Below are 72,089 nucleotides of genomic sequence, written 5' to 3'. Positions count from 1 at the left end.
ACACACCAAACCTTTTTTCTCGCCCCCGCGCAATCGAAAATATTTTCAAAAAGATCATTGTTTAGTTTGTTCTACCATGATACAAACAAGCCCTTAATCCTCTCCCACGAGCACACAAGCCAACATTTAACCGCTAGAGAGTGATCTAAATAGTTGTTCAATAAAATCAATCAATCAACACTCATTTGCTACGAAGAACTATGTAACTTTGAATTCCTCATTGTACCTGGGGATACGTAGTAGCGAGATTCATCATCTCGTCAAGCACTATAACAAAAACTCCAAAAATATCTTTTGTCTTGCACAGAACTACATTGCTTTGAATTCCTCATTGCACCTGAGGATACTTAGAAGCAAGGCCCACAATCTTCTCAAGCACCCTAATAAAAACCTTTTGTGACCCCTTTTATTTCCTTTTTACACTCTTAATCACTCGAAGAAAACAAATGATATACGCTAACATTCAATCGTAAATCTAACTAAAATATTCTCGTTGAGTACAACAAACATTAGGGGTGCTAATACTTTTCCCTTGCGTAATCGACTCTCGAACCTGAATATGGTTGCGGCGACCATCTTCTTTTTCTCTTAAGGGTTTTATCAATATTTTTTCTTTCCTTCTTTGGAATAAATAAAGTTCGATTGTAACCCTGTTATTCATTTCCATGAGCGTGTTTTCCAACTCTCAAGTTGAAGGTATTTTCCAACTCTTAAGTTGACGTTATTTCCAACTCTCAAGTTGATGGTATTTTTCTAACTCTTAAATTGACAATGTTTTCCAACTCTCAAGTTGATGGTATTTTTCTAACTCTTAAGTTGACTATGTTTTCCAACTCTCAAGTTGATGGTATCTTTCCAACTCTCAAGTTAGTGGTGTTTTCCAACTCTCAAGTTGACGATATTTTCCAACTCTCAAGTTAATGGTATTTTTCTAATTTTCAAGTTGATAGTACTTTCCAACTCTAAAGTTGATGGTATTTTCCAACTTTCAAGTTGATGGTATCTTTCCAACTCTCAAGTTGACAATGTTTTCGGCTTCTCAAGTTGACGATGTTGTCCAACTCTTAAGTTGACGGTGTTTTCCAACTCTCAAGTTGATGGTTTTTTTCCAACTCTCAAGTTGACGGTGCTTTCCAACTCTCAAGTTGACGGTGCTTTCCAACTCTCAAAATTGACGATGTTTTCCAACTCTTAAGTTGTTGGTATCTTTCCAAATCTCAAGTTGACGGTGTTTTCTAACTCTCAAGTTAACAGTGTTTTCCAACTCTCAAGTTGACAGTGTTTTCTAACTCTCAAGTTGATGGTATTATTCTAACTCTCAAGTTGACGATGCTTTCCAACTCTCAAGTTGATGTTTTTTCCAACTCTTAAGTTGACTGTATCTTTCCAACTCTTAAGTTGACGGTGTTTTCCAACTCTCAAGTTGACGATGTTCTCCAACTCTCAAGTTGACGGTGTTTTCCAACTCTCAAGTTGATAGTATTTTTCACTCTTAAATTAACGGTGCTTTCCAACTCCCAAGTTGATGGTGCTTTCCAACTCTCAAGTTGATGGTGTTTTCCAACTCTCAAAGTTGACGGTATTTTCCAACTCTCAAGTTGACAGTGTTTTCTAACTCTCAAGTTTATGGTGTTTTCCAACTCTCAAGTTGACGGTGTTTTCCAACTCTCAAGTTTATGGTATCTTTCCAACTCTCGAGTTGACAATGTTTTCCAACTCTCAAGTTCACGGTGTTTTCCAACTCTCAAGTTGACGGTGTTTTCCAAATCACAAGTTGACTGCTTTTCCAACTCTCATATTGACGATGTTTTCCAACTTTCAAGTTGCCGGTGTTTTCCAACTCTCAAGTTTGTGGTTCTTTCCAACTCTCAAGTTAGCGGTGTTTTCCAACTCTCAAGTTGAAAGTGCTTTTCCAACTCTCAAGTTAATGGTGTTTCCAACTCTCAAGTTGGCGGTGTTTTCCAACTCCAAAGTTGACGTTGTTTTCCAACTCTCAAGTTGACAATGCTTTTCCAACTCTCAAGTTGACTGTGTTTTCCAACTCTCAAGTTGATAGTGTTTTCCAACTCTCAAGTTGAAGGTACTTTTCTAACTCTTAAGTTAACGGTGTTTTCAAACTCTCAAGTTGATAGTATTTTTCCAACTCTTAAGTTAACAGTGTTTTCCAACTCTTAAATTGACGGTGTTGTCCAACTCCCAAGTTGACGATGTTTTTAAACTCTCAAGTTAACGGTGTTATCCAACTCTGAAGTTGATGGTGTTTTCCAACTCCCAGGTTGATAGAGCTTTCCAACCCCTGCATTGATGGTATCTTTCATCCTTTCGTTGATGGTGATCCTAACAGTTTGATCAGTATCAAATTGCAACTTGATATTGATCTGATATCCTACTCCAATTAATTTTGTTTTTGACCTCACTACATTTTCCATCTTTTTAAAGACAAAATTTTGGTCCTTTAGTATTTAACTATTTCCCACCGTGATCATATGAAGAGTGACCTTCTTAATATTCTATGGTCAAAGATACTTAAATAGAGGCAGTTGATGTACCCTAATTTTATCCCATGTTTTTTATCTACTTTAAGTCAAGTATTATCTCATTTGAAAATTTCAAAAAAAAATATTCTAAGTACATTACATACAACATATGTCATGCATCATTCAAAATTCATTCATTGCACGTTAATTCTATCAAAGTCAACCAAAAGTCAATCTTTGATCATTTGCATAATTCTATGGTTGTATCATTCCAAATAAATTTTTATCGTTCATCATATGTATTTTACATTATTCAAAGTCAAAAAGTCAAGAAAAATAATGTTAAAGGTGACTAAAATATTCAAGTCTTTTTGTATCATCTTTATTGTTTGCATTAAAAAAAGTAAATTCCACGAAAATAAAACTCAAGTCAAAGTCCCATTACATCATCATTTTAATTCATTTCATTTTAATTTGATCATCCACCATGTATTTCAAAAGTCAAAGAAAAGTCAAGATTTTGGGCATAACAGACAAAATATGATCACATTTGTTTTGCCTCATCACACTTTTCATTCACACCTCATTTGATGACATCAAATTACACTTCATATCAAAATTTGAGATTAAAATTGAGATATTTTCATGCCAAATTCATATTTAAATGCATTAAAATTCATCCAAATTTACTCACACTTTTTACATTTTTTCATAATTTCCAAACCATCATTTAACCTAATTCTAAAGCATATAAATCAACATCATTTCATTCAAAATCTACACAATCAATGACTACTAAACAACCTCAAAATTCTGCATCAAATTCATCACTAAAGTTTGAATTTCTTCATTTTGAAGAAATTTTGAGTTTGAGCAAAAACTCCCCCAACTTGATCCAATTGCCATCCATTTCCTTTAAATCACTGCACAACATCATCACCACCATAAACCCTACCAAAAACCACACAAAAAACTCATATTCATTCAAGTTCTTTTTTAACTCGATTTCGGAAAATTTATCGAAATTGTGAAATAATGTTAAGATGAAGAGAAAGTTGCAAGAAGTCTGAATTTATAAAGAAAAGTGGAAAACTCACCTCGCATGAGCTTCCTCGAAGCGTTGTCGGAATCCGGGTTTCTCGCCAAAAAACTCATTGATGCTCTTCCCGTTCTTAAAGTTTTCGTGTGGGTGAGCTTTGATTCTTGCTTTTTACTTGATTTCTTGACATAGATTTATTTATGCACTTAGTATGTTTCATATCCTTTGATCATTTGTGCAAAATAGCTTGAATTATGAATTTTCAGAAAAATGGTGTTCATGTGCATCCCACTGTAAACAACTAAATTTCGAAGAAAAAAAACAGTTGTTGGTTGTTGATTTTTAGCATTCCATTGTGTTTATGAGATCGAGTAGACGAATTTTCATTATTCATTTGTATGATTTCGTGAAAATTTGAGAAAGTTACATGTGGATCAAATAGACTAGTAGTGTATTTTTTTCAAAATTGCATTTTCAAGGTTACCGAATGTTTTGTTCCTTTAGGGTGAAGAAGTAGATCTCAGGTGGGGCCCACACGGTCCACCACCCCTCCTATTTTTTTATTCTTTTTTTTCTTTTCTTTTTTTATGTTTTTTTGGTATTGGGCCTTGGGCCCCTATTCTTTTGTTTCTTTCCATCATTCTCAATTCTCTATTGCCCCCCCTTTTTGACTTTATTTATTTTTATTATTTCATCTATTTTTTAATTGGTATAATTAATTAAATAAATATATGATAATTAAAATAAATATTTTCAATAATTAAACCCTTGATCAAACGTCAAGCGGTAATTTTTGAAAACTTGTTTCTTTCGATTAATTTTCGAATTAACTTGAATCAAACCTCAATTTTTATCGGGGGTAGTTCCTTAATCAATTAAAAAATGCCTATTATCTTATTTTAACAATAAATTGGATGAAAAGGGACTAATTAGGTCTAGATCTCTTTTTCCTCAGAGTGCTTGAACACTACTATAGAACTCATTGTTCGAATACTCGTCTTTCGTATGAAAACATAATAATTAATCGAACTTTAGTTGGTTCTCATATAGAAGAAAAAATATTGATTGGGTGTAGTCTTTCTCTTTCCCATATCATTTGGACACATGTTGTAAAGCTCGATGTGCGAATAATCATCTTTCGTTAACAAACCTTGACTTAATTCACCATTTATTTGTTTACCTGTGCTTCCGTCAACATCTATTAGGTACTAGTAAAGAAGCTAGTACACCAGTTCGCCACCAGCCGCCACTGGAATATATCCATTACCAGCTAGGGTTCATTAGAAGCACTAAGAGACTATCTCGTCTGCTTTAACGAAGCTACAATCAGGGTCATCCCACCATACCAAGAAATATTTGTAGGGGCATTCCAAAATGGACTTAAGGCGGAACAGTTAAATGAATCCCTCACCAAGAAGCCAGTGTTATCACCGACGGAGGTGGTCACCAGAGTTGAGTGCTACATAAAGGGTGAGGAAAACAACACTAAAAAGAAGGCAAGCAACGTTAATAAGCGTGTTTATAGCATCGAGAACTCGCACTACCAAAGGAATAATAACTATACCTCTCCCATGAAGGACAAGACAACCTTTAACAAGGTAGGTAGGGAGATAGAGAGCTTCACACCTCTGAACATGCGCCGTGAGTAAATCTGGCGTGAGGTACTTCATCTACACATTATACCTATGACTCATGATCCTAAAAAGGACGTGATGAATTCCGAACCAGGAAGATAGTTCAATTTGCACAGGGTAAAGGGACATCGCGTCGAGGACTAGTATCAGATCAAGAAGGAAATCAAAAGACTAATGCATGAGGGACACCTCAAGACATATGTGAAAGGCGACTCCTCTCATTCGTCAGATAAATCTGGCTCACACAGGTGTGATGATGTTAGAAGCCCAAAGCCTAAAAAAACTAAAGAGACGTCTTAGAGCGAAGACGACATATATACACGTCACATGCTCAACACTATAACAAGATAGTTTGTCGGAGGAAGGGGAACCAGTTTCGCCAGAAAAAGATACACCCGTCAGATCCTGAGTGTAGAAAACCTCCTTGAGGCCAAGATTGAAGGAGAGCTCTGAACGCCAGAGGCCACGGTCGCCTTCTCGGATAAAGATTCATTTGACATTCACCCTCATAATGATGATCCCATGGTCATTAACATCAAATGCAAATACTTGGAGGTTAAAAGAGTTATCATTGACCAAATAGAGTTATGTTGACATGTTATAGTAGGAAGTGTTCAAAAGGATTTGTCTCGACTCCGAATAACTAAAGTCATTCAAAAGATATCTTGTTAGATTCTCAGGAGAACATGTACATGTTAAGGGATATATCACATTAAGGATCACCTTTGGAGAAGAGGATTAATCTAAGGAGATAAAAGTTAGGTATCTGGTTATTGATGCCCCATCTTCATATAATATGATTATAGGGCAACCATCCTTTAACCGGATGAACACCGCCTTGTCTACTTTATATCTATGCATGAAGTACTCGTTCCCTAATGGGCGAGTATGGGTCATCCAAGGAGATCAAGAGATCACCACTAAGTATTATGCAGAAAGCCTCATGTTGAAAAGGATTCGCAATCAAGGTGGGAAGACAAAGAGGATAAGTTTAGGAATAAAGCCACCAAATAAATTCCACAAAGGCGAGGAGACCTCTTCCCTAACCTCTGAGGATATTGAAGGCTAAAAGTCTTGGAGATATACCTTATGGAGATGTCAGTATAACTACCATTTGTTTTTCTCTTTAATATAATTTGATTGTTTTATTTATAGGCGAGTATTATATCCATATCGATTCTAAAGAACAAATGACCTCGTGGGATGCATTCTTTTCCCTTTACGCTTTTACTTAAGGCAAGGGTTTTTAATGAGGCACCTCACTTTTTATTATGTTAAAGTCCGTATGTTTAGCTATACATTTATTTGTAGGAAACTTATGAGTTTGAGAGATGATTTCTCATAAAGGCGATCAAAATTTGCCCATGAGACAATCAAACGATGGATTCTTAAGTGGAATCCTTGCCGCCCATTGAGGTGATCAATCACTGGATCCCTAAGGGGCCTTTGCCGGCCATTAAGGCAAACAATTGCTGAATCCTTAAGTAGGATCCTTTCTGTCCAATGGGGTAATCAAATGATGGATGCTTAAGTAGGATTCTTGCCGCCCAATGAGGAAATCAAACGCTGGATCCTTTAGTGGGATCCTCGCTGCCCATTGAGGTGATCAATCATTAGATTCTTAACTGAGTTCCTTGTAGCCCATTGAGGCGAATAAATGCAAGATCCTTAAGTGGGATCCTTGATGCCCATTGAGGTGAACAAATGTTGGATCCTTAAGTGAGATCCTTGTATCCCATTGTGGTGAATAAACATTGGATCCTTCAGTGGGAATTTTTCCGCCCATTGAGGCAAACCAATGTTGGATCCCTAAGTGGGATGCTTATCACCCATTGAGGCGACCAATTTTTGGATCCCTAAGGGGGACCCTTGCCTCCCATTGAGCCAAACATATGCTGGATTATTAAGTGATATCCTTGTCGCCCATTGAGGCGATCAATTTCTAGATCCTTAAGGGGGTCCTTGGCGCCCATTGAGGCACTCATATTCGCTGGATCTGGGGTATCCTTGCAACCCACAAAGGAAGTCATGACAACAAACACCCTTAAACAATCGTAAAAAGTTAAAAATAAGTAGACGGTGATAAAGGAAGTTAATATGAAAGGCACACCCAAGGGACACCGTTGTTCAAAATAATTACAAAATCCCTTGAAAGGGCATATAAGTACAATAAAAAACCCTAAATGGCATAAAAATACAAGGGCCACTAGGGGCCAAGATATAAACTAAACAATCGTTCTTCCTCCGGGGTCACCACCTCCTCAACAACATTCTCTGGCTGAGGGACTTCAGACTCACCATCCTCGGTCTTCCCATATTGGCCATGAGTATCCTCAATAAGAGTGAGGCTTTTAGAAGTGGCTATTCTCTCCTTATCTACTATCCCACCACCTCAGACAACTTTGAGAAAGTCCATTTGACTCAAGTCCGTGTTGGGGTAGAGAAAGCGGATTTGCTCATTGGCACACTCAAAGTATATACCAGAACTAGACACCAGCTCTTCAGCGAGATTTGGCACCGCCATCTCCAAATCCTCTTGATGAAGAAGGGCGACATTAGAAACGAATGGAAAGACTCTTTCTCAATAGAGATTTCCTTGACATTGGCTTCCATATCTTTCTTTTACTTCTCTCACTTCTCCTTATCCTCCTTAAGGATATGCAACATGTAACACCCTTCTACCCAATCGACATATTTAAATAAGTTATCAGAGTACCACATGTAGAAGAGTTTACATTTCTTACAACATACACTTATCGCATCACAACACATAACACATTATTTATTATATTTAAAACTTCGCAGCGGACAACAACATAATTATTATTTTTCATCATATAATAATTCATAAAAATGTTTCAACATTGTCTCGACAAAACATCTCAACATTTTAATCCTCATGAACAACGTAAATAAAATATAATTATCTATCGAACCCCATAACCCCGGTGTCACATGACCAGAGCATTTGACTCGACTCCGTAGAACAACTCTACATTTATTCTTCAAACCTCAACGAAAGCTACTCCTCTTTATCTGCACATTGCTCATCATAGATGAACATAAACACATGCAGAAGGGGTGAGAATTACATTATTAAATAATAATATAACGACATAAATATAAACATAATTATATATTTCACACATGCCAACACAGCTCTTCATCATCATCATAATCAACAAACTCATGAACATCAACGAAACAACATATCAAATGCAATGCACACACCCATGCATGACTCAACACGACTCGGTATACCCATCTTGTGACCACTACAGGATCACCACTCCCAGATTCATCACCATAGAATCCGAGTTCCCCGTAAGGAACCAAGCCTCTCAACAAGCCCGGAGTCAACAACATCATTGGAACTCAGTCCGTTCATCACTAGGCATCGGCCTTTCATGAATGCATGTACACCAAACATGCATCATAATCAACATCGCAAAACATCGCAACAACAACATCATATGATCATGTTATCTTCATCATTAATAGCATGACATACAACTCAACAAAACAACAACAACATTACATCTTAACACATGGATTCATCACAATCAACCACAATAGGCCAAATCACCATTTCAACATAAAAATTAGTCATTTTTCAATACTGGAACAGTGTTAACCGGTTAACGCCACAGGTTAACCGGTTAACGCAGGCAAAACTCACTTCTGGGCAAAACGCAACAGTGTTAACCGGTTAACGCTATAGGTTAACCGGTTAACGCAGGCAAAACGCAACATTTTCACAATATACAACAGTGTTAACCGGTTAACACCCTGGGTTAACCGGTTAACGCAGACAAAACAGCAGTTCCTGCGCTAACACAAGGCAGAATGCAGAGTTCTCCGCATTTTCCGCCGTCGGAGGACTTCCGGACCTCCGATTCAACTTCCGTAAAAGGCTACGCGTTCGGGAAAACGCGACTCACACAACTACGGATTCAATTTCAGCTTAATTCGACTTATTCATCATAGTACTAAACGACGGTAAACCCCAACTTCCCCAATCTTCCTAATTCCCCAAAATCCATCAACAATCCTACATAAATCATGAAAATGCTCGCATATTATCATTTAATAAGGTTCAGACCCCTTACCTGAGATAATTCGGCAACTCAACGCTTCCGCTTTTCCGCTCTTCAGCCTTTGCTCTACAGCTTCTCCCTTCTCTGCAGCTTCTCAACTTCCACGTAAAACTCTTCTGTTCCCCAATGAGAAACTTTTTCTCTTATCCCAACTTATATATTTTCCAATTATTATTATTCCAAATAATAATAATAATAACAATAATAATAATAATAATAACCCAATTTATTTAATTAAATTAATAAAATAATATTATCAACTTAATTAAATAATTCTTTTACTTTATTTGGGGTGTTACAACTCTCCCCCACTTTAGAAGTTTTCGTCCTCGAAAACCTACCTCAAGCAAATAGAGCCGGATACGACTCCTTCATCTGATCTTCACGCTTCCAAGTCAAGCTCTCACCAGCTGGACCTCCCCAAACAACTTTCACCAGAGCAATCTTCTTACCTCTCAGGGTCTTCTCTTCTCGGCCATCTATCCGAATTGGCAACACTTCAACGGTCAAATTATCCCTCACCCGGATATCATCCAACTGAACAACATGCGAAGGATCCGCAATATATTTTCTCAACTGAGATACATGAAACACATCATGCAGATTAGAAAGCGACGGCGGTAAAGCTATCCGATACGCCACTTCCCCAACTCTCTTCAAAATCTGATACGGACCCACAAACCTCGGAGTAAGCTTTTTAGACTTTAAAGCTCTTCCCACACCTGTCGTCGGAGTAACTCTCAAGAACACATGATCTCCCTCTTGGAACTCAAGCGCCTTTCTCCTATTATCATGATAACTCTTCTGACGACTCTGAGAAATCTTCATTTTCTCCTGAATCATCTTAACCCTTTCAGTCGTCTGCTGCACAATCTCAGGTCCGAGTACAACACTCTCACCTGATTCATACCAACACAATGGAGTTCTACACCTCCTACCATACAATGCTTCATATGGAGCCATACCGATACTAGCATGAAAACTATTATTATAAGTAAACTCCACCAACGGCAAATAACTATCCCAAGGACCACTCTGCTCCAACACACAAGCTCTCAACAAATCCTCCAAGGATTGGATAGTTCTTTCAGTCTGACCATCAGTCTGAGGATGATAAGCTGAACTCAACTTCAACTTGGTCCCCAACGCTTTCTGCAAACTTTCCCAAAATCTAGAAGTAAATCTGGGATCTCTATCAGACACAATACTGGATGGAATACCATGCAGCCTCACTATCTCCTCAATATACAACTCTGCCAACTTCTCTAAAGAGTGATTAATCTTCATCGGCAAGAAATGCGCCGACTTAGTCAACCGATCCACAATCACCCAAATAGAATCATTACCTTTCACCGTCCTCGGCAATCCCGTCACAAAATCCATGGAAATGCTATCCCACTTCCATTCAGGAATCTTCAAAGGTTGCATCATACCTGCCGGTTTCTGATGTTCAATCTTTGACTTCTGACAAGTCAAACAGGCATACACAAACTTAGCAACATCTCTTTTCATACCAGCCCACAAAAACAACTTCTTCAAATCCTGATACATTTTAGTTGCACCTGGATGGATACTCAATCCACTCCTATGGCCCTCTTCAAGAATACTCTTTCTCAATTCAGACACCTCAGGAACACAAACTCTACCTTTAAATCGCAGGATGCCATTCTCATCAATCTCAAAATTACCACCATTACCCTGGTTAACCATAGCAATATGATCAACTAGAGCGACATCAACTTGCTGACCATTCCGAATATCTTCCAGAATTCCACTAGTCAACTTCAGCATACCCAACTTTACACTATCAGCGGAAACTTCACAACCCAAACTCATATCACGGAACTGTTCAATTAACTCAAGTTCCCGAACCATCATCATAGACATATGTAGAGACTTTCTACTCAGCGCATCTGCAACTACATTAGCCTTACCGGGATGATAACTCAATTCAAAGTCAAAATCCTTCAGTAATTCTAACCACCTTCTCTGCCTCATATTTAACTCTTTCTGATCAAACAGATACTTCAGACTCTTGTGATCACTGAACACTTCGAATCTGGAACCATACAGATAATGCCTCCACATTTTCAACACAAATACAACAGCTGCAAGTTCTAGATCATGCGTAGGATAATTCCTCTCATGAACTCTCAACTGTCTAGAAGCATAAGCTACAACTTTACCATTCTGCATCAAAACACCACCAAGACCCATCAAAGAAGCATCACAATAAACAACGAAGGACTCACCAGGATTAGGCAAGATCAACACTGGAGCACTGGTCAACCGCCTCTTCAACTCAATAAAACTCGCTTCACAAGCTGCATCCCACACATACACTTGACCCTTCTTAGTCAACTGCGTCAACGGCAATGCCAACTTAGAGAAGCCTTCAATAAATCTGCGATAATAACCAGCTAACCCCAGAAAACTGCGTATCTCAGTAGCAGACTTCGGAGTCTCCCACTGTAATACAGCATCAACTTTAGCAGGATCAACAGAAATTCCACCACTCGAAATCACATGGCCAAGGAAACTCACTTCCTTCAACCAGAACTCACATTTAGATAATTTTACATACAATTTCTTTTCTCTTAACACCTGCAAAACAACTCTCAGATGTCCTGCATGCTCTTCTTCCGTCTTAGAATATATCAATATATCATCTATGAACACCACAACAAAATCATCAAGGTACGGATGAAATATACGATTCATATATTCCATAAACACACCTGGAGCATTAGACACACCGAACGACATCACAGTGTATTCATAATGACCATACCTCGTACGGAAAGCAGTCTTCGCAATATCATCTGACTTCACTCGGATCTGATGATAACCCGACCGCAAATCAATCTTACTGAAAACATGAGCTCCACTCAACTGGTCCATCAAATCATCAATCCTCGGCAATGGGTACCGATTCTTGATGGTCACCTTATTCAACTGCCGATAATCGACACACAACCTCATCGTACCTTCTTTCTTGTTCACTAACAATACTGGTGCACCCCAAGGAGAAACACTTGGACGCACAAACTTCTTCTCAAGCAATTCTTCAAGCTGCTTCTTCAATTCAACTAATTCAGCTGCCGACATTCTATAAGGAGACATCGACACTGGACTCGTACCTGGTACTAAGTCAATGGCAAATTCGACTTCACGTTCTGGAGGTAAATCGCTTACATCCCCCGGAAACACATCCTGAAATTCACAAACAACGGGCAAATCTACACTCACCACTTTCTTATCCGCTTGCAGAGACGCAAATAAAGCGAATATCTGAGCTTCATCTTTCACAAAATCCCCCACCTGCCTAGCAGATAGAAATCTTGCCTCATCATTCTCACCAACTTCAGAAAACCGCACCGTCTTCCTGTAGCAGTTGATAAACACGCCATAGAATTCTAGCCAATTCATTCCCAGAATAATATCAATTTGGTGCAAGGGTAAGCACACCAAATCAACCACGAACTCTCTTTCAAAGATCGTCAAATGACAACCTCGACAGACAACAGAAGTCTTCACAGAACCATTAGCAGGAGTATCTATCACCATACTTCCGCCTAGGGACGACATAGTCACACCAATCCTAGTTGCACACTCATATGAAATAAACGAATGAGTAGCACCAGTGTCAACAATAGCAAGCAATTCAACATTATTAATCAAGCAAGTACCTTTAATCAGATTATCTTCTTTAGGAGCTTCAACCCCACTCAGAGCAAACACCCTACCAGTAGTATGAGCTGCAGTAGCCGCCTTCTTCGGTTTCGAGCACTGCGAACTGATATGGCCTTTCTCGCCACAATTAAAACATGTCGGACCAGCATCCTTACATTCCGTAACTCTATGACCAGTCTGACCGCATCGGAAACATCTCAGCACTTTCTTGGTACAGCTATCAGCACGGTGGCCTGGCTCGCCACACTTGAAACATTTACCAGCTATGGAAGATCCTCCCCCACTTGGCTTCTTCTCATCTACCATTTTCTGCTTACCTTTACCATTCGGAGATGCATAAGGACTACCACGATCCTTATTCTTCTTCTCACTAAGACTTTTGTAATGAGCAGTCCTAGCCTTGCTATCTTCCTCAAATATCCTGCACTTATTAACCAATGTAGGAAACCTACGAATCTCCTGGTAACCAATGCCTTGTTTGATCTCGGGACGCAACCCGTTCTCAAACTTGACACACTTGGATCCCTCAGCATCAGCATTATTATAGTGAGGACAATACTGCACCAGCTCCTCAAACTTCGAAGCGTAGTCAGCAACAGACAGGTTACCCTGCTTCAGTTCTAGAAATTCCATCTCCTTCTTATATCGCACATCAGCAGGAAAATATTTCTCCAGAAAGGCCGTCTTGAACCTTTCCCAAGTCATCTCAGCACCTGGTACTTCAATTCTCTGGCGAGTGTTATCCCACCAGTTTTCAGCCTCTTCAGATAACATATGCGTACCAAACTGCACCTTCTGTGCTTCAGTACACGTCATCACCCGGAAAATCTTCTCAATCTCCTTCAGCCAAATCTGAGCACCATCTGGATCATAGCGCCCTTTGAATGTAGGAGGGTTATTCTTCAGAAACCTTCCCAAATTCTTAAACTCGTCGACCGGCGGATTCTGCTGCGCCTGCATAGCCTGCGCCATAGCAGCTAAAGCCTCAGCAATCGCACGGTCATTTTCTCCAGCCATACTCTGCACAACACACCCACAACCGTTAAATATCGACAGTGTCATTTACACTAATCGACCAACAGGGAAAACATCACATTATGACTCGACTGGACTGACAATGCTCTGATACCACTAATGTAACACCCTTCTACCCAATCGACATATTTAAATAAGTTATCAGAGTACCACATGTAGAAGAGTTTACATTTCTTACAACATACACTTATCGCATCACAACACATAACACATTATTTATTATATTTAAAACTTCGCAGCGGACAACAACATAATTATTATTTTTCATCATATAATAATTCATAAAAATGTTTCAACATTGTCTCGACAAAACATCTCAACATTTTAATCCTCATGAACAACGTAAATAAAATATAATTATCTATCGAACCCCATAACCCCGGTGTCACATGACCAGAGCATTTGACTCGACTCCGTAGAATAGCTCTACATTTATTCTTCAAACCTCAACGAAAGCTACTCCTCTTTATCTGCACATTGCTCATCATAGATGAACATAAACACATGCAGAAGGGGTGAGAATTACATTATTAAATAATAATATAACGACATAAATATAAACATAATTATATATTTCACACATGCCAACACAGCTCTTCATCATCATCATAATCAACAAACTCATGAACATCAACGAAACAACATATCAAATGCAATGCACACACCCATGCATGACTCAACACGACTCGGTATACCCATCTTGTGACCACTACAGGATCACCACTCCCAGATTCATCACCATAGAATCCGAGTTCCCCGTAAGGAACCAAGCCTCTCAACAAGCCCGGAGTCAACAACATCATTGGAACTCAGTCCGTTCATCACTAGGCATCGGCCTTTCATGAATGCATGTACACCAAACATGCATCATAATCAACATCGCAAAACATCGCAACAACAACATCATATGATCATGTTATCTTCATCATTAATAGCATGACATACAACTCAACAAAACAACAACAACATTACATCTTAACACATGGATTCATCACAATCAACCACAATAGGCCAAATCACCATTTCAACATAAAAATTAGTCATTTTTCAATACTGGAACAGTGTTAACCGGTTAACGCCACAGGTTAACCGGTTAACGCAGGCAAAACTCACTTCTGGGCAAAACGCAACAGTGTTAACCGGTTAACGCTATAGGTTAACCGGTTAACGCAGGCAAAACGCAACATTTTCACAATATACAACAGTGTTAACCGGTTAACACCCTGGGTTAACCGGTTAACGCAGACAAAACAGCAGTTCCTGCGCTAACACAAGGCAGAATGCAGAGTTCTCCGCATTTTCCGCCGTCGGAGGACTTCCGGACCTCCGATTCAACTTCCGTAAAAGGCTACGCGTTCGGGAAAACGCGACTCACACAACTACGGATTCAATTTCAGCTTAATTCGACTTATTCATCATAGTACTAAACGACGGTAAACCCCAACTTCCCCAATCTTCCTAATTCCCCAAAATCCATCAACAATCCTACATAAATCATGAAAATGCTCGCATATTATCATTTAATAAGGTTCAGACCCCTTACCTGAGATAATTCGGCAACTCAACGCTTCCGCTTTTCCGCTCTTCAGCCTTTGCTCTACAGCTTCTCCCTTCTCTGCAGCTTCTCAACTTCCACGTAAAACTCTTCTGTTCCCCAATGAGAAACTTTTTCTCTTATCCCAACTTATATATTTTCCAATTATTATTATTCCAAATAATAATAATAATAACAATAATAATAATAATAATAACCCAATTTATTTAATTAAATTAATAAAATAATATTATCAACTTAATTAAATAATTCTTTTACTTTATTTGGGGTGTTACACAACAACCTCTGGCTCTCATTATAAGCATCCACCTCTATATGGAGCTTCGCTTCTAACTTTTTCTCAGTGTTGTAACACCTTTCTCGGTCGACATCCTATAGCTTAAGCACCCTCAACAAAAGATCATCCCTCATGTTCTTAATAGATGAGGTTGGTTTGGAACGAAGAGCCTCGTAATAGACAAGGTATTCCTCAGAGAAAGGGAGGTGAGATATCTTAAAGTGGGGAGTGTTGAAACCCACATCACTCCATAAAGTTGCAGGAGGAAGGGGAGCCTCGACCACGTGAGGCGCCTGGGCGCTCATTTTCCCAATGACGAAAAAACCCTCCTCTAGCCTCTAAAATTGGGCGATATAGGAGTCAAATCCTCAACTTGCCTATTATTCCCCTTGACGATGAAACCCTAAGGATGACTCTAGGGATTATTGGTACTCGAGCTAGAAGACTTGAGTTTCTCCCACCTCTTTCGCCTCTCTTCAGTAGAGATCCTCGACATTTGATCTGCATAAGGAGGTGTACAAAGTCATAAATACTATTTGAAAAACCTATAAAGAAATAACAGTGGGTGACTTACCTAACTAGGCGGCAAGATGTTTTTCATCCCCCATCCAAAGTCTAATCACCCCCGATATTCCAAAACATCAAACTACTGCAAAAAAGGATAATCATCCTCTCCTCAATGGTGAGGAATCCCCATTTATACCCCATGATCACTACAATATCGCTTATCCAGGACAATGGAAAAAGGAGGGCGCCATCGGTTCATAGCACCCTGAGAGAATTATCTCGCCCCTCACATGAGCAAACATATCCTTCCAATATTTATAATGATTGGAGTGGGACAAGAAAAGGCCTCTCCCAAACTGACTACTCAAGGTCACCCAACTACCTTTCATCAAATTTGTGTCGTAGAAGGAGAAAAAAACTCCCATGATTGGAGTGATGACTAGATCCTCACCGACCATCTTGAAAACCTTGATGCGGGCCAAACTATTGGGAAATAATTGGGAGGGTGCCGCATTAAGGACTCTTAAGATCTCCATGGAAAAGAGGGAAGATGGAAAAAGACTCCCATATACTTGCCAAAGAGAGTTAGAAGTAGAAGAACAGAGAATGAGGATCATAGGAGGCATGCATGATAACCCTATCCGTCGGCGAACAAGCCTAAAGTATAACTTCATCTTCATATATAAAGAATAAACCACACACCCCGATCTAAAAAGGAGGATTTGTTCAAGAGTGTAACTAGATTCAAAATCTCTGGTACCCTTGGATGTGACATAATGGGTATACACTTTCTCTTTTTGTTCTTGAGAAAGCAGAAGAACAAAAATAATCACCACCACCGCTATGGTCATCAAAATGGGGAAACTAACCTAAAACCCTACACTTAATATAAAATCCACCTCAAATATACATTCGCATAACCTACTCACTACAAAAAGCAAGAAAAGAAAAGTTCATACCAGGGATTAGGTCGCAAACACATATATATGAATTTAGATAGACTTGTAAGAGTAGGATCGAAATAAAACAAACAACATGAAAGAGAAAATATTTAATAAAGGAAGGCGTACATGATCCTTTTAACTCACTATGGTTTTTGAAAAACCTAAGCATGTTTCTGACACGTGCCCCTAGTGTTTAGGGTCTCGCAAAGTCCATTATTTCTCATATTAAATGATAGTAAGCGTGACAAGCTAAGTGAATGATTGACATTTCCCACTGACATCTTTTAGCTAGCTCGGAGACACCTGGTAGATGACTTATCCCTCAAATTAAGGGCTAATGCAAGTAAATCTACTGCGAAGGGGATCTCCTCCAAATGCAGTCGCCTTTGGTTGAGGGACTTGCCTCTAAATATAATCTCCTTTATTTGAGGGGCTCACCCCAAGCTGAGGAACTAGTCTACAAATATAGCCATCTTATGCTGATGGACTCACCCCAAACTAAGAGATTCATCTATAAATATAATCACCTTCAACTGAGGAACTCACCCCAAGCTGATGGACTCACTTATAATATAATTACATTCGACCGAGGGACTCGCCTCAAACTGAGCGACTCACACACTTTCAGATAAAGTGCTATAGCCCAGGGAACCACTCTTAAGGTGAGGAAAAAGTCATATCGACCAGACGACATCTTGAGGAATTGCCCAGAGGTATCGATGACATTTAAAGATGCTAAACAAAGGAGAGGGAAACTTCTACTACTCCTGGAAGATAAGTGGTTAGTAACTCCTCCCAATTAAGGGGGAGTGGTTGCCACCATTCAAGTCTGCCCAAACCCTAGACCCCAAAGACCTCTCTATATACATCTCCTATGTAGGAGGAAATGACATATCTAAGACCATACAAATCACTACACCCATTCAAGAAACTTATACCTAAGCATATTATCCATTAATAGATCCATTCACCTCATGTGGGCAGGATCCCTAAACCACCCTACAAGGATTCTCGCCTCTGAGTCTCCCTGCCCCTGCAGGGGGAACATACATACACGTATGTTTTGACCAAATAAATTTTATAATAAAATCTCCATATGATAGACAATTACCATTCTCTATGCAATCTAACATGTGTTAAATTACCCCATTGTCCCAATTCCTTTCGAGGTTTTTTTCAAGGAGCGAAATAAACACAACATCAGTTCTCTACAATGTTACTTAAAGAAGAGACATGTAATCATTCATTTACCTTTTCTTGTATTTCCTTGCACCGTCCACCTTACTGTCGCATCCTGCGAAAAATCAACCGGCGAGCCTAAAAATAAAAACACACAGAGCCGCCACTAAACGTTATTTATCCCAAGATAGGGAAAGGAAACGCTCAGAGAAACCTGGAAAGACATGGTCTCGCGACCAGAGAGAAAAGGTTCGGGAGTCGGTTACGCGAGGGGAAGGTATTAGCACCCCTCACGTCCGTCGTACTCGACGGGATCCACGTCCTAGAATAAAGAAAAGGTTGCTAAACATCACACACACACACGGGGAACGCAGGTGGGGTTAAGAGAAACGGGCTCGATAAGGCGTCGCACCTTATGCCTACATATCTTGTCTGGAACAAGAATCAGAGCCACTGTAGTTCGGCTTACGCACGCCAAACAACACAAAACAACACAAACATGCAAGGGTGGCAAACATGGAGCCCGACAACCACTGGATGGAATTACGTCGGCATCCGAACCAAAACACACTCAAAAGGGCAAACATGGAGCCCGACAGCCAATCCTGGGCTTACGTCGGCATCCGAACCCAAAACACACAATCAAATAACAAGTAAACACACGCAAAAAAGAAAAAGGTTGCCCGGAGAGGTCTCGCACGACCACCTGCCTACATACCTCGTCTGGCACGAGGATCAGGGCGATGTAGTTCCCCTGAAAGGGACTGAATTGCTAACCAGAAACCGGGGAAAGACACACAACTAGGGAGCTGAGACTCGAGCCTAATGTTGTCATGCATCGTTAACCCTAAGTTCGGTTTTCTATCCTACTTGCATAAGCAAACTAACCTAACCAGGAAAGAAGCTAGCACACAAGCATACAATCATATATCATCAAATGAGAACAGGTATCTCAAACAAGCATGTCAATCAGATATCCACATAACACGCACTATAGCCAAACAAGGGGCTCAATCAATCAGGTTTGACTGCCTAAGCAATCGTCTGTACAGGCTGTGTTTGCTCTTAACCTTGCCATTACGAGGCTAAGGTGAAGCAGATGATGGGATGAAGTGAGGATCAGACCTCACAGCTCATATCCCTAACCAGGGAGAGCTGACAAATGAGCATGGGTCCAGAATAGGGGAACCCTTCTATACTCGAAGACACTGACACAATGTGCACTGCACGGATCTTGGGCTTGTGATCTCAATGCTACAACCATGTAATGGGAGCAAGGAGAAGACTCACAGAATAGTGGGGGACAGACTGCTTATCCCTAACTTCCACCAATCGCCTTCTTTGAAGGACTTTTCCTGCTTGGGCTTAAAAATAAACATACACAATCATTGCCTCTTAAGGAGGACTTCCGACATTTATTTGCCCGACCCGGTAACAGCCGGGTCTCCAGACTACATGAAGTCAAGAGGACTTACCTCAATGCAAGTTGTTTAAGCAACGCAAAGCAAAGCAATAGTTCACAAGGAACTGAGCAACTAAAGTACCTTATGAATGTGTAGAAGTTGCAATCGCGTGTTTCAAGATCCACAAGATGAAAACAGAAGTTGATTGAAGCTTAGGAAGATGATTGAAAGAGGTTTTGCAGCTTCAAAACAGCTCCAGCTTGAAGAATCATGAAATTGCCATTGATGACCTTGAATGCCACAGTCCAAATTCAGCAAGCTTTGGCCACGAGGTTGTTGAAACAGTTATGCACAATCACTTGTAGAGTGTAGATCCAAGAAGAATGATAAAAAATGATGAAGAATTGGATGAGAATTGATGAAAAAATGTATGATGAAGTTTGGAGAATTTGAGAGGTTTTGGGAGGGAAATTCTGTTATGATTCTTGGAGAATGAAAAATGTCTTCTCAAATTCTGTTACAATTAGTGATTTGTACCAATGCTAATCCACTCTACTAATCTCAATTAGCAAATTTGAAGTGAAATTAGTGAAAAAATGAGTTATGTGAACAAAATCTGGAAAATAACTAACTCAACAACCAAAAAACAGCCTCACACAGTGAAAAACGCTCAAAAAACTGCATTTTCGCGCGAGCGGTCGACTCATAGCCTGCTATGCGTCGACTCGAAGCCTGCTATGCGTCGACCCGAAGCCTATGCGCTGACCCTATGCGTCGACTCAAACATGCTATGCGCTGACCCGTGGTCTATGCGCTGACCCTATGCGTCGACCATAGGTCAGCTCATAGCAAAATTTTTTTTTTTTTTTTTTTTTTTTTTTTTTTTTTTTTTTTTTTTTAAAGAAGAGGAGGGCAAATTTTGAGATGTTACAGCTGCCCCTATTCAATCCACTGTGAACCTGTTGATATGAACAGCCTCGGCTTTCAGATGATCAGGATGAAGAGTGATTGAATACCAAGAACAGACGAACAATTTGCACTCTAATGGGATAAAAATCAACAACGCCCGTCAGCATCGGCGAAGAAACAACCTCTGAACAACGTCGACCTGGATACCAAAATAAATGGTAGCACAGGGATAACCATGGTCTGAGCACCACACATCCACTCAGGATTATTATTCTTTCTTCTTTTTCTTGTGCTTTTCTTGAACCCCAAAATTTTCTTATCTTCTTTTTTCATTTTCTTGAACCCCGAAAACTTCTTTTCTGCGCAAACGACCCTCAGATCTCTGCATTTGAACCCCAGAAAATGCCTCAGCACTCCTTCTTGCCAGCATAATGAACCCCGATCTCCAGTTTGAACCCCAGTCGCCTGACGATAACTCTCGATCGCCAGAATGAACCCCGTTCTCCAGAAAATGTATCCACATTTCCTTTTCTCCATTTGAACCCCGTCTCCAGAAAATGTATCCACATTTCCTTTTCTCCATTTGAACCCCGTCTCCAGAAAATGTATCCACATTTCCTTTTCTCCATTTGAACCCCAGAAAATGCCTCAGCACCTCCTTTTCTCCAATCTCTCGTGATAATTCCGCTGGCAACGACGGAACTAACACCAAACCACTCTGAGGGCGACATGTCAGAGGGTAACCCTTCACAACGGAAGGTAGCATGTGTATCTCTTCCTCAGAAGACACCTATAACGACCTCCACTGGCATCCGCCAAAGCCTTAGGTGACACATGAACAGAAGACGATCCTAAGGACCTCATCCCGGATGTAATCTTCAACTCCATCTTCATTTGAACCCCGCTCTCCAGAAAATGTATCCACATTTCCTTTTCTCCACTTGAACCCCTAAATCGCGCTGATCGCGTAACGTCCTTTGATTTTATTTCCATCTCTGTCCGACGGAAACATTTCCTCCAATATCGTACTACTGGGGAACATTGCTGCTCTGACGTTCTAATGCTAAACTCCTCAGAGTAGCATCTCCCACCGGCACTGACTGATGACCGGGAGAAAACTCGACGTTTACCGAACATCGACACAATGATGTTGACAGACACCAAAGAAAACTCGACCAGACACTTACTGATGACTGGGAGAAAACTCGACGTTGACTGAACATCGAATCAATGATGTTGGCTGACACCAAAGAAAACTCGACCAGACACTTACTGATGACTGAGAGAAAACTCGACGTTGACTGAACATCGAATCAATGATGTTGGCTGACACCAAACAATGATGTGGACAGACATCAAACAACGATGTTGACAGGACATCGAATAATGACGTGGACAGGACATCGAATAAGGATGTGGACAGACATCAAATAATGATGTGGACAGGACATCGAATAATGAGGTGGACAGGACATCGAATAATGATGTTGACAGGACATCAAATAATGATGTTTACAGGCATCAAACAGTGATGTTTACAGGCATCAAACAATGATGTTTACAGGCATCAAACAATGATGTTTACAGGCACCAAAGAAAGCTCGACCAGACACTTACTGATGACTGGGACATACTGTTGCTTCAAAATCCCGCTGCTGAACTCCTCGGAGTATCGTCTTCACTGTCCGGCAAAACCAATCCTCAAGCGGTAACCACAGCTCGAATCGCGTTGATCGCGTAACGTCTTCTAACTTTATTTCCATCTCTGTCCGACGGAAACATTCTTCGCCAGTGTCGTACCACTGGGACAACACCTTTGATCCAATCATGAGGCTATACTACTCGGAGTAACACCTTCATCTTCGGGCAAAACACCTCTCAAACGGTAACCGCCGCTTGAGACTAGCTGATGTTTGCAATGATGCATGATTGATTTTTTCTGCGTAATGCTCCATAATTATGGAAATGCTACGCGATTTATTATTTTTTCTATGCAATATGCTATGCTTACTCTACATGATGAATGCATGAAAAGAAATATCCCCTTCAAGGGACTCTTCCGGGGAATACGAGACTCTCTGCTGAGGAACTCGGCATTGCTCCAACTCCACCCTGCTGGGGAATACCACTGCTGCTAGGAAAAGGTAACCCTTGCTGGGGAAACACCTCCTTTGCACCCAATCCACTCGAGAAACCGCTGGGGATAAGCACCACCAACACTCTGTGGGGATACAATAGCTCTTGACTCGCTGGGGATATCCATCCTGACTCTGCTTCGGGAAAAAACCCTCACAGATACCCGTTGACTTCACTGGGGAAATACTCACAGAGACTCTGCTAGGGGAATAGCAACCTCCAGGCTCAACTGGGGAAACATCAATATATCACCTGCTGGGGATAACCATCCTGATCCTGCTAGGGAACCGCATACCACTCCGCTGGGGACAACCCATGCAATCCATAGGTAGAATCAACTTAGCTGGGGATGTAAATATCCGTCTGCTACGGGACTTTGTTCAATCCACAGGTAGGATGAACACTGCTGGAGATATATTTCAGTGAAAAGAACCCGCTCCACTCGGGGAACTGCTGGAGATATATTTCTTTAAACCCGCTCCACTCGGGGAACTGCTGGAGATATATTTCTTTAAACCCGCTCCACTCGGGGAACTGCTGGAGATATATTTCTTTAAACCCGCTCCACTCGGGGATAACAACCTTCTGGCCTGGCTGCTAAGGAAACACTGTTATGAACCTGCCTGGATGACCATCCTGACTCGGCTGGGGATGTCCACAGACATTAGATCTGCTGGGGAGCTAGTCCTCTAATTCTGCTTGGGGACCTAGCTGGGAAATGAGAAAAGTAGGTACAAAACACCCATCGACTCATCGAACCATGGTATCCACCTCCCAATCTCGTATCAGCTTTCCGCTTTTGAGAATTCCCAGACTCATCTGGACCTTTTCTGCTCCATCATCTTGTATTCCTAGTCGCTCCGCGCTCGACGAGAGACGTACTCTTGGGATTTATACAGAAATTCCAATCTTCCGACTTTGAAGAGTCTTCTTGATTAATTCCAAAGGTCGTCGGACGTCTCGTCGTCTCTCCGTCCTTCTTCGTCCCTGATCGAACTCTGCGGGGAATTACATACTTTCAAGTCTTTCGACTTTGAAGAGTCTTCTTGATTAACATCAAGGATCATCATACGCCGCAACGTCACTTCGTCATTCTTTTACTGATTCGTCCCCGAGCGCACTCTCTGGGGATTTATTTTGACCAAGCTTCCACATCACAACCTACAAGTGAGTGAAGAATATCTAACAGTACCTGTAAAACAGATCGTCAGATAAAACCGTGCCCCAGGCGTGTCAAGATTTCAACACTTGGGTCACTCAACCTTCCGAATAAGATTTCAAGCTTTCAATCTTATAAACATGCATTGGAAGGAAACCTGTATGTTTTAAAAATGCAAGATTCTTTATCAAAATATCGGGATGTTTTTGCAATCAAAACGGTAATGAAAAACAAAAACAAAATTATTTGACTGAATATGCATTTTATTGATTGGAAAAGTGCGGCTCAAATGAGCAATACAAAAGGAAGCAATTCCTGAAAAGAGGTAATTGCACTCAAAAGGAAAAATCTATCCTAATGGCAATGTGAAACCCGTGATCTCATCGAGTTCCAACTCAGTTACACCCCATATGTCCTCAGACTCTCCATGCTTTCTGCCTTCTGAACAAGACGCTTCTGATTGATCCCTACCGGGTATTATCCATGATGCTTTAACCAAAGCGCAAACGATCATGCTAGACGCAGTTGTTCGTTTCAATCCCTCTTTTGCCTGGACCGCCCTTTCGGGTTTTCAGCCCACCGGGATACCCTTTTTTGCCCAAGTCGCCTTTTCAGGTTTTCGACTTGCCGGGTATACAATTTTCATTTTATATCCCTAATTTTTGCCCGAACCTTTCTTTCTGTTTCTGGTTCGCCGGGATGCCCATTTTTGCCTGGACTATTTTGTTCTTTTCGTCCAGCGGGTCTATTTACACGAAGTATTTTTTAACTGCGTCCGCATTCACAGGGGATGGAAAATCCTCGCCATCCATGGTCGTTAACAACAAGGCTCCACCAGAGAAAACCTTCTTGACCACGAACGGACCTTCATAATTCGGTGTCCATTTGCCCCTTCAATCGTTTTAAGGAGGAAGGATCCTTTTCAGCACCATATCACCTACGTGATATACCCGAGATCATGCCTTTCTGTCCAAAGCACATTTCATCCTCTGCTGGTATAATTGCCCCTGATAGATGGCTGCTAGCCTCTTTTCTTCAATCAAGCTTTCTAAGTGAGAAAGGCGTGTGCCCCAGCAGACGTACGTACCGCAGTACAATACCCAGGATACCAGCTTCGTACTCGGTCACCATCGTTGGTACATTCCATCGTGCCCCGGGAAGCACTAACTCATCCACCTTATCCTCCCCATCAGACATCATAATCCGTTCGGATTCAGGGTCAGGCCCCTCCTCCGGGATCGGCTACTCTCAATCTTTCGATCAGAGCACCTCGAGATGTCCTCATCAGGGAGCCCAAACTTCATCGGCTGACCATCCTCAATGGGTTGCGAGGTGATGTAATCAGACAATACACCCCTTTATTGCTTTCTGAGAGTATCACAAATCAATCAACATTCTTTTGCACTCTCGCAACCTGTCCGGTCAATGCTGGATTCTCAAACCCATACTCGATCGGATCCATCTCGGAAATCCACAAAGTGGTATGAACCAGCATACACTGTCTCAGTCGGCGAGCAGCCTATGCCAAAGTACATCAAGTTTCCCGAGCAGTGAATGTATTGTTTCACAGTCGGTAAACTTTTTGCTTAGGTAAATTGCATGCTCTTTTCGACAAGACGCGTCATGCTGCCCCAGTACACACCCCATAGACCCCTCGAAGGCCGTCAAGTACAGATTAACAATTGCTCCTTCCACAGGAGGGATCAGAATCAGAGGTTCCTGCAACTTTTCTTTTATTCTTTCAATGCCCCTTGGCAATCATGATTTCACCTGACCGTTTGATCTTTGATTTTTTTTTTCAACATCTTGAATATAGGTTCGCACGTGGCTGTTTGATGAGATGTGAACCATGACAGGTAGTTCAATCTTTCGAAGAAACCACGAACCTCTCTTCTATTCCCTCGGTTCAGGCATTTTTTTTTTTAGCAGGAACCTCGATTCCTCTCTTATAACGAACCCCAACGATTTACCAGATTGCACTCTGATAGTGCACTGACTTGAATTCAACCTCAGTTTGAATTGTTTCAACCGGTCAAACAACTTGCCCCGGTCCGCCAGATGCCCCACTTCTGTTTAGGACTTTGCTATCATGTCATAGCATTCGATATCATGATGAGTCACATCATGAAACAAAGTCACCCTGATACGTGGCATCGACGCTCTGCTTCTCAAGAGGACAGTCTTCTTTCCATAGTAGCTTGAGCATAATGATATCGGTATCTGTCCCGGCATACCCTGACATGACCAGGTAGAGACATCCACATGCTCTTCCAACAATCCTACCATCCTGCTTTCAACTTGCCTCTGAAACGGCCCGGATTTTCATCTCCTTCCTGACCTCGGCGGTGCGTGGAATAACAATCTCAACCCGCTCCTCGGGCGGCTGAATCACCTTCTCCTCTTGTTTAAACAATCTGGTTAATTCCAGCAGATCACAATCTTCTTCGTCTTCTTCTTCAGCAAGATAGATCGGTTTGTCGAAGTCATATGAGGTGTAACCAAATTGTTATCAACGAGATCCGGAGAATTATTTTTGAAGTTGGGACGAGACAAACAAAAGATGAAAAATGAAAATAAACATTGCCATTTTTATTTGTTTTTAAACTGCAAAAATAAGATGAAAAACAGGGAACACCGTTTTTTGACTGAAAAACATCCATTTATTAATGATGCAGAAATGCAAATTTAAACATGAGGTGGCCCTTACAATGGACCATTACGTGTCGGGCAACACGTATGGCTTTCATGCAAATAAACTGAAAACAAGAAATAATACTCTTCCAGACGAGTAACAGAGTTGATCTTTTAGGCCTTCCAGCTTCCTGGTACGCACGATTTTATCCACTGATCAATTCCCCAGTCACTGTTAGTTTCTTTACCCACTGCCCGGGTGTAATCTGAATCTTCAGTAATTGCATTCCCCATCGCCTGACCATGCGCCGGCATGGGATTGGCATTAACATTCGGAGATGGTGCGAAGTTAATAGCCTTGGAATCCACCAGGTCTTGGACTACGTGCTTAAAAGCTTTGCAGTCCTCTACACTGTGCCCGGGAGCACCCGAATGGAATTCACATTTGACATTTTCATCAAAATTGGCTGGCTTTTGATCAGGTCCCATAGGCGCCAAAGTCCTCAACTGTACCAGCCCCATATCTTTCAACTTTTTCAATAGGACAGAGTATGTCACAGGCGGCCTGTCAAAATGCCGATCACTCATCCTCCTCCTGACTGGATATCCTACCCTCGGAGACCTCCGCTGAAATGGCTGACGCTGCTGTTGCTGTTGTGCAGGCTGATTGTCAGCTGGAATAGTTACCGCAGCGGTGTGCTGGAAGTAACGATCCCTACTGGGTCCTCTCTGAGCGTAGACCGCACTGATATTACCCTCATTTTTCTTGTGCTGGTCATTACCAAAGAATTTCTTCGGTCCAGATGACGAAGCGTTTCCTTGCATGCTCCCCATCTTCAGCCAGTCTTCAATCCTCCTCACCTTTTCGGCAAGTACTTTCTGCTCTAAGGCGAACTCTTGCATGACACTGATCAGTTCTCCCATCTTCTCTTTCAGCTCGAGAATGTCAGCGTTGGACGGATCCATCAGTTTGGATTTGTACCGGGTGAAGTATCTGTGAGGACGGGTCGAGTGCAAAGGTACAGTTCTGCGAGCACGAGCAATGATTCCTGCAAAACAGCAAACAGGTTAATATGCATGAATGCAACGTCTATCCATATGAGGAAGCTTCTGTCCTTTGATTCTGGTTTCATCGAGACAGATAATATTTTGGCAATAACATTTTGACATCCAGATGTCTCTCAACCAGATTCTCAATCAATAATACTCCCCATACGGCTGGACGTAGTTTGGGTGCAGATGAATGCAAAATGAGAATGATGCAGATGTATGCAATGCACTGGGCCATCCTCCAAGTCCTATGATCATCTGTTGCTCTGAACTACAGCTCGGATCCCTGGACTGATCACAACCATCTGAAGGACTACATGTAACCACAAATCCAACTCAAGGGTTCCGAAACAAACGGAAGACAGATACATCATCATCATCACTGGTCTCTGAGCAGACACACCACCATCATCTGAATCGGCCCGGGGAATCCTGAAATAAACGGATCCCCACTGATAAATATCTCGGCCCGGGGAATCCTGAAATAAACGGATCCCCGCTGATAAATCACGGACAGCACTCCGGCGTCACAGCGATAATAACCATAAATCCGACTTATAAATATGTCTCTGCATCACGGGTCAAAAGTCACCGTCTGAGCTCATCTGATTATGCATCTGAAAGATTCACCCTCCCCTCACAGGTAAATTCTAATCAGGTCACCCTAAGGCGGATAATAGTCTCGACAATCGGGCAGAGATACTCAATGGGTTTGCCCTTTCGGGTGTGCCATTGTAGCTCTCTTAAAATCGTCTAAACCAAAGATCCGGGAAATGATCGGTCATCAGAGTCAACGGCCCAAAAGAGATAACCCAACCAAAGTGGAGAACCCCACTGGAAGAGCACTTCTCAGATGAACCTCGTCCGACTTGTGGTATGTCACATCGCAACATCATGCCCAACCGACATGTGAGGTACGCGAGACCCACACTAATCCTAGGTGTATACTCGGGCCTGGGTTTTAGCCCCACTCAGAACACCCACCCCAAACAACAGAACCACCTGCAGAGGAAGATGGCAACATGACAGTAATGATGCATGCACATATTTAATGCAAATATAAACAAGGGTTAGTATAATAAATGCAATAAATAAACAACACAAGCAACCAAACCCATCCTAAAGCGCTAGGAGAGACTCGCTTAGGGACCATGGACCAGCATAGGTCAACATGTTAACAAATCCCCAGCAGAGTCGCCAGCTGTCGCATCCTGCGAAAAATCAACCGGCGAGCCTAAAAATAAAAACACACAGAGCCGCCACTAAACGTTATTTATCCCAAGATAGGGAAAGGAAACGCTCAGAGAAACCTGGAAAGACATGGTCTCGCGACCAGAGAGAAAAGGTTCGGGAGTCGGTTACGCGAGGGGAAGGTATTAGCACCCCTCACGTCCGTCGTACTCGACGGGATCCACGTCCTAGAATAAAGAAAAGGTTGCTAAACATCACACACACACACGGGGAACGCAGGTGGGGTTAAGAGAAACGGGCTCGATAAGGCGTCGCACCTTATGCCTACATATCTTGTCTGGAACAAGAATCAGAGCCACTGTAGTTCGGCTTACGCACGCCAAACAACACAAAACAACACAAACATGCAAGGGTGGCAAACATGGAGCCCGACAACCACTGGATGGAATTACGTCGGCATCCGAACCAAAACACACTCAAAAGGGCAAACATGGAGCCCGACAGCCAATCCTGGGCTTACGTCGGCATCCGAACCCAAAACACACAATCAAATAACAAGTAAACACACGCAAAAAAGAAAAAGGTTGCCCGGAGAGGTCTCGCACGACCACCTGCCTACATACCTCGTCTGGCACGAGGATCAGGGCGATGTAGTTCCCCTGAAAGGGACTGAATTGCTAACCAGAAACCGGGGAAAGACACATAACTAGGGAGCTGAGACTCGAGCCTAATGTTGTCATGCATCGTTAACCCTAAGTTCGGTTTTCTATCCTACTTGCATAAGCAAACTAACCTAACCAGGAAAGAAGCTAGCACACAAGCATACAATCATATATCATCAAATGAGAACAGGTATCTCAAACAAGCATGTCAATCAGATATCCACATAACACGCACTATAGCCAAACAAGGGGCTCAATCAATCAGGTTTGACTGCCTAAGCAATCGTCTGTACAGGCTGTGTTTGCTCTTAACCTTGCCATTACGAGGCTAAGGTGAAGCAGATGAGGGGATGAAGTGAGGATCAGACCTCACAGCTCATATCCCTAACCAGGGAGAGCTGACAAATGAGCATGGGTCCAGAATAGGGGAACCCTTCTATACTCGAAGACACTGACACAATGTGCACTGCACGGATCTTGGGCTTGTGATCTCAATGCTACAACCATGTAATGGGAGCAAGGAGAAGACTCACAGAATAGTGGGGGACAGACTGCTTATCCCTAACTTCCACCAATCGCCTTCTTTGAAGGACTTTTCCTGCTTGGGCTTAAAAATAAACATACACAATCATTGCCTCTTAAGGAGGACTTCAGACATTTATTTGCCCGGCCCGGTAACAGCCGGGTCTCCAGACTACATGAAGTCAAGAGGACTTACCTCAATGCAAGTTGTTTAAGCAACGCAAAGCAAAGCAATAGTTCACAAGGAACTGAGCAACTAAAGTACCTTATGAATGTGTAGAAGTTGCAATCGCGTGTTTCAAGATCCACAAGATGAAAACAGAAGTTGATTGAAGCTTAGGAAGATGATTGAAAGAGGTTTTGCAGCTTCAAAACAGCTCCAGCTTGAAGAATCATGAAATTGCCATTGATGACCTTGAATGCCACAGTCCAAATTCAGCAAGCTTTGGCCACGAGGTTGTTGAAACAGTTATGCACAATCACTTGTAGAGTGTAGATCCAAGAAGAATGATAAAAAATGATGAAGAATTGGATGAGAATTGATGAAAAAATGTATGATGAAGTTTGGAGAATTTGAGAGGTTTTGGGAGGGAAATTCTGTTATGATTCTTGGAGAATGAAAAATGTCTTCTCAAATTCTGTTACAATTAGTGATTTGTACCAATGCTAATCCACTCTACTAATCTCAATTAGCAAATTTGAAGTGAAATTAGTGAAAAAATGAGTTATGTGAACAAAATCTGGAAAATAACTAACTCAACAACCAAAAAACAGCCTCACACAGTGAAAAACGCTCAAAAAACTGCATTTTCGCGCGAGCGGTCGACTCATAGCCTGCTATGCGTCGACTCGAAGCCTGCTATGCGTCGACCCGAAGCCTATGCGCTGACCCTATGCGTCGACTCAAACATGCTATGCGCTGACCCGTGGTCTATGCGCTGACCCTATGCGTCGACCATAGGTCAGCTCATAGCAAAATTTTTTTTTTTTTTTTTTTTTTTTTTTTTTTCTTTTTTTTTTTTTTTTTTTTTTTTTTAAAGAAGAGGAGGGCAAATTTTGAGATGTTACACTTACTATATAGGAAAATGAGATAAGTATCACATTATGCATAACGATTAAATGAATCGAAGCCCTTGATGTAAAATGGATACATCATATTAACATATGTGGAACTTTTATCATTACAAATGATTATGCCTACTAAACAAATCAAGTATCATTTGATTGCATTATGCTATGATGTTCTATAAGTTCTAGGTTATCCTAATTCATTAGTGAGACTTTCAAATGTTTTTGGTATTATACTTATAACCAACTAAACCTTACATGAACGCATATAGTAATATAATACTTTTTTTTTCGTGGCTCAGATCTTGGAATATCCATCAACCACTGAATCACATCAAATATGAGTAGGTGTGTATGATCCAACAAACTACCACTGATAGGAAAATATACCAGGCATGAGACATTGTCAAATATATAAGATATCAATATTACCAATTACCATATAAAATCACTATTCATGTGGCTTCGATAAAGCCAAAATCACCCAGTAATGATTGACACACATTAATATATCACAAAATTAGAAATAAATAGTGCAATGATAATAACTTGCATTATATAAGCTTTATATATTCACTATTTTATCAAAATGTACTTTAATATTTACCAAGTCAACCCTTATGCGAGATGCCACACTGACGTGAAATGACCAACAATGACATTCCCCTATTCTCTTATCAAAATTTGTATCACATGTTTAAAAATAACATTATACTCACGATTTGTAACATAAATTTAAAAATAACCTATACAATTAATTTGTATCACACTTCGGGAAATTAATAGTCTACATCAATCAATGTTATAATGGAAACAAATAAAGTAGTTTGCAAATCACATAGTTTCGGAAGCTATTTATAACATACGTTGTTTTATATACACACACATATCCAAAGTTAACATAAATACATGTCAAAATAAACATCCAAACATGTAAAAATATCTAACAACTATATACATATTGAAAATCTATTGTGTGTTTTATACATCCATGCTTTTTGTCCTTGTGTATAAAAAGAAATCATCCATTTATGTGATTATATGTTATAATGTGTCTCACATAAGAATGTCTACAACATGATCAAATTTACTCTCCACCTTTTCAAGTACCTCTTGGGGAGCTAACTTTAACGAATATCCCTTTGACATGAGTAAAAAATATGGACGTGACATCCTTACATACCACATATATCCATGCATGATATCCCATAAGTAGATGACACGAGCACAACAAATTTATTATCCAGTCAGATGTAAGTCATAGTCAAGATATACCCCATTAATATATGATCAAGATATGGTATGAGAATATGATAGGATGGATCTTTTGAGACAATCTATATACTAGCTAATATCCTTCACTAGAGCACCGATATATTCTCTCTAATGAATGCAACTCACAATGGTTATCACAAAGAGAAAATAATTATCATCTATTATTAAGCACTCAAACATTTTGTTCTACAAGCCCGAATTTGAGAAAAACAAAAAAAATATGGGTTTACAATGGTTAGGAGTTAAAAATATTATTTAAATGTTTAAGAAATAAACAAATTCAAACCAAAATGAGAGGTCACAGTTCTTCAAACAAACGTTGGTTCAACATGATCCATAATCGGACGACCTCTCTACGGACAAAACATGGACGAACATGGAAATGCCTCATGATATTTCTCATTCAGTAACTAAGGAAAAACATGGAAATCTTGCAAGGTATATGCTTACACACATGTATTACCATAATTCATTAAACTAACAATATCACCTAAATGAGGACCGTGTAACTAGTCATCTACCCTGTTTTATATTTCCTTGCATTGTCCATCTAGCTATAAAAGGAAAGCAAGACAAGTATTACCCCGTGCATACCGATTCACACAATCAAGACCCCTGAAGTAATTCAAATACGTCACATTGATATACGTGACATTTTTATCAATAAAAATGGATGTGACCACCAAATCAAATAGATACACTTTGATTAATCTTAATCTCTAACACGTGGGTTATCCTGATTCATAAATGAGGCGTTCAAATGCCTTTGGTAGTCTGATCATAGCCAATTAAATCTTACATGAACACATTTAATAATATATTACTCATTTTTTATTTTTTGCGGGTCAAATCCTAAAATATCCATTAACCATTGAATCACCTCAAATATGTGCAACGGTGTGTGATCCAATGAATGACCAATGATAAGAAATATTGACTTAAGACATCATTCAAAATGCTTGTCAGTTCACTAATTAAGAGATGCAAGTCATTGATTTTTGTATGTCATCCAATCTAACCGATGCAAATATTACTTTAATCTACCTGATAAAACATATGAGATACAAATATAACCAATTATCCTATAAAACCATTATTCAGGTGACATCAGTAGAGATGAGGTCTTTCACTAATGGTTGACGCACAATAAAATTGAAAATAAAAAAATGCAATGATAATCAATTGTATTATATATTCTTCCCATATGTGAGATACCAACTAAATGTGAAATGAACAAAAATGACAAAATATATGGCAACAACATCTCAAATGTGCAACTCTTCTTTCAATATTTGTGACCGCAAACTTTGTTTTTTTTTTCATTCTCTTATTTTCCATGTGTTTTATGCGAATAAAAACAATTATCGTCTACATACCAAATCTTATATGCTATTCTCCATCGGTTTTTTTACCGAGATAACCCAGTTTTTCGAAAAAATTCCCAAAATAACCCAGTTTTCAGCAAAATTCCCAATCTACCCCACTTTTAGGAGGTGTCTCCAATTGAATTGGCGACTCCTCTTAAAAATTACAAGGAGGCGCCAATTGGATTGGCTAGGGCAGGTGCCCTAGCCAATCCAATTGGCGCCTATGTGTAATTTTTAAGAGGAGTCGCCAATTCAATTGGCGACACCCTTAAAAAAGGCTCAAATGGCAAAACCTCCAACATGAAAGTTGTAGATCTTTTCAAGACAATGAATTTGGACATAAATTTTGCATCATTTGGATTTTTTATGAGAAAGTTATGGGCAGTTGAAGTTGGACTTCTGATTTTTTCAACTGTTATCTGACCTATAATGTTTTGTATTATCGCATGTGTTTCTGTTAGAGTTATGAAATTTTGTCCAACATAACAACTGAAGTAGACATCTTAAATTTTCCAATGCACTTGGTCCCATCTCAAAATAATTAAAAATGAATGAGTTAGGTCCTTGCGAACTTGACCCAAAATTAGGGTTTCTATCAAAACATGTGTATGTGAATTTTGCCAAAAGGGACCAACTTCAAGCCCTTCTGTTTGAATGATAAAAAGCTCAAATGACAAAACCTTCAACATAAAAGTTGTATATCTTTTCAAGATAAAGAATTTGGACTAAAATTTTGCATCATTTGCATTTTTTTGAGAAAGGTATGGGCACCTGAACTTGGACTCTTTGACATTTCAACTGTTATCTGACGTATAATGTTTTGCATTATCCCATGTGTTTCTTTTAGAATTATGAAAATTTGTTCAACATAACATTTTAAGTAGACATCTCAAATATTGCAATGCACTTGGTCCCACCTCAAAATAATTAAAAATGAGTGAGTTAGGTCCTTGCGAACTTGACCCAAAATTAGGGTTTCTGTCAAAACATGTGTATGTGAATTTTGCCAAAAGGGACCAACTTCAAGCCCTTCTGTTTGAATGATAAAACCCTCAAATGACAAAACCTTCAACATAAAAGTTGTACATCTTTTCAAGACAATGAATTTGGACTAAAATTTTGCATCACTTGCAATTTTTTTGAGAAAGGTACTAAAATTCTAAAAAAAATTGCAAATGATGCAAAATTTTAGTCCAAATTCATTGTCTTGAAAAGATGTACAACTTTTATGTTGAAGGTTTTGTCATTTGAGGGTTTTATCATTCAAACAGAAGGGCTTGAAGTTGGTCCCTTTTGGCAAAATTCACATACACATGTTTTGACAGAAACCCTAATTTTGGGTCAAGTTCGCAAGGACCTAACTCACTCATTTTTAATTATTTTGAGGTGGGACCAAGTGCATTGCAAAAATTGAGATGTCTACTTCAAATGTTATGTTGAACAAAATTTCATAATTCTAAAAGAAACACATGGGATAATGCAAAACATTATACGTCAGATAACAATTGAAATGTCAAAGAGTCCAAGTTCAGGTGCCCATACCTTTCTAAACAAAAATGCAAATGATGCAAAATTTTAGTCCAAATTCTTTATCTTGAAAAGCTCTACAACTTTTATGTTAAAGGTTTTGTCATTTGATGTTTTTATCATTCAAACTGAAGGGCTTGAAGTTGGTCCCTTTTGGCAAAATTCACATACACATGTTTTGATAGAAACCCTAATTTTGGGTCAAGTTCGCAAGGAACTAACTCATTCATTTTTAATTATTTTGAGATGGGACCAAGTGCATTGGAAAATTTAAGATGTCTACTTCAGTTGTTATGTTGGACAAAATTTCATAACTCTAACAGAAACACATGCGATAATACAAAACATTATAGGTCAGATAACAGTTGAAAAAATCAGAAGTCCAACTTCAACTGCCCATAACTTTCTCATAAAAAATCCAAATGATGCAAAATTTATGTCCAAATTCATTGTCTTGAAAAGATCTACAACTTTCATGTTGGAGGTTTTGCCATTTGAGCCTTTTTTAAGGGTGTCGCCAATTGAATTGGCGACTCCTCTTAAAAATTACACATAGGCGCCAATTCAATTGGAGACACCTCCTAAAAGTGGGGTAGATTGGGAATTTTGCTGAAAACTGGGTTATTTTGGAAAATTTTTCGAAAAACTGGGTTATCTCGGTAAAAAAACCTTCTCCATCCATCTCTAAAAATAAAAATAAAAACTAGAAAAAAACAAAAACAATTTTATTAGATAAATCACATAAAAGAAACCAACACTTTTGATTAGGCTTTGTAAACAAGCAAAATATAATATTTTAATAATCGTTTCTACGAAGAACTAGAGATATGGATACAATTTTTTAAACTTTGAAATATTTTAGAGTTTGTAACTTTGATGAAAAATGTAAATGAGAAAGCCCATAGGTTTGTGATTCTTGTATTAATACCTCCTGAAATTGAGAATCCAAATTTCAAGAGACTCGGTAATATAAATGTAAATATAAGGGGTTAATTAAGGAATTCTTTTTTTTAATTGGGCCGACCCAAACAATGATTTTATTATTTAATAATTTAATAATTTTAATAATAATAACTCTATCTAGTATCTAGAACTTATTTTGACTATACATAAAACATTCAGAAAGATGCAACGAAAACACGACACGTGTACTAACACAAACCAAATCATTTGGCTGTTGTTCCATTTCACTTTTCCTAGGTTTATTTATAAATAACGTTAACTTCGCTTCTCATTGTCTCTTACACACTTCCACCCTCGCCGCAAGCTCCTACTATCAACCCTCGCCGCAAGCTCTACTGTCACAAGTCACAACCCTCTTCTCTTTCTCGCATTTCCCTCCCCAGGTACTCTTTCTCTCCCTCTCCTTCACTACACTCTCTACTCTCATGCACGATGGATTTCGCTTATCTTCAATGTATAGCTTAGCTTAATTCTTACAACTTTTTTTTATACTGTCATGCTGCTGTACACATGGTTAAAAATTTAGTTTTCGTTTGTCTTTGCTAAAGTTTTTGTACAATTCAACTAGTTTACTAGCTCAGGAGTTGGATTTTTTTTTGAAATGAATCAGCTTGAATTTTTATTGATATGATCTGTTTTTTATTGTCAACTTCAATTCTGGGCATGGATATGATTTATATGACAGATTTGTGAAGCTAGGGATTAGTAACGATTTGAATTTCATTCATATATTGTTTTGAATATTTTTGATGTTCCAAGTTGATTTTTTGATTCATTAAGTTTAGTTACTCATTTTGATTTGGAACAGTGAGGCCAGAGTCTGCACTAGTTAAGGAGAACATGGATATGGCCGTAGTCAAGGTGGAGTATGTTCCTGATGAGAAAATTGACACTGCAAGTGCGAAAGACTTTGAGGATGCTGAGGTTGATATTTTGAGTTTGACGAACAAGGTCGACGTCGGGTCTAACAAAAATGAGGACCCTGATGCAACTGACCCTGATGCGACTGAGTATTCGAGTTCGTTTGGTGAGACCGACTCCGATGGTGAAAATAGGTCAAGGCCGAGTGATGCTGAAGTGGAGTCAGAGTTCTTTGGTGAGAATGGAGTGGCGGGCGGCTCTGATAGTGCTCGTCCTGGGTTCCGACCAAGGTGATTTTTATTCAAAATCAGCAAATTTTAAATTATCTTTTTCAGATAAGAGTTCTTAGAGGTCAATATGTTTAGGTTTTATTTGTCAACTAGTTGAAAAGTACAAAAACCATTTCAATATTGTTTAGGTTTAGGTTTGTGTATTCACATTTAATAGTTGATAGGCATTTCGACAATTAAAATCGTAACATATTTACAAACTATTTCAATAATGATTCTTATTAGAAGCTAAGAAGAATGTAATTTAAAAGGTGATCTCCAACTGTATATGGCATGTGAAATCTTGGTTTGATGCTTCAGTAAGAAAGTAGGTTATTCTGTGCAAACAACTGTTCATTGCCATTATTTTTGCTATAACTCGTGCCGGAATAATTTTTCTCGTAAATGTTAATATTGGAGAATCTATCACCACTATATCTAGTTAGATTATGTTTTATGGTGAAGCGAAATTCTTGGATGTCGTATGTTCGTTACAATAAGATTGTTATCGCGCGAGTTATTTGAGTTACTTATGTACATTTCGATATACAGGAAGAGGAAGTTGACAGATCATTGGAGGAGCTACATACGACCTCTAATGTGGCGTCTCAAGTGGACAGAGATAAGACTCAAGCAAGTTGAGTCCCAAGCATTAAAGTACACTAGAAAACTTAAAGAGTGTGAGAAGGAAAAGCATAGGGTACCAGATGGTTTTAACATGGAAGAGTCTGGTTCGAAGTCGGTGCCATATACAAGTCACCAGTACAGACGCAAGGCCAGAAGAAGAAGAAACCGAAAGAAAGTTGAGAAATCAACTGACATAGCGTCATATACAGCACATCATTATCTTTTCTCCTATCTTGGTACTGACTTTTTTGCATTCGTTTATCTTTACACCTGATTTGCTTTATTGTTTATCATCTGTTTTTCTCTACTTTGCGAAGTATATGACTCTTTCTTTTACTTACTGTAGAGAGTAAGAAGGCGGATCGTGAGAGCTCTTTGGATGATGATTTTGAAAATCCAGGTTAGAAATTCTGCTTCGTAACACGTCTTAGATTTTCTCTCCTTAAGAGAAAATGATGATGAAGAAAAATATTTTATTCAACTGCATTATGCTACTGGTTTGTGTGTGGCGGCTTATCTTTCATTTTATTAACCTTTTGCCGTAGTTATTTCCCTTTAATTATGCCGCATAATTACAATTTTATTTATACCCGTATACTCATTAGCCGTGACAAATTTTGTTTATATGCTCTTTTGATGTAGTGATTATAGAGCCACCACATGCTGAATCAACAGAAAAACGCGAAGATCAGCCTTTGCTTAAATGCACCAACGTTGATGTTTCCTATGAGCAGCTCCTTTGGAACATTGACAATCTGCATAATAGGGTCCGCACGCTGAAGAGTGGTATCAATGCAATCACGTCCAGAAATGCTTCCAAGTTTTCTGAATCAGAGAACTTTAGCCTTGTTCCTTATGGTGGTGAAGTGCAGACTGGCTCTGCTCAATCTCCAACCAATTCTGTAGGGAATGAGTATACAGCATCTGTTGGAGTAGGAGGTGTCTTCAATTCTTCTCAGAATGCTGCGGATGAGTATGACTTTGGAGACTTTGTCTTTCCTGACAGTGCTGTTTCGAGCTTTGGAGAAGCTTCGAACATTCCTGATATCATAGAGAGCACTGTCGGCCTGTTGGCTGCTGCTGAGGTCACCCTTCAATCCGCCCTAGTCGCTGAATCGGGTGAACATGTGAGTTTTCTCAAAAATATGGATTTCATACTTGTTGCCCCGATGGTGGTTGTATATTTATCTAACTTTCTTTACTTTTGACATGGATGATTACGCAGATGGTGGAGAGTAAAGATGTTCTGCTGCAGGACTTTAAGACTGCAACTCACAATCCCGTGAAGCTTGCGGATGTTAAAACTGAAGTTGAAGCTGACGGCTCCGCTGAGAAGGTAACTGAGAAGCTGAAGGAGATCAAAGTTGAAGTGTGCGAAGGTTCGCATTCTGCTTCAATTCATATATCAGCAGCAACAGCAACAGCTGGTGCATCTCAAGAGCAATCTGCTCTACAGAACAATAAGGATGCGGGTATCCCCATAAGTAAAAAGAAGCGCGGGGAACGCAAGGCTGGTTCAGGTGGGTGGAACAAGTAGTCCCCCCGGAGAAGCCGATAAACAATAAGACTTAGCTGGTGAATAATAATAATAATACTTCACAATTTGTTGTGAAAACCGGTGAATAATACTTCACAATTTGTTGTGACATAATAGTTTCAAGCTCATTTTTATCAGGGTTGTTGTGACATTTATTTAAACAGTTTTAGCCGTGATATTGAATATGGTTTTATTAGAGAATATGATGGATCAGTAGCTGTAAGTGTCTTTGGGATAAGGGGTTGAGTGAGAGAATGTGGGGGTGTATCTTGGAATTGAAATTTAGTTTAGTTAGTTATGGATAGGAGGCAATAGCTTTCTATAGGAGCATAAGCTCTGAGGTAGTCAGGTTTCCGTCATTCTCTGTAATTCCCCCTGTTCACATTAATAAATAAACAACTCATTTTCACTTTTCATTTGTATTCCATTTCACAATCTGGTTTGACCTATTAGATTCGTTGATAGTGACAGTGAACGCCACCAAAGAAGACACAACAAGCTGCAATCAAGAAAAAGATGGAAGGGAAAGTAAAGACGTTGGAGAGTGAGATGAGAGTGGTCCGCTCAACTCTTGCGGAGGTGCAAAATGCATTGAAAGAGAACCATGCAAATCTCATTGCCATGCTTGAGAAATGCTTGGGTAAGCTGCTGCGAAGCGAGAAGGAAAGTGCATGCGACGAAGGATCGTCGGGAAAAGGATCATCAGGGACGAAGGGAAGGGTTCAAAACCACCATGTTACAGACTTTCCGATGAAGCACTAGCAGAGTTCCGACAATCTATGAAGAAGGTTAAACGTCCTATGTTTGACGTTGAAGACCCAACTGCCTGGATCTTAAGGGCAAAGGTTTATTTTTGCGTGCAAGATACTTCGGCGAAAGTCAAAGTCTGTTTGACTCAACATGAGAAGTCTCTCTTAAATTTTTGCGTGCAAGATACGCACGCGCACACACTTAAAATTTCTTAAAACTTTTAAGAAGTCTCTCTTAATTTGTTAAAATCACCTATAAATATTTTTAAGGCCTAACTAATTGATTATAAAAATGTTTGATAAATTAGAAGCATGTTTACAAAGCGTATAATCGATTAGTTCTAGTGCTATAATCGATTATTTTAATTTGTAATGCTTACAATCGATCCCATGATTCGTTTCTAAATTTATACAACGTTTTTGCCTATAAATAAAGAGCTCCTCTAGCATTTCAAATAACTCAGAAAACGATCTTTGATCCAACTTTTCTCACTCAATCATCTTTTTCTATAAATTTTTCATTTATTTCACTTGAATTTTGTCTTAGTGCTTTGAGAGTGTTCTTGTGCTTAGTGATAATCATTGTTCTAGGTGAGAGCATAATTGTAATTTAAATAAGAGTTTAATATCTCTTGAGTAAAGTATCTTGTGTAATAATTTGTTTGGTTATGATTTAAACCATTAAAATCTCTTATTTGATTTCAGAGATTGTCTTAGGAAGTCTCTGTTTGGTTCATCAATTTTGTCTGCTGCAAAAATTATCGTTTGTTTCGTGAAGATTATCCAACAAAATCTCCATAATGATTCTTAAGCTTAACCTATGTAAAAACTCCGTTCAATTCCGAGATCATTCTGTGTAAAATCTCGTACAAGGTTCTTGAGATAAGTCCCGTATAAAAGCTCTGTCAAGTTCTAAGATAAACCCATATAAAATTTGTGGGAAGGTTCAGAGATTAGCCCACGTAAAATATCCCATAAGGTTTGTGACCTCAAACCAGTGTAAAATCTCTATTTAGTTAGATGGTTAGCATGTGTACAATATCATCTTCATTCAGAGATCAGACCGTACAAAATATCCATAATGGTTCTTGAGCTTAGCCTATGTAAAAGCCCTGTTCAGTTCCGAAATCATTTAGTGTAAAATATCGTCCAAGGCTCTTGAGTTAAACTCCGTATAAAAACCTTGTCAAGTTCTAAGATAAGCCCATATAAAATCTCTGGGAAGGTTCAGAGATTAGCCCATGTAAAATATCCCACAAAGTTTGTGAACTTGGTCCGATGTAAAACCTACATTTGGTTAGGTGGTTAGTCCGTGTAAAATCTCATCTCAGTTTGGAGATCAGTTCGTACAATATCTAAGTTTGGTTCAGAGGATAGCTAGTAAAAATTTCATGTTTGGTTGGAAGTTAGTCATTGAAAAACTTCAAGTCCTTGTAAAAGGAGATTTATGAGCACATCCTATTAAAATATCTCAAGATTATGAAAACTCTCAAGAAGAGTTCTTAGGGAGAGGATTAAGTCACCTCATTTAGAACAAACCTCTATATTTTGTTGGTATCTCTCTCTTTCCCTTATCTCTTTTATTTTATTTTATTTCTTCTATTTTCCCATCTATTTCTTTATTCCAGTACTTGTAGATGTTTAATTGGCTGTATTTTGTGTTAAAACACTAACTGTACTCTGATGTCTTGACTGATATCATGACATGCTTTGTAGATGTTTGATTGGCTGCATTCTGTGTTAAAACACTAATTGTACTCTGATGTCTTGACTGATGTCATGACATACTTGAGTAGTATGCTGCAAGTTTAGCTAATACATGATTTACTGAATGTCAAACTAGATGTTATGACATTCATCCATGACAGCAAATACTGAACTATAGAATAGTTGGCTTTTCTGTTATAGCTCAGTATTGAGTTCAGTCTGTGTTTCAAGAGAGTAGCAGACCTGGCACATAGCCTACTGTCTGAATGTCAAACGAAATGTTATGACATTCATCATTGACAACATATACTGAATAATAGGCAGATTGGTTTTTCTGCTACAGTTCAGTATGTATTTTTGTCTGTTTATCAAGGGAATAACAAATCTGGCATAAGGCCCATTGTCTAAATGTCAAACGGGATGTTATGACATTTATCTCTGACAGTAGATACTGAATTATAGACTGGTTGGTCTTTCTGTTACAGTTCAGCATTTAGTACAGATTGTTTTTCAGGAGAATAACAGACCTAGCATATGGCCTATGTTCTGGACGTCAAACGGAATGTTGTGACATTCATTCCTGACAGCATATACTAAAGTGTAGGATGGTTAGTTTTTCTGTTTCAGTATTTTTCTCAGGCTATATTTCAGGAATCCAACAGCTGAGCTAAAATCCAGGAAACTAACAACTGAGCTACAATTAATGAACCTAACAAATAGCCTATTTGTTAGCACCCTAATATGTGGAAATTAGGTTAACTTGCTTAACCTTAATTTTAGGAAATACAAGTGCAAGGCCCAAGTGCTGCAATATAAAAGGATGGCAATCCTTCTTTCAGAACTCAGGGGTTTTAGGCGTGAAGCTTTCATTGTACCATCATACTTCACTGCTGTATTTTTGTTTGTGTCTTGTATTAGGTTTATCTTGTGAGCCAAGCAATTATCACCTAGTTGATTGTATTGGACTAGGGTGTTCATTGAATTGTAAGTGTTGTGTCACTCTAAGCTTTTAAGCGTGAGTGTTGTGTATCTTGATTAAAGCTGTTAAGCACAATCAAGAGTTGTTTGAAGTATTACTTCACCATTTGTCTTTAAACTTAATTAAAGGTTGTAATCACTGAGGTGATTGAGGGGGGGGGGGGGTGAGTAGGAACTCTAGTCTTAGTTTAAGATTGAAATTGCATTGGGTAGGTATTAAGTGATAGGATTAAACAGGTGGTTTAAGGCCTGAATTAATACTGCTAATAGTGGATTTCCTCCCTGGCTTGGTAGCCCCCAGACTAGGTGTGTGTGACACTGAACTGGGTAAACAATTCCTTGTGTTATTTACTGCACTTTACATTTACCTGCTGTATACATTCCTGTCTGCGCAGAATTGGATGTCATAACATCCAGTGTGACATCGAAAGTCTGTTAACTAGAATTTCAATTGGCATCAGAGCAGGCACCCTGCCTGTTAATTTCCGGGTGAGATCTAGGGACGTTACTTTCTAGTACCATGGACAAGGATGTAGGATACTCAAATAGACCACCCATGCTGGATGGTTCTAACTATGATGACTGGAAACCTCGTATGATAGCCTTCTTGAGGTCTCTAGATAGCAAGGTCTGGAGAGCTGTCAACAAAGGGTGGGAACATCCAACGAAGATAGGTAAAGATGGAATCATTATGCAAATTCCTGAAGAAGAGTGGGACAAGGAGCAAGAGGCATTAGCCCTTGGAAATTCTAAGGCCTTGAATGCACTATTCAATGGAATAAATAAGAACATTTTCAGACTGGTGCATCACTGTGAACTGGCTAAAGAAGTTTGGGATACTCTCAAAACAACTCATGAAGGTACCTCCAAGGTGAGGATGTCTAAACTTCAGATGCTGACCACCAAGTTTGAAAATCTGAGGATGAAAGAGGATGAGACTATTCATGACTTCCACATGAATATTCTTGAAATTGCCAACACTTATGGTGGCTTAGGAGAGAAAATGGCTGAAGAAAAACTTGTAAGAAAGATTCTCAGATCATTGCCAAAGAGATTTGCCATGGAGGTCACTGCTATAGAAGAGGCTCAAGATATCTGCAATATGAAGGTTGATGAGCTTATTGGTTCTCTCCAAACTTTTGAAATGGGCTTGTGTGAGAATGTTGAAAAGAAGAACAAAAGCATAGCTTTTGTATCAAATACTGAAGAGGATTCAGAAGAAGGAAGTACTGGAGGTGATGGAAGCATATCAGAGGCCATAACCATGCTTGGGAGACAATTCAACAAGTTCATAAAGAAGATTGATAAAAAAGGTAGACCAAATGTCAAGAACATTTCGTCTGACATCAGTAGAAGATCAAAATATGAAGAAAAGGTCACCCAAGGCAAGGGAATCCAGTGTCATGGATGTGAAGGTTTTGGTCACATTAGAGCTGAATGCCCTACCTTCCTCAAGATGCAAAAGAAAGGGTTATCTGTCACCTGGTCTGAAGGAGATTCTGAGAGTGAATCTGAAGGAGAATCTGCTAAACATGTCACTGCACTAACTAGTGTCTGTGCCTCTGATGATGACTCAAGTGGAGATGAACTTACCCTTGATGAACTTGTTGCTTCATATAAAGAGCTATGTGTCAAAAGTGCAGAAGTGTGTATCCAAGGAGAAAAGCAGAAGAAACTCATCAAGGAGCTGGAAGCTGAGAAACAGAAGCATCTGACAATCATATATGGTCTAAATGGTGAGATATCATTGCTGACATCTAAGCTAGAACAAATGACAAAATCCATCAGAATGCTGAATAAAGGAACTGACACCTTGGAAGAGCTTCTAAAGGTGGGACAGAAGTCAGGAACCATGTCTGGTTTAGGCTTTGTTAAGAAATCCTCAGCTAAACACAAACTCTCAAAGGCTGAAGTTCAGAAACTCAAGCAGAAGTCACAATCAATGTCTCAACATCAGGGAACCAGGATGAGTAACCATCAGAAGAAGAAATTTCAGATATGGAGATGTCACTACTGTGGTAGATTTGGTCATATTAAAGCCTTCTACTACAGGTTGCATGGTTATCCTAACCAAACCACGCATGTCAGACCTACGCATAAGGCATCTAAGCAAAATGCCCCCATCAAGAAATGACAATGGGTTGCTAGGTTAGCTCACACAGCTCTAATGGCGTCTACCAGAGAAGACTGGTACTTTGATAGTGGCTGCTTAAGACATATGACTGGTATGGAGAATCTATTGGTGGATATACAACCTCACACTACCAGTTATGTGACCTTTGGTGATGGTGCTAAAGGAAAAATCAAAGGTGTTGGTAAGCTGGACAGTTCTGGAGTTCCAGAACTGAATAATGTGCTGTTAGTAAAAGGACTAACTACTAATCTCATCAGCATAAGCCAGCTGTGTGATCAAGGTTTCAATGTTCAGTCACTAAGGAATTATGTGTTGTGACAAATGGAGATAATCAGGAAGTTATGAGAGGATCCAGATCCAAAGATAACTGCTATCTATGGGAACCTAAAGTCTCAAACTACTCCTCAATGTGCTCCTCAGCCAAGGAAGAACAGGAGGTGAAGCTGTGGCATAAACGTCTTGGTCATCTTCATTTAAGGGGAATGAAAAAGATCATCTCCAAGGAAGCAGTTAGAGGAATCCCAAAGCTGCTTATTGATGAAGGAAGAGTCTGTGGAGAATTCCAGGTTGGCAAGCAAACCAAGATGTCACATCCTAAGCTGGGACATCCTACAACATCCAAAACTCTGGAACTTTTGCACATGGACTTAATGGGACCTATGCAGGTTGAAAGTCTGGGTGGAAAGAGATATGCCTATGTGGTTATTGATGACCATTCTAGATACACATGGATAAGCTTCATCAGAGAAAAATCAGATGCATTTGATGTCTTCAAAGATCTGTGCATCAGACTTCAAAGGGAAAAGGATAGTTGTGTTATCCGAATTAGGAGTGATCATGGGACGGAGTTTAAAAATTCCAAGTTTGATGAGTTCTGCTCATTTGAAGGTATAAGCCATGATTTTTCCTCTCCTATTACTCCTCAGCAAAATGGGATAGTTGAAAGGAAAAACAGAACTATTCAAGAATATGCCAGAGCTATGATTCATGCAAAGAAGCTTCCTATGCACTTTTGGGCTGAAGCTATGAATATAGCTTGCTATGTTCACAATAGAGTTACCTTGAGAAAAGGAACCTCTTCCACTCTGTATGAAATATGGAAAGGCAGAAAACCCACTATGAAGTACTTTCATATCTTTGGAAGCAAATGTTACATTCTCACAGATCGTGAACAGAGAAGGAAAATGGACCCCAAAAGTGATGAGGGTATATTCCTCGGATACTCAACTAACAGCAGAGCCTACAGAGTGTTCAACTCCAGAACCAATGTCCTGATGGAATCCATAAATGTGATTGTGGGTGATAAAGAGGAAGGAGCAAATGCCATAGAGGATGTTGGAACATTCCTTGAGACTTCAACAGACATACCAGTCAAGACTGAAGAGGTACAGGAAACTTCTCCTGAATGTGAGGTAGATGCATCCAACAAAGTGTCTTCTATCAAAATTCAGAAAGACCATCCTAAGGATCTTATTATAGGGGATCCCAATAGTGGTGTGACTACCAGGTCAAGGGAGAATAGCTCAAATTCCTGTTTTGTTTCCAAGGTTGAACCAAAAAATGTGAAAGAAGCCCTGACTGATGAATATTGGATCAATGTCGTGCAAGATGAACTGGAGCAGTTTAAAAGGAATGAAGTTTGGGAGTTAGTTCCACGACCTGAAGGGACCAACATCATTAGTACCAAGTGGATCTACAAGAACAAGTTTGATGAGAAAGGAGTAATCACTAGAAATAAAGCAAGACTAGTGGCACAAGGATATACTCAAGTTGAAGGGGTTGATTTTGATGAGACTTTTGCACCAGTTGCAAGGCTTGAATCAATAAGATTGCTGTTAGGTGTTGCCTGCATTCTGAAGTTCAAATTGTTTCAAATGGATGTGAAGAGTGCCTTTTTAAATGGCTACTTGAATGAATAAGTCTATGTGGAACAACCTAAAGGGTTATGTGATCCTAACCTGCCAAAACATGTGTACAAGTTGAGGAAAGCTTTGTATGGGTTGAAGCAAGCTCCTAGAGCTTGGTATGAAAGGTTGACTGAGTTTCTGACCACTAATGGGTACAAGAAAGGAGGGATAGATAAGACCTTGTTTGTGAAGCAGAACTGTGTATCATTGTCCACTGCAGAGGCTGAGTACATAGCAGTTGGAAGCAGTTGTTCCCAATTGGTATGGATGAAACAGATGCTGACTGAGTACAATGTCTCTCAGAATGTCATGACATTGTTCTGTGACAATCTCAGTGCCATCAATATTTCAAAGAATCCCATCCAACACAGCAGGACCAAACATATTGACATTAGACATCACTTCATCAGAGATCTGGTGGAAGACAAAGTGATTACCTTGGAACATGTAGCTACTGAACTACAACTTGCTGACATATTTAAAAAGGCTTTGGATGCTACTCAGTTTGAAAATTTAAGGGGCAAATTGGGAATATGCCTTTCTAAGGATTTATAGCAACCAAGGATGTTAGGAATGTATTGTTTAATATTCCAACCTATTAAACAATTGAAAGTGTGCTCTGACTGGGTAACAGATCATAGCTATTTCACTTACTGCAAGTGTGTTAACAAGATATTAAGGGGATATCCTAACATAAGACAACCTATGTACCTGCTGGAGTTCAAGAACATGTGCATGCAGGAGTGGTTCAAGATGACATACTCAAAGTCATGGCATCTGATATGGGTGTACCTGCTGTGAAGCAAGAGTGTGTGTCTACTTGATCAAAGCTGTGAAGCAAGATCAAGTGGGTGTCGTCTTGATCAAAGCTGTAAAGTAAGATCAAGAGGGGGTATTCTTGATTGAAACTGTGAAGTAAAATCAAGAGTGTGGTCCTGAATATTATGTGTAATTTATTTTGTTTTGGTCTGTATTATTAAGTGTTGCTTTGGCAACATTTTTGACAAAAAGGGGGAGTAACACATGTGCCCCAGGACAACAGATGTGCTATGTGCATTGAACAAATATTGAAGATCCTCTAATCCAGAGGTTGTGCTGCAGCTTGATGTTCACCTTCTATGTGTGATGAGTGTGAGTGTGTGCTGTTTACTATCTGCATGTGTGCTGGTGTTTGAAGTTTCTACTTAACTTTTGTGTGTGTGCTGAGTGTGCTGCTGTTCTGAGTGTATTAGCTATGGTATTACTCTGCTAGGATGTGTGTTTTCCGCTGCTGTGAACTCTGTTGTGATGCCAAGTTGTTTTAGCCAAAAATTTACCAAAGGGGGAGTTTGTAGATGTTTGATTGGCTGCATTTTGTGTTAAAACACTAACTGTACTCTGATGTCTTGACTGATGTCATGACATGCTTTGTAGATGTTTGATTGGCTGCATTCTGTGTTAAAACACTAACTGTACTCTGATGTCTTGACTGATGTCATGACATACTTGAGTAGTATGCTGCAGGTTTAGCTAATACATGATTTACTGAATGTCAAACTAGATGTTATGACATTCATCCATGACAACAAATATTGAACTATAGAATAATTGGTTTTTCTGTTATAGCTCAGTATTGAGTTCAGTCTGTGTTTCAGGAGAGTAGCAGACCTGGCACATAGCCTACAGTCTGAATGTCAAACGGAATGTTATGACATTCATCATTGACAGCATATACTGAATAATAGGCAAGTTGGTTTTTCTGCTACAGTTCAGTATGTATTTCAGTTTGTTTATCAAGGGAATAAAAGACCTGGCATAAGGCCCATTGTCTAAATGTCAAACTGGATGTTATGACATTTATCTCTTACAGCTGATACTGAATTACAGACTGGTTGGTCTTTCTGTTACAGTTCAACATTTAGTACAGTCTGTTTTTTAGGAGAATAACAGACCTAGCATATGGCCTATGTTCTGGACGTCAAACGGAATGTTGTGACATTCATTCCTGACAGCATATGCTAAAGTGTAGGATGGTTAGTTTTTCTGTTTCAGTATTTTTCTCAGGCTAGCTGAGCTAAAATCCAGGAAACTAACAACCGAGCTACAATTAATGAACCTAACAAATAGCCTATTTGTTAGCACCCTAATATGTGGAAATTAGGTTAACTTGCTTAACCTTAATTTTAGGAAATACAAGTACAAGGCCCAAGTGCTGCAATATAAAAGGATGGCAATCCTTCTTTCAGAACTCAGGGGTTTTAGGCGTGAAGCTTTCATTGTACCATCATACTTCACTGCTGTATTTTTGTTTGTGTCTTGTATTAGGTTTATCTTGTGAGCCAAGCAATTATCACCTAGATGATTGCATTGGACTAGGGTGTTCATTGAGTTGTAAGTGTTGTGTCACTCTAAGTTTTTAAGCGTGAATGTTGTGTATCTTGATTAAAGCTGTTAAGCACAATCAAGAGTTGTTTGAAGTATTACTTCACCATTTGTCTTTAAACTTAATTAAAGGTTGTAATCACTGAGGTGATTGAGGGGGAGTGAGTAGGAACTCTGGTCTTAGTTTAAGATTGAAATTGCATTGGGTAGGTATTAAGTGATAGGATTAAACAGGTGGTTTAAGGCCTGAATTAATACTGCTAATAGTGGATTTCCTCCCTGGCTTGGTAGCCCCCAAATGTAGGTGTGTGTGACACTGAACTGGGTAAACAATTCCTTGTATTATTTACTGCACTTTACATTTACCTGCTGTATACATTCCTGTCTGCGCAGAATTGGATGTCATAACATCCAGTGTGACATCGAAAGTCTGTTAACTAGAATTTCAGTACTCATTTCATTATTTTTTTACAAACAATTTTAAGCTTTGATTTTCTTAAAGATTTTATTTTCAACCAAAGATTTTAAATTTCAACTTTCTCAAAGATTTTATCAACGTTTTTCTTATTTTTAATAAATTTTGATGACAAATTTATTATTTTCAAACAATCCTCAAATTTTTAGGCCGCACCAGCAGACACACAATCTAGCACTCAAACCTATTTTCCTACTACATCTCATCCTATCCCACACCACATGTAATTCCTTTTCACATGCCAACAACACCTTTACCTTTGATTCTCCTAACCCCATCACAAAATAATTCAAGTTTCATTTTTTTTCCAATCCTAATCTTTTTATTAACGTAACATCCAAGATATATAGTATGTCGTTCTCATTCTGAATGGCTGTCGTGAGGGTTTCACGCGGAACACTAATTTTTTTAATGGATTAATGTGTTGACAGTATCTTGAGCGTTGATACTATAAAAAATGGACAACAAATATTTGTTTATGAATAAAACTACAATGTCTTTAACTTTGATATTCAATAAATGGATAACAAAGATTTATTTATAAACAAAACTTCAACGTCTTAAGCATTGATACTCAATAAAAGACCGACAAAAATTTGTTTATGAATAAAACGATGACACTTTTTCCTTCGGTTATTTCTGAACAACCGAAGTAAAATATTATTTATTAAAAAAAAGATATTTCCCATTGGTTTCAGACCAATCGAGGGAATAAATTACTTAAATTGCATATGATCAAGAAAATAATAAGATTTTCTTTTTGGGTGACAATATTTCTAAGTATGATTATGAATAGGTTTTTGAATGTTGTTAGACAAGGAAAGAACAACAACGACATTCTATGAGATGGATCGCAAGAGCAAAAAAAATGTTTGATCAAGGTTGATAAACAACAATAAGAACAACAAGACCTTGAAGATTTTCTAACTAATTTAGAAACCTTAAATATTTATTTGTCTTGCAATCCATCTAAGAGAATAATGTTTACGAATTTGAGATGTGTTAGGCTAAGACAAAACTTAATGCATGAATGCTTTTATAGGAAAAAAAATGAGTCATTATGTCCCTTGGTTGTTAGGATAGTCGAAGGAATAAATTTCTTAATATTTAAATAAAAAATAAAATAAAATAAAATAATTTTAATAAATAAAACATACACTGTAGTGGTTAAGATTCATAGTCTTTTTCTTAGTTAGTTTATCCATCGGTTATGAGTTGCAATAGAGGGAATATATTTATATTTTTTAAAAATAAAAAATATACGCGTTCAATATTTATATCTCGATTATTTGTTGAATGATATGAAAATTTTATTATAAAATATATTATTTATAATAGTGTCAACCGTATAATTAAGCCTAATTGTCTAAAAAGTGTCTAAACCTTGAGGACAAGGTTTATTTGCGGCAGATAATACTAATAGTGTTAGCAAGTTGGACATGCCAATTAGAGTTATTAAAAAGCTCTTTTGACAACAAAGTATGTTATGCATTAAGTACTTTTAGATAATAACTTTTATGTTTTCTTATTATTTTAATTCCTTTGAATAGATATGACCCAGTATTGCGAGTATTTTTTTTAAATAATCAATTTTTAAAAAAAAATTCCAAAAATAACCATATTTTCAAAAAAATTACATATATGGGCAATTTTTGCCCTAATATGGCCATGGACGCCACCCTAGATGGCGCCTACCCTTAAATTTAGGGCAAGTCGCCACTAGGAGTGACGCCTACTCCTATTTCCATTTTTTTTATATTTTTTTTAATATGTTTTTAATTATTTTTTTAACTTATTTTAAATTTATTAATTTATATTAATTTATATTAATACATATATATATATATATATATATAAATAATATTATTTACAAGATATATATATATATATATATATATATATATATATATATATTAATTTAATTTATAACAAAATAATATTATTATTTTTTTTGGAAGAATTAGGGTTAATCATGTTAGGGTTAATTAATCAATTATAATTAGGGTTTATTGATCGGTTATAGTTAGAGTTTGGTAGTTATGACCTAATTCAAACCCTAATTCTCCCTAAGACTAATTAAACAAGCGCGACACTAATTAGGGTTAAGTACATTGATGTACAACCTAGATTTTTTCCTATAAATAAAGTGTTATTTCCTTGCATTTTCTTCACCACTATTTCCTATCACTTTCTCTACAAGTTGAGTTCATGGCATCCCCCAGACCGTTATCATGGCAGCGAACATCATCAAGGCGACCAGATCCTGAACCAGTAATCTTAAAAAGGGATGGGCATGTTATTTTCTCGCCTGTGAAACCCCCAATGGACATGAAATTTTGGAACATCCGTTCGTTGGACCAACTAAAAAGGTCCTTGATGTCTTGGTTAGAGGGAGATTACCAACCCGGTGAAGTCATCAGAAGGATTCAGAGGCTTAGAAGAAGGTTCTTATTTGAAACTGGAGAAACGGAATGTTGGTGGATTGAAGTTGAAAGCGACATTGATTGCATCCAAATGATGCATGGATCAGATGACATAGTGTTAACTGTTGTAATTTCCTAGATTTTAATGGTTGTTTGTGTTGTTGTTCTTGTATTTGTTATTGTTCTATTACTTGTTCTTGTTTTAGTACTTGTTCTTGTTCCAGTATTTGTTTTTGTTTTAGTAATTGTTGTTGTAATGTTAGATGTTTGTGTTTGTTGTTCCAGTGTCATCTTCTATTTGAAATAAAAAGTAAACTTTATTGATAAATAACATTGGTACTCAGAGTTATGAATATGAAAACTATGTTGTGGAACTAGATCCACGATATGGACATTTGTTCTTATTATGCCCCAGTTGTCGACATATGCTACACTTCTAGAAATGATTGTGTCTGACCCGTTCTATTTGGACGATCCTCGAATGCAACAACCATATTTCCAACAACAACAACCACCACAATATTCCCAACAACAACAAGCACCACAATATTACCAACAACAACAACCACCACCATATTACCAACAACAACCACCACCACCGTATTACCAACAACAACCACCACCATCGTATTACCAACAACAACCACCACAACACATGTCCACCCCCCAACCAAATCAACACTACATACCACAAACTCAACCCCAATATCATGAAGATTACCAACACCAACCTCAACATTCCCACCACCATCAACAGTCCCAACACCTACCACAAACTTAATCCTCTCACCAACACCAATCCCAACACTTCCATCACGATGATGTCCCGGGCTCTTCCAGTCCTCCACTTAGCCCCGACACAGGTATACAAGAGGATTACCAACAAGACTGCTACACACCACAACAGACATTGTTCTTTAGCCAACCCGATTCAACCCTCAACTACCAAAGGCCACATTTCGAGGCGCATCCAACAGGAGTCAGTTTGTCCCACCGAGACAAAGCTTTGAGGGCGCAGAGGGCACCCGCCTTTCCTACAGCATTGAAGGGACTTCGACCCAACAACAACGGCAAACGGTAAGGGGACGCGTTAGGACTAGGGGTGGGAATAGGGAAGCACCACCACCACGTGAGCCGTCTAGACGAGTAGTTAGACCTCCCCCGTGCGGATCGTACTAGGGACCGCATAATATGTGATAAATCCCAAATTAATAATGCATTTTAATTATACTTTATAATATTTGTCTTGTGTATTATTTTAATATAAATATATTGTTTTTATTAATATAATTTAAATATATATATATATATATATATATATATATCTTGTGTATTTTACAAATATATATATGATATTATTTATTTATATGTATATAAATTAATATATTTAATAATTTATAAATAATATTATTTAGTCATAAATTAAACTTATATATATATATATATATATATATATATATATATATATATATATATATATATATATATATATATATATATATCTTGTAAATAATATTATTTATATATATGTATTAATATAAATTATAATAAATATAAATTAATAAATTTAAAATAAGTTAAAAAAGATTTAAAATAAGTTAAAAAAATTTTAAAATAATTAAAAAAGTAATTAAAAACATATTAAAAATAATTTAAAACAAAAAAACAAAAAAAAAAACAAAAAAAAATGGAAATAGGAGTAGGCGCCACTCCTAGTGGCGACTTGCCCTAAATTTAAGGGTAGGCGCCATCTAGGGTGGCGCCCATGGCCATATTAGGGCAAAAATTGCCCATATATGTAATTTTTTTTAAAAATATGGGTATTTTTGGATTTTTTTCAAAAAATTGATTATTTAAAAAAAATTCTCCAGTATTGCTAGATCTAATATTAAGTATTTAAATATATGTTGCGTCTTGAATTTTTTATAAAAATAATTATGTTTTTTAAATTAATTTTCTAAATAATCAAATTTTCAAAAAAATACATTAAAATAATCACCTTTCCTAACTGATGCGTCATTTGAACTGACACATCTATTTAAGCTTAATAGGAGGCGCAATTGGAGCTGGTGCATGCTCCCAATGGCCATGCATGTAGGCGTCATGCCTCTTGGCGCATGCATGTGATGCATGTGATGCATTAGTGTATGCGTCAATGCATCTGGTGCATGCATCTTTAATTTTTTATTTTATTTAATTTTAAATTTTAATTTTACAATTAAATAAAAAAATATTGAAAATAAAAATTATATTTATGTTATAATAAAAATTACATGGAATTGACAATAAATTCAATGACCGACCCGATTGAAATGTCCCCCTGTTCCACATCCAAGTGCGTTAGTCTGTCTTCGAGGTCTCCCACGATTTTCCTTAGGTGTTTGAGGTCTTTGAGTGATGACATGATCCAATGGTGACTAGTGTGAAGGTCTGATGGAAGGTCCAACGGTATTCGATAGATGTGTCATCATTTGTTCCTAATAGCTGGGGGGGGGGTTCTCGCCAACGGTGCTTCCGTAATTGAGTTTGGTGTCCATGTTGTCGTAGTTGGATCGATGTGGTTGGGTGAATTGTGGACGGTATAGTTGCCCGAATTGGGACATTGAATCATTTTAGAAACGAAGCAATGATTACTGGGGTGTACTATAGTTAAACAATAGTTAGGTGTTGTGGTGATGAGATGTTTGGGTGGTCATTGGTGGGGGGCTACAATGGTATGAATTGTATTAATCATCTGGGCTATAGAATATTGTGTTGGATGCCTATGGTTGTTGGTGGGTAGAGTTTGATTCTTGGTTTTAAGGTTGGATGTGTGATATGAATGAGTTACGAGGTTGGGTGTTTGGTTGTTGGGTGTATGTGGTAGGGTGATAGTGTGAGGTTGGTCGTTGGGTTTGGGTGGTTTGACATTGTTCTTGGACGAGGACTTGTTGTTGGACGTATGATGACGAAGCTAGTTGGCATGGATCAATCAACTACCTTGGCTCAGACATAAATTGTTGCGTTGTAACCGACCTAAACCATGCCATATACTGTTGAGTTGGTCTAGCACCCTGTATGACTGGTTCGTTTAAGATGTGTTGTCGTCGATTCCTCCAATGACGACACATCTCTTTTGCGAAGTCTCTCCAGTCGGAATAATCCCATTGACCATCGACTCTTTTTTTATACCAATCTCTCAAACATGTCGGAGATTCTGGAATTTGTTGTTGCATGCCGAACTTCAGTTTTACCCGATCACACTGGTGCATCTCTACAGTAGTGAACCGAATAATTGGTGTTTTTGCTGTTCAAACTGCATCATCATCATGGTTAACCTGATGATCAAGACCCAGATATGACCTCCAGATAAACTTTACAATAATACGACATGATTAGATGCTAAATAATTTTATAATTATTTTTAAATCAAAATAGAGTTGTGCAGGAGTATTACATCGTATGATCCAATGTGGTCCAATAGATTGCGATAGACTACTATAACGTGTTTCAGACACCTATTGTAGTTCATCCCTCTAACTGACCACCTAGATAAAAAACAATTGAAAAATATTATTTACAGTTAATTGTAATATAAAGTCTAATTAACTATATGGTAAAGTTTTAAACTTACTTTGTTGCAAACAAGAATATGAATGGATTCTCGTTTACCGGGGCGAGTGACGACATTCTTGACCAACCTCATTCTTGTAGCAAATATGTGCATGAATAAACCGTATAAGCATTTTTTTAGCATTTTTACACATCGCACTATATAGATGGGCAAAAACAGCTGAACCCCAACTATACGTGCTTACCTTATTTATGTTTCATAACAACGGTAAATACATAATATTTACCGTATTACCAGTACTTTCGGGAGATTCTTTGGTCAATGTTCTACTCACATAATATTGTTTGAGATATCTTAAATTAATACCTTGCCCCATAGCTTGACCAGATGTCTCTCCCGCAGCTTGGTCGTCACACAAATGGGCACCCAATAATTCATTGCAAATAGAGTTATCTTGGTTAACTCTACCATTTACAGCCTTACCATCGATACATAGACCCAACAACATGTAGACGTCCTCAAGTGTGACAATGCACTCACTAAAAGGAAGGTGAAATGTGTGAGTCTCCATCTCTCTAACAAAGCAAGAATAAATTTATAGTCAACCGAGTGCGAGACTATGTTAAGGAGATTACCAAAACCGCATCCTCAAATATATGGTTCTATCAAAGGATCGTGGGGTACATATTCATGTACACGATATCGAAATTGTTTTGGGTCCTAATAAAACATAAGTAAGAAATAAAATAAGAAGAAGTAATATACAATAAAAACATAAATAAGAAATAAATACGAAATAAGTAAGAAGAAGTAATAACATACAAATGTCGAGATATTGTCGATTATTCCTCGATGTTCATCACCCATAGTCAATAGAGACTTAATGCTGCAGAGGTTGAGTGTGGTAAAGATGGAGTGTTGCAAAGGTTGATTGTTAGTGTTGCAGATGTTGAGTGTTGTGAGTTGATGCCCTATTTATAGATGAGTAAGTGTTGCAGAGGTTGAATAGGTACGCAACATGTGAAGCATTGGATAAGGTGCATGCATGTGAGATAGGTGTATGCGCCTAAGGCTAGGGCGCATGCCTTGCTTTATGACATGCATGGTCACATGCGCCAAGGCTAGTGGCACATGCATGTCTTTTTATGCATGCAAGGACGAGGCGCCTAAGGCTAGGGCGCATGCCTTGCTTTATGCGTCATTGGAATAAGCGTCCGCCTTGGATTATTAGGGCAAAGATTCCTTATGTGAAGGCGTATGCTTGTAGTGTTAGGGTAGAGATTCTTTGTGTGTGGAGATTCCTTGCAGGAGCATGCATTATATTATCTTGTCTCTGCATGGTTTCTTTGCATTGCATTGTCTTGTCTTTACAGATGAATTGCGTGATCAGTGCATACACCGCCTACCCTATTTAAATGCATGCGAATAACAGATCAATGCATTCACCATCAGTACCCATACAGATAAGCAGAAACACTAAAGTTACATTTAAAAAAATGTCTTTATCACCACATTACATGATCAGTGCCCATACCGAAGGTGAAATATTTGAGCATCAATTATTTGGATTTTGTTTTTGCAACATAGAAGTAACTCGGTTTATAATAAATCGACGATCAAAATTTTCACATCTGAAACAAAGAATAGAAAAGAAATTACAGTGTAGTCCTGTGGGACAAATCATCTATAAAAATCCGGTGTAGTTTGCAGAAAACCAGGTAAAGTTTTATCAGAAGAATATTCGAGATGATGACGATGTTCATCATATGTTTGTCAGTCATGAACAATCTGGGTACAACGATATAGAGTTGTATATATTACCACCACAACAACAAGTGTCTCAGTTCATTGATCAATCAAAAGTGTTTTGTGAAACTGATGATGACGAACAAGCTGAGGTCAATGTTGTAGATGAGGAAGAAGAAGAAGTTGAGTTATTGGTTGATTCAATGGTGAATGATGAAGAAGAAGAGGAGCCATTACTAGCTAGTCATGTATATTTTCTTCCTCAACACATGACAAGCTTGAATTTAGGTACCGATGAACCTTCATCAGATATATTTTACAATCCTTATGTGCAAATTCAAGGACCATTGAAAGAAGGAGACACATTTCGCATAAAATAAGATTGTGTAAAAGCTATTAAAAAGTTTGACATGGAACTATCAGCTGATTAAAGAGTTGATAGAACTAATGCAATGAGGTACAAAATTTATTGTCGAAATGAGCATTGCCTTTTCAGGTTGTCAGCTTCGTACCAGAAGTGGAATGATTCTTGGGAGATTTGATCCATGGGTCCAGTTCACACATGCATGCTCACGAACCCAATACAAGACCATTAGAAACTTAGCTCTCAGTTAATATGCGATGAAATTTTATCTGTCATTAGCGATAATTCGTCGTTAAAGGCGAGTACAATAATCTTGTATATTGTAGCACAATACAACTATACTCCATCATACATGAAGGTTTGGATAGCTAGGACAAAAGAAGTTGAAAAAGTATATGGAAATTGGGAGGAGTCTTACAAACAACTTCCAAAATACTTGCTCTAGGGACTATTGTCAAGCTGGAAACGTTGTCAGCGTATACCCCATATGGGACTTGTGTTATTGGAAATGGAATATTCCACCGTCTCTTCTGGGTGTATCAACCATACATCAAAGTTTTTTCTTTATGTAAACCTATTATACAAATTTATGGTACATGGTTGTACGGAAAATATAAAGGAACATTACTGATGGTAGTGGCACAAGATGGCAACAACAACATTTTTCCAATCGCCTTTGCCCTAGTTGAAGGGGAGACTGCTGAGGGATGATGTTTTTTCCTAAGAAATCTCTGATTGCACGTTGCTCCTCAACCAAACTTATGTTTGATCTCTGACGACACCCTTCAATAGTCAGTGCATACAAAGACATTGATAATGGCTAGCCGGATCCTCCGTTGATACATGTCTTCTGCATTAGACATATCGCTCAAAATTTTATGCAGGAGATCAAAGAAAAAATATTGTAGAAGAAGGTTGTCAATGCAGGTTACACATTATCAGAACCTTATTTCAAACACTATCACAAAGACATCAGATTGTCAAACACGAATGCAGTACGGTGGATCGAAAATATTCCATTGGAGAAGTGGACTAGGGAATACGACAACGGTCAACGTTGAGGCCACATGACAACAAATCTTATGGAATTAATGAACTTTGTCTTCAAAGGAATCCGAGACATACCTATAACCACTTTAGTGCAGGCAATATATTTTAGGCTAGGGGCGCTGTTTGAGACCAGACGTTCCAAATGGAGTTCAATGATGCAATCTGGGCAGTTTTTGAGTGATGCTTCAATGAAATTTATTAGACACGAAGCTGCTAAAGCAAACTCACACGTGGTCACGATGTTTGACCGTACTAAAGGTTGGTACAATGTTGCTGAGTCCATGGATCACAATGAAGGCATGTCATTGGGACAATACAGAGTGGAACTAGATAGAGGTTGGTGTGACTGTGGAAAGTTCCAAGCCTTTCGTACGCCCTGCTCCCGTGTCATTGTGGCATGTTCAAAGGTTCGAAGGAATCCATCCTACTTACTATCTGATGTTTACAAAATCCAGTGTTTACAAAATTAGTTTTTCAGTTGTTGCAAAAGAGGATTATTGGCCAGAATATCAAGGGGACATTCTCTGGCACAATGAAGTTATGCGAAGAAAGAAAAAGGGTCATCCAAACAACACCCGTATTCGAACCGAAATGGATACGACGAACAAAATGGTCCGATTATGTAGTTCATGCCGTTAGCCAGGTCACAATCATACTAATTGTCCTAGTGTTGGAACGAGCACAACAAGATAAATTTACATGTGCTTCTTTTGCAATATATAAAAAACAAAATTTATTTCATATGATAACTTTGTAAGGAAATACCATCACAAACAAATACAACACATTCAACACACAAGCAACAACACAAACAACTACAATAATTAAAATACCATTACTATAACTAAACGATTACAACCATCAAAATAATTTTGAATATATTATGCATCATCTTGTGAACGTCTTTGTTAGTCTTAATATCCACCCACTCACGCACTTCTCCATTTTGGTTGAACATGGACTCAAGCCATTAAATTCTTCTAATGCTTTCACCATCTACAATTTCTCCATCTAACCAACGGTTCAACGTCCAATTAAGACATTTAAATAAATCTATATTCCAAAGTCGAATCTTTATCGGATGTGCGACGACTGAAAAAATAAAATCGACATTTCTCTTGTGAATATATTCAGACATGGTTAAAGAACAAAATATTGAAGGAGATTGAAGTAGAATGAAAGAAAATGAGGTTGGAGGGTAAGAAGTAATGTGCAAATATATGGGAGATGCACGTCTTATTTATAGATGAACCATGAAATGTATGCGCCAAAGCCCTAGGCGCCACACACACATGCATGCGTCAGATGCATGAACGCATGTGCTAAACCACACATGCATGCGCCAGCTACCATGACGCCTACATGCAATGCCATTGTGAGCATGCGCCATTGGAGCTGACGCCTCCTTTGAAAGTTAAATGGATGCGCCAATTCAACTGACGCACCAGTTAGGAAAGCTGGTTATTTTGATATATTTTTTTTGAAAAAATGATTATTTAGGGATTTAATTTAAAAAACATGGTTATTTAAAAAAATCCTACTTCTTTAAAGAACATTCTAAATTTGAAAACACTTTTATTTATTTTTAATTTATCTTTAATTTTTTTGATTAAATCATAATTCCTTAATAATAGAAGAATAAAGAATCCACGAGCAAGGCTTCCTCATAAGTAAAAGAGTAAAAGAAAACATGGATATCGCAAGGCTGGTTCAGTGGGGAGCAAACGAAAACAAGACTTCTCAATATGTTATGAAAACCGGTGAATAATACTTTATAATTTGTTGGAATGCAATTTGAGAGAAATACATGGAATCATATCTAAATTTATATTCTTAGAAAATATTTAATAAGAGGGAAAATTTTAAATTTATTTTTATTTTTTCTAATTAAATATATGGAATGATTGTGATATGAAGGAGAGAGAAATTTTTATTTTTACTTTTTAATTAACAAAAGAAATTATAATTGACTACGTGTTATGGTTGTTTAGATAGAATTAGGGTTTTTACTTTCATATATATATATATATATATATATATATATATATATATATATATATATATATATATATATATATATATATATATGATTTTTACCTCAAAAGTAAATTAATAAATTCACTCCAAAATGGTATCGAATTATTTAGAAAAAAATGGTTTTGAAAAACTTTGAGATTTAAAATTAGAGTTTGAAAATATATTTAGAAAAGTTTTTAAGATTAAGCAGCGCAAAAATAAAATTGCAGAATGTAATCTGTGAAAATTTTAAGAGATATGGGAAAAGAGAAGACACCAGAATATATACAGGTATGGTAAAAAGATAAAAAAAGACCTAATCATCTTCCCAAGAATCATTCTTGAGAGTATCCAATAAACTTAAGAGTTTTTAGTAAGTTCAACTCTCTAACCTCTTATATAAGGAAAAATGAAGTTTGTGGTTAACTTCTAACCATACACTAAACACGAGAGAGAAGTGGAGAGTCTTCCTTCCAAATGGAGGATCAAAGTGGTTAGTCTCTGTAGATATTTTTGATTGGCTGCATTTTACGTTAAAACACTTACTGTACTTAGATGTCTTGACTGATATCATGACATGCTTAAGTAGTATGCTGCAGGATTAGCTAATACAGGATTGACTGGATGTCAAACTGAATGTTATGACACTCATTCATGACAGCATTTTCTAGATGTCAAACTGAATGTTATGACATTCATCCCTGACAGCAGATGCTAAAGTATAGGCTTATTTTTCTGTTATGTTTCAGTATTTATCTCAGGCTGATTTTCAGGAAACTAACAGCTGTGCTAAAATTAAGAGACCTAGCATATAGCCTATTTGTTAGCATCCTAATGTGTGGAAATTAGGTTAACTTGCTTAACCCTAATTTTATGAAATTCAAGTTCAAGGCCCAAGTACTGCATTATAAAAGGATGACAATCCTACTTTCAGCAATTCAGTGATTTGAAGCGTGAAGAATTCAATATATCATTATATATCATTGTTGTACTTTCATTGTGTCTTGAATTAGGTTTTACTTGTGAGCCAAGCAATTATCATCTAGATGATTGCATTGGACTAGGGTGTTTATTGAGTTGTAATTGTTGTGTCACTCTAAGCTTTTAAGCGTGAGTGCTGTGTTTCTTGATTAAAGCTTTTAAGCACAATCAAGAGTTGTTTGAAGTATATCTTCACCACTGACTTTAAAATTCTTAATGGTTGTAATCACTGCTGTGATTGAGGGGGAGTGAGTAGGTACTCAGGTCTTAGTTTAGATTGAAATTGCATTGGGTAGGTCTTAAGTGATAGGATTAAATTGGTGGTTTAAGTCCTGAATTAATACCTCTTATAGTGGATTTCCTCCCTGGCTTGGTAGCCCCCAGAGTAGGTGTGTTTGTCACCGAACTGGGTAAACAATTCTCTGTGTCATTTACTGCTTTTACATTTACTTTCTGCATACATTACCTGTCTGCGCAGAATTGGATGTCATAACATCCAGTGTGACATCGATAGTCTGTTACTAGAATTTCAGTATCCTCTCCACAAGAATCTTGGAATGGTTAGTCTTCAAGCTTCAAACAAACCTTAAGAGCTATTAACACTGGGATGAGCTCTCAAACCTAAACCTTAGTTCTATATCAGTTTAACAAATAACATGTGAGGTTTTACTAACAGGATGATCTCAAACCGAAACAACCTTTTAACACTAGGCTAAGCTTTAACCTAAACTTAATTTTATTGCAGGATAACCAATAACTTATGAGATTTTACCACTGGATGATCTCGAACCTAAATAGAAGACTTGATCACACATCCCAAAACTAAACTTTTTATGGGTTTAACTTCAAACCCAAACAAACAATCCCTAAGTGGATAAAATGTTCAACCAAGGTATAAACAAAACTTCATTGATGAACTTACAAAACAACCCTTCCAGAATTATAGCTTCCTCACTCGGAAAAATACTTCGGATAAGCTTTTAGTGTGTGTGTGTGTGTGTGTGTGTGTGTGAGAGAGAGAGAGAGAGAGAGAGAGAGAGAGAGAGAGAGAGAGAGAGAGAGAGAGAGAGAGAGAGAGAGAGAGAGAGAGAGAGAGAGAGAGAGAGAGAGAGAGAGAGAGAGAGAGAGAGAGAGAGAGAGAGAGAGAGAGAGAGAGAGAGAGAGAGAGAGAGAGAGAGAGAGAGAGAGATTAGGTGATTAATTGGCTGCATTGTGTGGTAAAACACTAGCTGGATTCTAATGTCTTGACTGATGTCATGACATGTTGTGAAGGCGTTTGTGTAACTGCATTGTAGGTTAGAATATCTAACTGTACTCTGATGTCTTGACTAATGTCATGACATACTTGAGTAGCTTACTGCAGGATTAGCTAATACAGGATTTATTGAATGTCAAATTGGATGTGGTGACATTCATCCCTGTCAGCAGATATTGAGGAATAGAACAGTTGGTGTTCTGTTAAAGCTCAGTAGTCATTTCCAGTCTGGTTATCAAGGAAATACCAGACCTGGCATAAGGCCTACTATCTGAATGTCAAACTGGATGTTATGACATTCATCATTGTCAGCATATACTGAACAATAGACAGAGTGGTGTTCTGCTACACTTCAGTATGTTTCTCAGTCTGTTCTTCAAGAGGATAACAGAACTGACTGAAGGCTAAGTGTGTAAATGTCAAATTGGATGCTTTGACATTTATTAATGTAAGCTGTTACTGTAGAATGGACAGATTGGTCCTGTACAGTTCAGCAAATTTGTACAGTTTGTTTTCAGAAAAACCAGACTTAGCATATGGTCCTTGATGTCAAGCTGAATGTTGTGACATTCATTCCTGACAGCATATGCTATATTGTAGGTTGTTTAGTTTTTCTGTTTCAGCTTTTTCTCAGGCTATTCTTCAGGGATTCAACAGCTGAGAGAAAATCCAGGAAATCAACAACCAAGCTACATTTAATGAACCTAACAAATAGCCTATTTGTTAGTAACCTAGATGTGGAATTTAGGGAAACTCGGGTGACCTTAAATTTAGGAGAATACAAGTGCAAAGCCCAAGTACTTCAATATAAAAGGATGTCGTTCCTTCATTCAGAACTGGGGATTTTGAGGCGTGAAGATTTAGTGTGTCCATCATACTTCACTGCTGTATTTTTGCGAGTCTTGTATTAGACATATCTTGTAAACCAAGCTGTTATCTCGTAGATGATTGCTTTGGTGTAGGGTGTTCATTGAGTTGTAAGTGTTGTGTCACTCTAAGCTTTTAAGCGTGAGTGCTGTGTATCTTGATTAAAGCTGTTAAGCACAGTCAAGAATTGTTTGAAGTGTGACTTCAAAATTGTCTTTAATATTGATTAAAGGTAGTAATCACTGAGGTGATTGAGGGGGAGTGAGTATGAACTCTGATCTTAGTGTAAGATTGAAATTGCATTGGGTAGGGATTAAGTGAAGAGTTGTAAACGGGTGAGTTTAGCTTTGAATTAATACTACTGATAGTGGATTTCCTCCCTGGCTTGGTAGCCCCCAGACGTAGGTCATGTTGGACTGAACTGGGTAAACAATTACTTGTGTTATTTACTGCACTTACTTTTAAGTTTTGCATAATTCTTGTCTGTGCAGAATTGGATGTCATAACAACCCGTGTGACATCGAAAGTCTGATAACTAGAATTTCAATTGGTATCAGAGCAGGCACCCTGCCTGTTAATTTCTAGGTGAGATCTAGGGAAGTTACTTTCTAGTACCATGGACAAGGATATAGGACACTCAAATAGACCACCCATGTTGGATGGATCTAACTATGATGACTAGAAGCCTCGTATGATAGCCTTCTTAAGGTCTCTAGATAGCAAAGTCTGGAGAGCTGTCAACAAAGGATGGGAACATCCAACGAAGACAGGTGAAGATGGAGTCAGTGTGCAAATTCCTGAAGAAGAATGGGACAAGGAGCAAGAGGCATTAGCCCTTGGAAATTCTAAGGCCTTGAATGCATTGTTCAATGGAATCAGTAAGAACATCTTCAGGCTGGTACACCACTGTGAGCTAGCTAAGGAAGTTTGGGATACCCTCAAGATAACTCATGAAGGTACTTCCAAGGTGAAGATGTCCAAACTTCAGATGCTGACCACCAAGTTTGAAAATCTGAGGATGAAAGAGGATGAGACTATTCATGACTTTCACATGAATATTCTTGAAATTGCAAACACCTCTGGTGGATTAGGTGAGAAAATGGCTGAAGAGAAACTTGTAAGAAAGATTCTCAGGTCCTTGCCTAAGAGATTTGCTATGAAGGTCACAACCATAGAGGAGGCTCAGGACATCTGCAATATGAAGGTGGATGAGCTCATTGGTTCTCTCCAAACCTTTGAAATGGGCTTGTGTGAGAATGCAGAAAAGAAAAACAAAAGCGTAGCTTTTGTATCTAATGCTGAAGAGGAGTCAGAAGCAGGATATACTGGAGGTGATGAAAGCATATCAGAAGCCTTAGCCATACTTGGGAGACAATTCAACAAGTTCGTGAAGAAGATTGATCAAAGAGGTAGACCTAATGTCAAGAACATCTCGTCTGACATCAAGAAAAGATCAACTTCTGAAGAAAAGTTCAACCAAGGCAAGGGAATCCAATGTCATGGTTGTGAAGGGTATGGACACGTCAGAGTTGAATGCCCTACTTACCTCAAGATGCAAAAGAAGGGGCTAGCTATCACATGGTCTGAAGGAGATTCTGAAAGTGAATCTGAAGGAGAATCTGCTAAACATGTCACTGCACTAACCAGTGTTTGTGCCTCTGATGATGACTCAAGTGCAAATGAACTGACCTTTGATGAACTTGCTGCAGCTTATAAGAAGCTGTGTGTCACCAGTGCAGAAGTGCGTGTACAAGGAGAAAAGCAGAAGAAACTCATCAAGGAGCTGGAAGATGAGAGACAGAAGCATCTGACGGCCATAAAGGGTCTAAATGGTGAGATAACCCTGCTGACCTCCAAGCTGAATCAGATGACTAAATCCATCAGAATGATGAATAAAGGAACTGACACCTTAGAAGAGATCCTAAAGGTGGGACAGAAGTCTGGAACCACATCTGGTTTAGGCTTTGGGAAAAGATCCTCAGCTGAACGCAAACGCCCAAAGGCTAAAGTTCAGAAATTCAAGCGGAGGTCACATCCAATGTCTCAACATCGGGGAGCCAGGATGAATAATCATCAGAAGAGGAAATTCCAGAAATGGAGATGTCACCACTGTGGTAGGCTTGGGCATATAAAAGCCTTCTGCTACAGGCTTCAGGGTTACCCGAACCAAGTCCCCCATGTCAGGCCTAAGCATAAGACATATAGGCACCATGTCTCCAACAAGAAGAGACAATGGTATGCTAGGTTAGCTCACACAACTCTAAGGGCTTCTACCAAAGAAGACTGGTACTTTGACAGTGGATGCTCAAGACATATGACTGGTATGGAAGATCTATTGGTAGATATTCAACCTCACACTACCAGCTATGTGACCTTTGGTGATGGTGCTAAAGGAAAATTAAAAGGTGTGGGTAAGCTGGACTGCTCTGGAGTTCCAAAACTGAATAATGTGTTGTTAGTAAGAGGACTAACTGCAAACCTCATCAGCATAAGCCAACTGTGTGATCAAGGGTTCTATGTTCAGTTTACTAAGGAGCTACGTATTGTGACGAATGGTGACAATCAGGAAGTTATGAGAGGATCCAGGTCCAAAGATAACTGCTATCTGTGGGAACCTAAAGTCTCAAACTTCTCCACAATCTGCTCTTCAGCCAAGGAAGAACAGGAGGTGAAGCTGTGGCATAGACGCCTTGGACATCTCCACTTACGGGGAATGAAGAAGATCATATCCAAGGAAGAAGTCAGAGGAATTCCAAAGCTGCTTATTGATGAAGGAAGAGTCTGTGGAGAATGCCAGGTGGGCAAGCAAACCAAGATGTCACATCCGAAGCTGGGACATCCTACAACTTCCAGAGTTCTGGAACTGTTGCACATGGACTTAATGGGACCTATGCAGGTTGAAAGTCTGGGTGGAAAGAGATATGCATACGTGGTGGTTGATGACCATTCCAGATACACGTGGATAAGCTTTATCAGAGAGAAGTCAGATACATTTGATGTCTTCAAAGACCTGTGCATCAGACTCCAAAGGGAAAAGGACAATTGTGTTGTCCGAATTAGGAGTGATCATGGTACGGAATTCAAAAATTCCAAGTTTGATGAGTTTTGCTCGTCTGAAGGAATAAGTCATGAGTTCTCCTCCCCTATAACTCCCCAGCAGAATGGGATAGTTGAAAGGAAAAATAGAACTATTCAAGAATCTGCCAGAGCTATGATTCATGCAAAGAAGCTCCCTATGCACTTTTGGGCTGAAGCTATGAATACCGCGTGCTATGTTCACAACAGAGTCACCTTGAGAAAAGGAACCTCCTCCACCCTGTATGAAATATGGAAAGGCAGAAAACCCACTGTGAAGTACTTTCATATCTTTGGAAGTAAATTCTACATTCTCACAGATCGTGAACAAAGAAGGAAACTGGATCCCAAAAGTGATGAGGGTATATTTCTAGGATACTCCACTAACAGCAGAGCTTACAGAGTGTTCAACTACAGGACCAATGTCCTGATGGAATCCATAAATGTTATTGTGGATGATAAAGAGGAAGGAATCGATGTCATAGAGGATGTTGAAACATTCCTTGACAGTTCAACAGACATTCCAATCAAGTCTGAAGAAGTACAGGAACCTCCTCCTGAATGTGAAGTAGATGCAACCACCAAAATGCCATCTATCAGAATTCAGAAAGACCACCCTAAGGATCTTATCATAGGGGATCCCAATAGTGGTGTGACTACCAGGTCAAGGGAAATAAGCTCAAATTCCTGTTTTGTATCCAAGGTTGAACCAAAGATGTGAAAGAAGCCCTGACTGACGAATACTGGATCAATGCCATGCAAGAGGAACTTGAGCAGTTTAAAAGGAATGAAGTATGGGAGTTAGTTCTGAGACCTGAAGGGACCAACATCATTGGTACCAAGTGGATCTACAAAAACAAGTCTGATGAGAAAGGAGTAATTACTAGGAATAAAGCAAGACTAGTAGCTCAAGGATACACTCAAGTTGAAGGGGTAGATTTTGATGAGGCGTTTGCTCCTGTTGCTAGGCTTGAGTCCATCAGATTGCTGTTAGGTGTAGCATGCATTCTGAAGTTTAAACTGTTCCAAATGGATGTGAAGAGTGCATTCTTGAATGACTACTTGAATGAAGAAGTCTATGTGGAACAACCTAAAGGGTTCTGTGATCCTAACCAACCTAAGCATGTGTACAAGTTGAAGAAAGCCTTGTATGGGTTGAAGCAAGCTCCTAGAGCATGGTATGAAAGGTTGACTGAATTTCTGACCTCAAATGGATACAAAAAAGGTGGGATAGATAAAACCCTGTTTGTGAAAGATGAAGAAGGGAAAATCATGATTGCTCAAATCTATGTGGATGATATAGTCTTTGGTGGAATGTCAGAACAAATGGTAAAACATTTTATTCACCAAATGCAATCTGAGTTTGAAATGAGTCTGGTTGGGGATCTGACTTACTTTCTTGGAATGCAAGTCAACCAAATGGAGGACTCTATGTTTCTCTCTCAAAGCAAGTATGCCAAAAACATAGTTAAGAAGTTTGGTATGGATGATGCTAGGCACAAGAGAACTCCTGCTCCTACTCATCTAAAGTTAACCAAAGATGATGGAGGGCCTAGTGTTGATCAATGTCTGTATAGAAGCCTGATAGGCAGTCTACTATACCTAACTGCAAGTAGACCTGACATTTCTTATGCAGTTGGAGTGTGTGCTAGATACCAAGCAGAGCCTAAAGTGAGCCACTTGAATCAAGTCAAAAGGATTCTCAAGTACATCAATGGGACTTGTGACTATGGGATGCTGTACTCACATGGTTCTGAGCCTGTCCTATCTGGGTACTGTGATGCTGACTGGGCTGGGAGTGTTGATGACAGAAAAAGCACATCAGGTGGTTGTTTCTTCTTGGGAGACAATCTCATATCTTGGTTCAGCAAGAAGCAGAATTGTGTATCCCTGTCCACAGCTGAGGCTGAATACATAGCTGTTGGAAGCAGTTGTTCCTAACTGGTTTGGATGAAACAGATGCTCACTGAGTACAATGCCACTCAAAATGTCATGACATTGTTCTGTGATAATCTCAGTGCCATCAATATTTCCAAGAATCCCATCCAACACAGCAGGACCAAACATATTGACATTAGACATCATTTCATCAGAGATCTGGTGGAAGATAAGGTGATTACCTTGGAACATGTAGCCACTGAACTTCAACTGGCTGACATATTTACCAAGGCTCTGGATGCTACTCAGTTTGAAAACATAAGGGGCAAACTGGGAATATGTCTCTCTGAGAACTTATAGCAACCAATGATGTTTGGAATGTATTGTTTAATATCTCTGCCTATTAAACAATTGGAACTATGCTCTGATTGGTCAACAAATCATAGCTATGCCACTTACAACAAGTGTGGCAACAAGAGGATAAGGAGATATCCTAACGTGAGGCAGCCTATGCACCTGCAGGAGTTCAAGGACGCTGTTCATGCAGGAGTGGTTCTGGATGTCAGAAACAAAGTCATGGCATCTGATATGGCTGTACCTACTGTAAAGCAAAAGTGGGTGATTACCTGATCAAAGCTGTGAAGCAAGATCAAGTGGGTGCTAACTTGGTTGAAACTGTGAGGCAAAACCAAGTCTGTAATTATGTCATTTGTGTGGTCTATAATTTAAAGTGTTGCTTTGGCAACATTTTTGACAAAAAGGGGGAGTAACAGGTGATACCCCAGGACAACAGATTATTGTGACAGATTCAAGATTCCCTCCCCTGCAGCTGATGTGTGATGAAGTTTTTATTTAACTTCTGTTTGTGCGCTGATGTGTGTGTGAAGTTTTATTTAACTTCCATGTGTGTGAGTGTGCTGCCACTCTGAGTGTATTAGCTAGGTCTATTTCCTGCTAGTTGTGTGATTTCCGCTGCTATGAACTCTGTTGTGGGATCAAAGTATTTTAGCCAAAAATTTGCCAAAGGGGGAGTTTGTAGGTGGTTAATTGGCTGCATTGTATGGTAAAACACTAGCTGGATTCTAATGTCTTGACTGATGTCATGACATATTGTGAAGGCGTTTGTGTAACTGCATTGTAGGTTAGAATATCTAACTGTACTCTGATGTCTTGACTAATGTCATGACATACTTAAGTAGCTTACTGCAGGATTAGCTAATACAGGATTTATTGAATGTCAAATTGGATGTGGTGACATTCATCCCTGTCAGCAGATACTGAGGAATAGAACAGTTGGTGTTCTGTTAAAGCTCAGTATTTATTTCCAGTCTGGTTATCAAGGAAATACCAGACCTGGCATAAGGCCTACTATCTGAATGTCAAACTGGATGTTATGACATTCATCATTGTCAGCATATACTGAACAATAGACAGAGTGGTGTTCTGCTACACTTCAGTATGTTTCTCAGTTTGTTCTTCAAGAGGATAACAGAACTGACTGAAGGCTAAGTGTATAAATGTCAAATTGGATGCTTTGACATTTATTAATGTAAGCTGTTACTGTAGAATGGACAGATTGGTCCTGTACAGTTCAACAAATTTGTACAGTCTGTTTTCAGAAAAAACAGACTTAGCATATGGTCCTTGATGTCAAGCTGAATGTTGTGACATTCATTCCTGACAGCATATGCTATATTGTAGGTTGTTTAGTTTTTCTGTTTCAGCTTTTTCTCAGGCTATTCTTCAGGGATTCAACAGCTGAGAGAAAATCCAGGAAATCAACAACCAAGCCACATTTAATGAACCTAACAAATATCATATTTGTTAGTAACCTAGATGTGGAATTTAGGGAAACTCGGGTGACCTTAAATTTAGGAGAATACAAGTGCAAAGCCCAAGTACTGCAATATAAAAGGATGTCGTTCCTTCATTCAGAACTGGGGATTTTTGAGGCGTGAAGATTTAGTGTGTCCATCATACTTCACTGCTGTATTTTTGCGAGTCTTGTATTAGACATATCTTGTAAACCAAGCTGTTATCTCGTAGATGATTGCTTTGGTGTAGGGTGTTCATTGAGTTGTAAGTGTTGTGTCACTCTAAGCTTTTAAGCGTGAGTGCTGTGTATCTTGATTAAAGCTGTTAAGCACAATCAAGAATTGTTTGAAGTGTGACTTCAAAATTGTCTTTAATATTGATTAAAGGTAGTAATCACTGAGGTGATTGAGGGGGAGTGAGTAGGAACTCTGATCTTAGTGTAAGATTGAAATTGCATTGGGTAGGGATTAAGTGAAGAGTTGTAAACGGGTGAGTTTAGCTTTGAATTAATACTACTGATAGTGGATTTCCTCCCTGGCTTGGTAGCCCCCAGACGTAGGTCATGTTGGACTGAACTGGGTAAACAATTACTTGTGTTATTTACTGCACTTACTTTTAAAGACAGTTCATGGGTACTCCACGAAGCATGCTGAGGGACATGAGTGACCTAGATGGAATTTTCCCATCCTGCATAACAGGATAAATGTCTAAGGGCCCAATATTTAACTATACAAGGATGACACTGTCTATGCCTTGTGTTCAATATAGACATAATGGCAAAAGGGTAATTGTATACATAAGTATTATCACAAAAGGATTTGTCAGATCACATGACATTTTCGTGTCTTGGGTAGAAGTGATGTGTTGCTAGATACCGCTTACTGTTTATTATGTTAAATATGTGATTTAATATAATTACCAATGTCGCGAGAACCTACAGGGTCACACACAAAAGAACAGATTGATGAGAGATAGAGTAAATAAGGAACACTGTAAGGTACGATGCACTTAAGTGGATTGTAGAACATCGTAAGGTACGATGCACTTAAGTAGAATACGAAATATGGTAAGATACCACATGCTTAAGTGATTTTGGTATATCATAACATATGGGCCACATACACTTAAGTGGGCTTTTTAGCTTACAACCCACACAAGTGG

General features: G+C 38.7%; 1 protein-coding gene across 1 annotated transcript; it reads left to right on the top strand.

Annotated features, from left to right (window-relative positions):
• The first annotated feature begins 36,524 nt into the window (after positions 1-36,524).
• On the top strand, positions 36,525-40,010 carry LOC127101421 (uncharacterized). The gene is made up of 6 exons (XM_051038845.1): positions 36,525-36,683; positions 37,109-37,451; positions 37,983-38,293; positions 38,404-38,457; positions 38,700-39,184; positions 39,283-40,010. Exons 2-6 carry the CDS (start codon positions 37,141-37,143, stop codon positions 39,592-39,594), a joined length of 1,473 nt encoding a protein of 490 aa, XP_050894802.1. The 5' UTR covers positions 36,525-36,683; positions 37,109-37,140; the 3' UTR covers positions 39,595-40,010.
• The last annotated feature ends 32,079 nt before the right edge of the window (positions 40,011-72,089 follow it).

This window comes from Lathyrus oleraceus, chromosome 7 (genome assembly GCF_024323335.1).
Source record: "Lathyrus oleraceus cultivar Zhongwan6 chromosome 7, CAAS_Psat_ZW6_1.0, whole genome shotgun sequence".
In the NCBI taxonomy this organism is placed as follows: Eukaryota; Viridiplantae; Streptophyta; class Magnoliopsida; order Fabales; family Fabaceae; genus Lathyrus; species Lathyrus oleraceus.
This window is presented reverse-complemented; position numbering and strand designations above follow the sequence as displayed.

Coding starts and splice junctions, on each gene's coding strand:
- LOC127101421 (XM_051038845.1), top strand. CDS start 37,141: ATGGATATGGCCGTAGTCAAGGTGGAGTATGTTCCTGATGAGAAAATT. Junction 37,452..37,982: donor CGTCCTGGGTTCCGACCAAG/GTGATTTTTATT, acceptor TTCGATATACAG/GAAGAGGAAGTTGACAGATC. Junction 38,294..38,403: donor TTATCTTTTCTCCTATCTTG/GTACTGACTTTT, acceptor TACTTACTGTAG/AGAGTAAGAAGGCGGATCGT.